At 38.4% G+C, this 61,430-nt stretch overlaps 3 protein-coding genes across 3 annotated transcripts; 1 reads left to right on the top strand and 2 right to left on the bottom strand.

Moving 5' to 3' along the window:
* Positions 1-1,669: 1,669 nt before the first annotated feature.
* On the bottom strand, positions 1,670-5,012 carry LOC111881275 (pentatricopeptide repeat-containing protein At1g63330). The gene is made up of 3 exons (XM_023877693.3): positions 2,702-5,012; positions 2,544-2,609; positions 1,670-2,064 (listed from the first exon to the last, which is right to left on the bottom strand). Exon 1 carries the CDS (start codon positions 4,597-4,599, stop codon positions 2,797-2,799), a length of 1,803 nt encoding a protein of 600 aa, XP_023733461.1. The 5' UTR covers positions 4,600-5,012; the 3' UTR covers positions 1,670-2,064; positions 2,544-2,609; positions 2,702-2,796.
* Positions 5,013-20,738: 15,726 nt separating this feature from the next.
* LOC111881285 (calmodulin calcium-dependent NAD kinase) lies at positions 20,739-50,317 on the top strand (the record flags this gene model as incomplete). The annotated part of the gene is made up of 11 exons (XM_052767613.1): positions 20,739-20,769; positions 29,458-29,616; positions 29,724-29,947; positions 30,055-30,122; positions 30,229-30,450; positions 30,537-30,663; positions 30,866-31,185; positions 31,270-31,414; positions 31,581-31,806; positions 36,189-36,220; positions 50,237-50,317. Coding segments are annotated over 11 exons (1,635 nt in total), but the record flags the coding sequence as incomplete, so codon positions are not given.
* Positions 50,318-51,359: 1,042 nt separating this feature from the next.
* On the bottom strand, positions 51,360-52,441 carry LOC111881232 (histone H1). The gene is made up of 2 exons (XM_023877650.3): positions 52,206-52,441; positions 51,360-52,115 (listed from the first exon to the last, which is right to left on the bottom strand). The coding sequence occupies exons 1-2, from the start codon at positions 52,389-52,391 to the stop codon at positions 51,495-51,497; spliced, it is 807 nt and encodes a 268-aa protein (XP_023733418.1). The 5' UTR covers positions 52,392-52,441; the 3' UTR covers positions 51,360-51,494.
* Between the last annotated feature and the right edge of the window lie 8,989 nt (positions 52,442-61,430).

Here is a 61,430-nt window from a genome sequence, read left to right as displayed (position 1 = left end):
AATTCAATCCATCCATTGAAAATTTATATGTATTACCAATTATGCCCCTCATTTAATATTTAAGAGAGAAAGATCTTTTTTTGTTCTACACCTACGTCTACATGCTAAAATTAGAACTGACTTTTTTTTTCTTCTTCTTTATCATTCTTTACAAACTACATCACTCTCATTTTAACAGTTAATCTTTTTTATGAACCGAAAGATCCACCCTCATTTTTATACATAAATAGGGCTTGAAATTGATAACTTTGTGTCTCCACATGATCCAAAAGATATTGTCTTCTAGTTTTATAACTTGAAAGGCATGGCCTGCTTTCCCTTTTATTATATTAATAAGAACCAATAGAATTATGATCGAGAGGATAACAATAGCCAAATGAGATCGAAACTGATTGGTGTTCGTAGATTGAAGAGGAAAAAACTCACGTCAAGTATGAACTTTCCCTGGTCACCATACGAAAGGAAAGAAATGTAGGAGATTAAAGTCCATTATCGTATACGATGTCAAACCTTATGAAATAAAGTGCACGCTAAACACACACATGACTGCAAATCGACATATACCCAAAAGACATCGCATCAGCTCGCTAAAATTGACCTAAGCCCAACCCCTAAGAATGTTTTTCCTATTTCATGCTACAACCATGGATAACAGCTTAAAAGGCTCAAACATCTTTCCTTATTGCTATTTGATTAACTGAATCGGCCTAATGGTGTTCTTCTGACAATTAAAAACTAAAAACCTGTATGGAATTAGATAATAGCACTACAAGAAAAACACATGTACACCAAGGTATCCCTTCCCCAATAACCCCACGAAAAGAGAGAAAATCACAAAAAAAAAAGATGTGTCTGAGATTCCAGACCACAAAACCTATCATATAACTAGTCTAAATTTCATTTCATGTAATGAAATGTGACTTGCACAATTTTTCTTCATGACGAAGTGTATGACTATGAAGCTCTTGCCGCATACCAATCAAAGAATAAGAGATTAAGAGAATTGACGATTCATACGATCAAAAACTTTCACAGTCCATACATGTACAGAGAATCTAATAATCATATGCCCACACAGAAAATCAATATGTTTAATCGTTAAAAAACTTTGACAAAGCATTCGCATAACAATGACGGTGCCTGAGAATTAATAATAACAATGACGGTGATTGAGAATCAAAGATTGAAACTTCATACGCATACACATGGTTTTAACAGAATCACTTACCATTTGAGAGTGGGCTGATTTAGAAGGTGCCCTAATGGGAAAGCGAGAATAAGGAATGAGTGTCGGTCGTTTGGAAACATATCCTATAATCTTTTTCTCCATTTAATATCTAAAAAACTTAATTGAAGGCCACAATTGGCAATACAAATAAATTTAAGTGGATTGATAAAAATACACCGTGGAAAAATCAGTTCCCAATATCAAATGTTGCGGTCAAACTAGAAGCTAACACCCGATCCATACAACTTTGATCTTTTTAATATAAAGTAATATAACATAAAATGACATTGTTTCAATGAATATTAGAAAAATAAACTAAATTGAACCAGGAAACCATTTTCTAAGAAAAAGAACAATAAAAATCAAAAAATGAATGTGGGTAGTTATAAAGTTTTGGTTCTTCTCCAACCAGCTTTTACTTTTTAGTTTTTAACCAAAAAATGCAACAATTTCTTATTTGATCACATTGATCTAACATGCCCCATTTACAACTTACATGTCAAAGAAAAAACAGAACATACAACCAAATTATACCTGAATACGAAGAATGGATTGTAGTATTATTGTCCACACTCAATACCAATACTATGAGATTTTTTCACCGATTCAAACATTCTAACCAGATAAAATGTATGTGGTTTTCTGTCTTTAAATGAATAAAAAAAAAATGAAAGAATAATGATTAACTGCTACAACAACACCAAGGTCAAAAACCTGGTTGAGACTTGAGAGCATATGACTTGAGTCGGAAAAGTGAATCTCATATGTAAAACTGCATTGTCTTCTTCAAAGCGAGCTTAAGCTTATATTTTGGATTAAATCTCCATAATGCAACACTGTGAATATAAAATAATAATAATAATAATAATAATCAGGTAAATGAAACAATATTTTGCTTTATAAGATGCAACATAAGCCACGAAGAAACCACATACAAAAATCAAAGGCTCTAAAAACTTAGATTGTCCCCAAAAAAAGATATAGTTGACATTTTTAAAGTCAGCCCGTATGAATCACTGTTGAGGTAAACTGTGGATCAATAACCTTCCACCAACACTAAATGGTGACTTTTATGTAAGGTAGAAGGATAAAAATCTTAAACTCAAAATTTTATCTGAAATGGTTGACTTTTATGTATGTATGTATGTATGTATGTATGTATGTATTTATGTATGGTTGCATGCATGTATAGATTAGATCACTTAATCTAACCCCTTATAATCCATTGACATAGTTAGGCATTAGAAAGTCCATCAGTCAATCAATGAATACAATTAAAGGAACCAGAAACTGAAAAGTCTAAGGGATTTCTCACCTTGTATGCCTCATGGATATATATATCCACTTTGACCAAATATTCAAACTGCTCCGACCCCTGCAACTATAAACAACCAAAGAAAATTCCCACAAACAAAATGTCAAGGAATTACAATCACAAATTAATGCAAAGACAACAAACACTAAGTATAATACCTGTTCGGATATGTGGAGCCTGATTGATATGGATGATAACCCGGTTTCAACTTCACAGGGTTGCTTTTCTTCTTACATAATTCACGATTTTATCCCTAAGTGTTCAAAAGCATATCCAAATCCTTTCCAAATTTCTCATCTTTTGATATTAAGGAGACCATGAATGCATCTGGGACAACTTTATTCTCCACCATTTTCTTAAGCAACTCAATCACTTTAGGTGACATATCAGAACGAGAGAATTTTCGCATAAATGCATTAAAAGTAACAGCATTTGGGACACAACCCTTTTCCAGCATCTCCAAAAACAAATCATCCACTTTTGTTAACTGACCCGTTTTACAAAACCCATGTATCAAGATAGTATAAGTTACAACAGTTGGAACCAAGCCTTTAGAAGACAGTTTCATGTATACATCCCAAGCAGTCTCCATTTTTCCTGCTTTACACAATCCATCAATCACAGAGTTATATGCTTTGATATCCAATACAACCACCCCATTGTTTTCTAGGGTTTCAAGCAAGTCTAGAGCCTGCAAAACACAGTCATTCTTACAAAGCCCGTTTAACATGATGTTGTATGTACAAGAACTTGGTGTGAGATCATGAAGCATTTCATCAAACAGCTTCTGTGCATTCAAAACATCACCTTTTTTAAGCACACCTGTTAATAACGCATTGTAGGTAACAATTGTAGGCTTGATTTTTCTACTACGAGTCATTTGTCTAAAGATCCTTATAGCTTCCTCTGTTCTATTAATTTTGATATACCCATTAATAAGCACATTGTGGGTTCTAACATCAGGCTCGATTCCTTTATCCACCATCAAAATATACAACTCCCGGGCCTTATCGATCTTACCTTCCCAACAATACCCCTCCATTAATATGTTATATGAAAAAGAATCAACGTGTTCTCCTATTTGAACCATCAACTCAAATAACCCACTTGCTTCATTTGACTTCCCTTCTTTGCAAAGCACGTTTACTAAAAGATTAAACGTCATTACACTAGGAGAAATCCCTTCATTCATCATCTCAATGAACAAATATTTAGCCTCGTCTAAATTATCCGAATAAACCAGTCCATTGATCAAAGAAGTATACACAACCACATCCGGGGAGATTCTTCTACTCTTCATCTCCAAGAAAAGCTCTTTTGCCTTGTTTATGAATCCATCTTTACAAAGATTAGTGATCAATATGCTATAACACACTATATTGGGCTTACAAATAAACCCTAAACCAATATTCCCACTCATAATATCTTCGTGTAATCTAACTGCAGCCTCGATTTTTCCATTCCTACACAACCCATTAATCAAAGTCCCATAAGTCATAACATGAGGCCTAACACCTAACCTAATGAACTTCTTGAATAGTCTAACAGCCTCAATAATCTTGTTTCTTTTAAACAATCCTTTAACCAAAGATGTATAGGTAACAATATCAGGAGTGAAACCCCTTTTTAGAATCATGCCCAAAATTCCAAAAGCAAAATCTACTTGATGCATATCACAATAACAATTAAGAACAATGTTTAGGGTAATTAAATTAGGGGAAACGTGAGCTTCGTTCATCTTACGATAAAGGAAGATTGCAACTTTATGGTGTTTAATTTTGGATACAGAATTAAGCAATTGATTGAATGAAGAAATTGGAGGAATGGGTTGTAGAAGAATCATGTAATCGAAGTAGTGCGATGCATTATCGAGATTTATGGTGGATGATTTACAATTGATAGTGAGGAAAGATTCAAGTTGGGTTTTTTGGGGGATTAAAGGTGGGGCTTTTTTAATGGATTCTTGAAGTAAAGATGAAAGGTTACCTGAATATGCATTTTTGGAAACAGAGTTTGCAGCCGAATGAGCAAAAGGTGGGGTTCTTCTGAAGCTCATGGAGCCAGAAGGCTGGCAGGGAGGGAGCGAAGATCTCAGAGGAGAGCGATCCAAATCTTTATTTTCGTTTTATTCCTTTTTTCTTTTTTGCTCTAAAAGCCCATACGTTTGACGCCTGAGTGGCTGAGGTGTATTGTGTCGCTCGGCTCGTTTAAACGTAATAAGGTTTGGATTCGGCCCATGGTTTGTCGAAGGCAGTGTTGGTCAAAGGCAAGTTTGACATGAAACCATAAATTTTTTGTTAAATAAGAAACCCAGAATCTATTTCGGTTGTCTTGTCTTTGTCAGTGGTAGAATAACTAATTGACCATGATGACCTACGACATGTGAATTCTGTTCTTAACACATTTGTAAACTAATCCGATCATCGCATAACTTGATTAAAAAATATAATTTATTTACATGATTTGCCCAAAAATAAAGGATACGGAACAATGATCAAGCTCTTTAGCGTCACACTCTCACCTAGGGGTGAGCATTTGGATCTATGGATCGGACCGGACCATTTTTTTGGACTCCCTGATAAGTTCTCGGTTCTAGGATTTGAGCAAAACCGGTCCGGCCGGTTCCGGGTAAAAACCAATTTTAGACCGGCTTATTAAAAAAAAATTGTACTTTGTGAAAATTTTTAAACAAGCATATCTCATCCATTTTAAGTCGGACTGATATGCGGTTTTTTCCAACTTGTAATTTAAACTGTGTAGATGATTTTAGACTATAATTTTGTTATTTTTGATGATATATTCGATGAGTTACAATCCTTCAAAGTTAAGATATCAAAACTAAAATATTTCAATTTTTCAACAAAAAATCTAAACTTTTATATTCTGTGAAATTCTTTAAGTAAACATATCTCATTCGGTTTAAGTCAAATTGACATAAACATTTTTCCAACGCATAATTTAGAGTTTGTAGATAATTTTAGACTATAATTTTATTGTTTTTAGTGTTATATTTGATGAGTTACAATCCTTCAAAAATGAGATATCAAAGTTGAAATATTTCAGTTTTTCGGCAAGAAATTTAAACTTTTATATTCGGTGAAATTCTTTAAACAAGCATATCTTATTTTCTTTAAGTCGAATTGACATGCGGTTTTTTCCGATGTGTAATTTAGAATTTGTAGATGAGTTTAGACTATAATTTTGTTGTTTTTAATGTTATATTCAATGAGTTACAATCTTTCAAACAAATGGTATAAAGTATAAACAATCAAAGGTTAACCGGTCCAAGGGGCATAAGAAACGGAAACATATTCATTTTTACGATTTATACCTTATCAAACCCAAACAAGTATTCATTTAACAAGTTGTAATATATCAAACCCAACAACATATTTGTTTTAATGAGTTGTATCAAACCCAAAAACGCATTTTAACAAGTTATATCGTATGCATGTAAAGTTGTACCGGTCCGAACAAGTCCAAGAACCGAAAAACTCAGACCTGGACCCAGACATGGACATGGACCTGGATCTGAGAAGTCTCATCCGGTCCAGTCCACAGTCCACAATGCTCACCCCTACTCTCACTGGTGTTTTGAAAACCAGTTTGATATGTTCGTTTGAACCGGTTGGATCAGGAACCGGAGAAGTGAGCAGTTCAACTAGCACCGGTTTTATATCTATTTCTGAATCGGAATGAACCGTCGATTTTTACAAAAATCCGGTTGAACCAGTTAAATTAAACCGGTTGAACTAGTTAAATTAAACAAAAACACATGGAAATGGTTCATTTTGCATAACACACTTTTTCATTTTTTTTTACATCTATTTAGATTTATTTGAATAAAAACACATGGCAAATATTAGACATTTTTTAATACATTTGTATTCGTCTAAAATTGTATTTTGTTTCCGTATTATACTTTATTTTCTTTTTAATGTACGTGGATTGATATAAAATTTATTGTTATGTGTTTTTTAATGTATTTTGATTGATTTACACCTTGTATTTATATGTATTTTTAATGTTTAAACATATGAATGTCTATGTGTGTAGGAAAATAAGAAAAAAGATGATAATTATAGAAATCGGTTGAACCGGCGATCAGATCGGTTGAACCGAGAACCGATCACCATACCGATTCAACTAAAATACCATAAATCATTAGTGTATGTCCATAAGTTTATAGTCAAAAGTAAAGATTAGTACCAAACGGCATTATGATATCCCAATCTTCATTTAGCTTGACTACATTCCATAATCAAAAGTTAGGGCTAAGTATTGACTTATGTAAGGGTTATGTTATGGTTTATTTCGTAAATTTAAGGGGCTAAATTATGTATTAGTGTGTACATGTTTATATAAATTCAAGTCTTAATTTGTCGTTATTTACATGTCATACAATGATACAAATATGAGTCTTATCTTGGTTCATATTTGTTCGTAACTTCGTATATGTTATAAACAAACACTTTAAATGAATGGTGATTTTTGTTTTGAAAAACTCATAATTATCTTCTTTGAATTGTCCAAAAAAATAAACATTTATTATATAAGTTTGTAATCAATATATATATTTTCAGTTGTCTAAAGTTTTTATTGTGACATTATCTTAATGTGTAAAGTTTTTATTGTAATGAACCGTGGGAACCACGGTTATAAAATTAATTAAACTTTAATAGTTAAAATTTAAAATTATTAATAATTTATTTTAAATAAATTATTAATTAAGAGGTTTTTTTAATTATATAAAATTATAATCATTGATTTAAATAAATATATAAAATTATACCACTTTGTAATTTGTATTAATTTTATTTTAATTTTTATTCTAATGTTGTTAATTTAATGTAATTAGAATGAGAAATTTAAAATTTGAAATTTGAAATGAAGAATCAATATGTTGACAAATGGTATGCATTAATTATAAGACATAATAAGTTGAAACATGACAAAAGAAAAATAAAATTTGCATTAATTATTAGGCTTAATATGGTGACACATGTCAAAAGGAGATTAAAAACTACTCTTTTATTAGAATATAGAGATGTGTAAGATTTATCCGTTTTCTTCTAATTAGGAAGCATTTTACTTTTTGTAACGCACTCTAGAATACGGTAAGAGTTGGTAACTCAATAAGAAATCTTCAAATGTGTACTTTGATGGGTGCACTTCATGCATCAATATACCTTGTGTGTAATTTATGTGAAAGCATGGAAATACATTAAGGAATAAACTAACATTATAAATTAGTATGATGTGATTATATTAGATATTACATAATGAGTTTTATGCTTTAAAGGCTAAGTTTTGAAAGTGTAATGCTTGGATAGGTAAATTTTGGTAATTAAATGTCTAAACGAGTAATGGAAATGTATATTCATATCATTTTTACATAAGAAAAAATGTCATTTGTATGGTACAAATGACGATGTAAAGTTAAACAATTTTATAAAGAATGGTTATTTTCAATAGATTTGCTATTCTACTCGAGAAATGTACCTTTTGTTCAGTTTTTATTTGTTTTGACAAAAATACACAACTTTATAAAAAGATTTGTAAAACCATCCACCTTTTAACCAAAATACCTAGGTTTACAAAACAATTTTGTAGATATGTTTATTTTTAAAATACTAAAAAGAGTCTAAAAAGATTGTCTAGTACTTACGCCATGTTCTTTAGTTTACTTAAGGAAGGAAGTATATTCTTTATTGTTTTTAATGAAGGAAATGAAAGAAAATGTGCTCCTAATTATTGATTTTTTTTAAGGTCAAGAAGGAAAGGATAGTATTTTTGCCTTGGAAGTTATCTTCCTTCTGTGGCACGAAGACCAGATGGCACCCATATGTGTCTGGGAAAGTAAATATTATGGTTAGTTTTGATGGATAGAATTCTTACATGTAGTAACCTGTTGAGTAGGGGTATAGATGGCCCATTGGTTTTATGTTCGATATGTAAATTACAAGTCGAACGGTTTGATCATCTTTTTATTAGGTGTGAAGTGGCTATTAGAATTTGGGATGAAATTTTCATGTGGCTGGAATGTAACATTCAAAAGTATTAGTATGTTTCCTTTTAACCCTTTATGCAAAAACCTTTCATTTTGGTCCCTAGCTTAGTACGCGGGGCGTACCCTATGGGTACGTTGAGTGTACTGGATCTTCGATGGATTACGGATGCACCCACGTACGTTGGGCGTACGTAGGAGAATGCAGGGCGTACTCCGGCCAACTAGAAACCCTACTATTTAGGGTTTTACCCCTATATAAGCTCATTATGCCCCTTGAGCCTTGCCTCTTATCAGCCTACATATCTCCTAAACCCTAATCTCGACTCTTAGCCACCACTTTAGTGTTCTTGAGCTCTTGTGAAGAGTATTAGTATTTTCTTGTGCATTTTGAAGAGATAGAAGGTTATTGAAGATTCATTGCTTGGAGTGAAGCTTAGAGATCCATAGTTGTCACCTCTTTTGCAAGCTATTGGAGGTAAAAAGTTCTTAGCTTGACATCTCTTTGTATAGATCTAGTTTAGGGTGATTCGTGGCTTATTCTAGTTCCTTTGGTTGGTCCTTGTGAGTAAAAGTTACCCCAGGAACTTAGTCTCTAGATCTTGATGTTTTATAGGTGCCTAATGTATAAAAATGTCACCTTGATGGGTTTTGTGCAACCATGCAAAGTTGATACTTCACTTAATGGAGCTAAGATGCTAGAATTGGATCTTGAGGTGTTTTTAGCCATGCAAAGGCTGAAAGCCTTCGACTTTATGGATTAGGACTTTAATATGATGACATTTTGTGGATTGAATGATAAGTTCTAAAATGATTAAGTCGTTTGGCCAAAGGTTTGGGATCAGGCCAATACACGGGGCGTACTCCTGGGTATGTTGAGCATACTGGCTGCAAATTAGTTTCTGAATCAATCGCGTGCGCGGGGAATACAAGCATGGTACATCGAGCGTACGCTAGACTGTGGGCCAAAGGAATTGTGGGCTCGGGTCTTTAGGTTATCTTTCGTTTGGGCTTGGCCCCTTAACTCCTATGGATAATTTCAGGACTTTAGGCTTTCTTAGATTGGGCCATATTAGGTTGTGGGTGCCATTTAGGAAATTGGGCCTTTAGGGAGCAAATGGATTGGGCCTTGATTTTGGGCCAAGTAGGAGAAAGGGTAAAATGGCCTCTTACCCTGGATGTTAGACAAGTGATCTATGATGAGTTTTGGTCATAAGACATCCTATGTGCTCATACAAACCCTAATGTTTGGATCTAGGTTTCTCTATTGTACATGCAAGTTATCCAAGACTATAAACCCTAATCATAGCATTCAAGTAATCATATTAACATGAGAATAGGTTTAAGATGTTACCTTGATTGTTATGTAGCAATAAAAATCCCAAATCTCTTTGTATTGACTTTAGAAAGCTTAGAGTCATAATTGTCACTCCTCTAATGGTTCACAAACACCATAAGCAAGAGGATGAAGAGGAGAGAGGATGGAGGTTGCCCAAAAACGTCTACAAACCCTAGAGGAGTCTTTTTCACGTTTTTGGTCCTTAAGGGGTCTATTTATAGTGAGGCAATTAGGGTTATCTAACAAGGAAACCCTAATTTGGATGCTTAAGCCCTAAGCAACCCATAGACTCCTTTAATTAAGGCCTTGGACGATTTCCTTATGGGTTTCCCCATAGAATTCGTCCACCCCTTATTTAAAGGCAATCCATGGCCCAAATTGCAATTATCTTATAATTACAATTCCAGTCCCTTAAGTTTAATTAATCTCTTTTAGTCACAAAACTAATTACCAATTAATTATTGACTAATATTAATTAAACAATATGATTTCTCCTTTAATATATTATTCTCATAATATATTAATAAATCATATTTAATCCTTTCTCTCCATAATTCATCCTATCAAGTTGCTTTGGTGAATGCAACCCAAAAGGACCATGCACCATCGGGTCAATTACATACCAAAATAGTTATGGACTTAGACACTAATCCAACAGTCTCCCACTTGGATAAGTCTAATAACTATTCTGCGTATGACTTCAGATCCTGATCTGCAATCGTAGCTTTCCAAAGCCGTTGTCAACTCTGATCCTATCAGATACGCGTGCCCTTAGATAAGGGATCATATATTCCTCCATTCTAGATATCGTATGAGATGATTTCTAATCATTCTCTTTGTACTATTTCTCGACTTCTGATTTATGACGATTGACTAATTGAACAAATCAAATTAGCCCTAGCTCGGCCGAGCATTTACGTTTGTCATCACAAAATCATCGAGGGGCCCAAAGATATCGCTTTTATCCTACTTTGGATAAAAGGAACGGATAAACTTTGATATAATGCTTGCTTGCACTTACTCACCGAATCACACACAACAATATGTTTTATAACACCAAGTTACTAGTGCGTTTACATATTATCAATGTGCAACCGATTTGCAAGATACAACTCACACATCTCGGTTTCAAGAATATAAGATGTTATCGTCTCACCAATCACTCGTGATACAATTCATGGAGTGATCCAAGTGAGCGTGGGTTTAATCCAATGCTCAAATCATATTCATAAGCACTCACGAACATTGCAGCAAACCTTTGCTATGTCTAATACGCTCTAGACAATCTACAAACCAATTCATGACAGTCTTCATTCATACTTACTTCCAACGTATGACTAACTGTGGTCCGTTTGAATAATTCGATTATTCTTAATAAACTCAATTATTCAGGAAGTCAAAACATGCAAATATGAAACACAAGAATAATACTAATCCCATATGGCCTCAAACCTTTGAGTATAAATAAAACACCTTTTATTTATCACCATATCGATTACTCATTATTTGTCGTTTCGGGTAATCAACTTCTTACTTGAATTATTACACTTGTCCCATGCTCCTAGTGATGGGTTTTAGGTAAAACAAATAAACTAGAAAACAATTCCTAAGTTCACATGCAACCTACTTTGGATCTATGTTTTATCTATTGAACATACAACTTTGAATTGCAAAACAAGAACCCTAGAGGAGAGAGGCTAATTTCGAAATTAACAAGCTAGGGTTTAGTAATTACATACCTTTCAATTGTTATAGTAAACAATTGATAATTCCCTTGATCTTGATCTTGATCTTCTTGGAAGCTTAGCACCACAAGTGTAATGCCTCTAATGGAATCACACCCAAACTAGCAAGAAGGAAAGTAAAGGAGAGAGGGGAGAGGGAGTATGCAAAATTTTGGCCCTTAGGGTTTCTTCAAAAGAAAAGAGTGACCAAAACATGAACCAGGAGGCTCCTTATATAGCTGAGGGATCTAGGGTTTAGGGAAACCCTAGTTATCCTTTGCTTAGGGCCTAAGCAAACCCAAGGGCCTTATCCAAGCCCCTATGGACGAAATTATTAGGGTTTCCCCTAAAGATTTCGTCCACCCTTATCCAAGGGGGTTCTAGAGCCTTCCACTCAACTATTAGATAATTGCAAACTAGTCCCTGCACTCTATAATTAATTCTTTTAACCCCAAAATTAATTCTAATTAATTTCTGGCTAACAATTAATTAAACAAAATGATTTCTTATTAATATATTAATATTTTAACATATTAATAAATTCATTTATATTAATTTATTAATCTATTAATAAATTAATATCTCTCCTTTCATAATTTCCTTGTTTGGTTGCTAGGTTTGAGGGCAACCCAAAAGGACTATGCTGCTATCAATTCAAGTACATACCAATTATAGTTATGGGCTTAGACACCTAATCCAACAGTCTCCCACTTGGATAAGTCTATAACTATAATTGCTAGTATGCCTTCTAAATTTGACCAGCAAATTGTAGCTTCCAAAAAGCTGCTGCCGAACTCTGACCCAGTCAGTTACGTGTCCTAAGATAAGTGATCATATAATCCTTCGTTTTGCTAGATATCCCTAGACAAAAGACATGGAATGCAATCAACCTCTTTGTCCAGAATCTATGTTTCCCGATTCCTGATTTGTGATGATGTAGGACTTCTAATTGAACACATCAATTTAGTCCTGGCTAGGCCCAGCACACAAGTCAACACCAAATCATCGAGGGGCCCATAGATATCGCTTTTCCCGTTAGGGCAAAAGGAACGAATAAACATTGACTCATATGCTTGTATCTTTTACTCATCAAACCATACATGATAATACGTTTTATAACACCAAGTTACTGATGCGTTTTCGTATCACCAATGCATAGCCAACTTGCAAATCACAACTCATATATCTCTGTTTCAAGATTATAAGATATTATCGTCTCAGTATTACTCGTGATGAATTCCATGAAGTAATACTCTGAGCGAGGGTTTATCCAATACTCAAATCTCAATTTCTGAGTACTCATGAACGTTGCAGCAAATACATTGCCATGTCTATCCTTAGACAATCTACAATCCAGTTCATGACAGTCTTGATTCACTACTTACTTCCAAAAGTACGAGCGACTGTGGAGTTTGAATAATCTCATTATTCGGGAAGTAAAACATGCAAAATGAAACACAATAATAAACAATTGACAAAAGGTAGAACCCAAACTTATAAATAATACTTTATTATTTAATCACCAAAAGTCAATTACATTTACTTTGTTACAAGTTTCAGAAAACTAATCTAACTACTAAAACTAATATCATCTTTCAATCCTATGCTCCGAGCATGCTGAATATGCTTAGCCCTACTCAGACCCTTTGTGAGGGGATCTGCTGGGTTATCTTCAGATGACACCCTCTTCACTATAAGATGGCCTTCTTCTACTCTATGTCTGATGAAATGGTACTTTCTGTCGATATGTCTGGTTTTACCATGATCTCTCGATTCCTTTGTCAAGGAAACCGCTCCTTCATTATCGCAGAACAGTTCCATAGGCTCCTGGATGGTTGGAACAACTCCGAGATCCCCGATGAAGTTCCTCAACCAAGTTGCTTCTTTTGACGCTTCACTTGCTGCTATGTACTCTGATTCACAAGCAGAATCAGCCACCGTATCTTGCTTGGAACTCTTCCAAGTAACTGCTCCTCCATTTAATAAGAATACCCAGCCTGACTGAGAACGGAAGTTATCTCTATCCGTCTGAAAGCTGGCATCACTGTAACCATCTACTCTCAAAGTATCATTGCCACCAAGTACAAGGACCCAGTCCTTTGTTCTTCGCAAATACTTGAGTATATTCTTCACGGCTATCCAATGAGCTCTACCTGGGTTTCCCTGATAGCGACTGACCATGCTCAAAGCAAATGCCACGTCAGGGCGAGTACATGTCATAGCGTACATGATCGATCCGACAGCGGAAGCATAAGGTACATGACTCATGTCATCTATTTCCTCATTTGTACTCGGGCATTGAGTCTTACTCAATTTGGTATTGCTCTGGATAGGTAGCTCTCCCTTCTTGGATTTTTCCATACTAAACCTCTTTAGTACCTTATCCAAGTATGTGCTTTGACTAAGTCCAATTAGTCTCTTCTTTCTATCTCTCAATATTCTAATCCCAAGAATATAGGCGGCTTCTCCTAGGTCTTTCATGGCAAAACACTTTCCAAGCCAAGACTTAACTTCATTCAAGGTTGGAACGTCGTTACCAATGAGTAATATGTCATCGACATATAACACCAGAAAAGTTACTATACTCCCACTGCCTTGATATACACACAAAACTCATCTTCACTTCTAGAGAAACCAAACTCTTTGACTTTCTCATGGAAGCAAAGATTCCAGCTGCGAGATGCTTGTTTCAATCCATAAATGGATTTCTCAAGCTTGCATACTCTATTGGGAAACTTTGCATCAACAAAACCCTCTGGCTGACTCATGTAAACATCCTCAGCCAACTTCCCGTTAAGGAAGGCAGTCTTGACATCCATCTGCCAGATTTCATAGTCATGAAAGGCAGCTATGGCGAGCAATATCCTAATAGATTTAATCTTAGCCACCGGCGAAAAAGTCTCATCATAGTCAACTCCTGGGGTTTGAGTGAAACCTTTTGCAACCAGTCGAGCCTTGAACGTATGCACATTCCCATCCATGTCTGTCTTCTTCTTGAAGATCCATTTGCACCCAACTGTCTTCCGACCTGGTGCACTATCAACCAAATTCCAAACTTGGTTGTCATACATGGACTTAATCTCGCTGTCCATTGCCTCTTTCCACTTGGAAGACTCTGGGCCTGCCATTGCTTCCTTATAAGTGACTGGTTCATCTAAGTTTACCAGTGTTCTGTCACTTATGAATGTGTCACCATCTGAAGTAATATGAAAACATACAACTCAGGTGGCACACTCACCCTACTGGATCTTCGAAGAGGTAATGATTTATCAACCGGTTCAACAGGAACTGTTTCCTCTGGTTGAGTGCTAGTGTCATATAAGGTTCCTTCATTGGTTGACTCTTGAATCTCTTCAAGGTCAATGGTACTCCCACTGTCCTCTTTGAATATGAGCTCTATTTCTAGAAAGACTCCTCTTCGAGCTACAAACACCACGTTTTCACTAGGTCTGTAGAACAAATATCCAAAAGACTGCTTTGGGTAACCAATGAAAACACATTTCTCACTTCTAGCTGCTAGCTTGTCGTGAGTCTCTCGTCTTACGAAAGCTTCACAACCCTAGACTTTAATATGTGCTAACGAGGGAACTTTCCCTGTCCACATTTCGTGAGGTGTTTTGGCAACCTTCTTTGTAGGGACAAGATTGAGGATGTGGGCGGCTGTCTCTAAGGCATACCCCCAGAAGTGAATAAGAAGCGAGGCACGACTCATCATAGAACGAACCATGTCTAACAAGGTTCGATTACGCCTCTCAGCTACACCATTTAACTGTGGTGTCCTAGGAGGAGTCAATTGTGAGACTATCCCACATTCTTTCAGATAGTCGTTGAACTCGGTACTAAGATACTCCCCGCCTCTATCGGATCTAAGTATCTTGATCTTTCTGCCCAATTGATTTTCGACTTCATGCTTAAACTCTTTGAACTTTTCAAAGGTTTCTGACTTATGTTTGATCAAGTAGATGTAACCATATCTGCTATAATCGTCAGTGAAAGTCACATAGAATCGATTAGCATCCCTTGTGGTTGATCTGAAGGGCCCACACACATCTGTGTGTATGAGATCCAACAGACCTTCACCTCTTTCACAAGACCCTGTGAATGGTGATTTTTTCATCTTTCCCAAAAGACATGATTCACACATATCATCTGATTTTAGGTCAAATGATTCCAACACTCCATCCTTTTGGAGTTGGGCTATGCGTTTCTTGTTAATGTGTCCAAGACGACAATGCCACAAGCATGCCTTGTCTACACTATTAGACAAGTCAATATTAAGTACACTATTTCCTAAGCTATCAACACAAGTCACTGTTACATACACACCATCACAAGGTAAAGCTTCAAACACAAAAACACCATTCTTATAAACAGAAATTGAACCACTCAAATCATTAAAAGAATATTTAAAACCTTGTCTGAACAATGCATGAAATGAAATAATGTTTCTCGTCATCTCAGACGAATAGCAACAATTTATTAAATCTAATCTAACATCATTACTGAGCAAAAGTTGATAAACTCCGATCTTGGTAACTGGTGAAGACTTTCTGTTCCCCATGATCAAGTTTATTCTCCCATACTCTATCTCCTCACTTTCCCTTAGCCCCTGCAAATCAGAACAGATATTAAATCCACATCCTGTATCAAGGACCCATGAACGAGAAGATAATGAGTTATTAGCAGAAATAGTGTAAATACCTGCCGAGGATGGCTTCACTTTGCCATCCTTGATATCTTGCAGATATTGTGGGCAAGATCTCTTCCAATGCCCCTTTTGATTGCAGTAAAAGCAAATGGCCTCTTTTGGATCAGAAACATGGGGAGTGGAACCATTGGGCTTAGCCTTCGGGTCATTACTAGATGACACAGCTTGAGCCTTGCTCTTCCAGTTTTGCTTGGGAGGACCTTTCCTCTTCTTCCCCTTTCCCTGTCCAATGGCCAAGACAGGGGCACTTGCAGGTGTGGAGGGTATACTTTTACCCTTCATCCCTGCCTCAGCTGTCTGCAACAAGTTGTGCAATTGGGCCAAAGTCTGCTCAGTGTTGTTCAAATAGTAAGTCAAGATAAACTGACCATAACAATCAGGCAACGAGTTCAAGACCATGTCAATGGCCAATTCCTCATCGAAGTGAATGTTGAGCTTGACCAAACACTCTATGTAGCGTTGCATTCTTTGCACATGAGATACAACCGATTCCCCCTCTTTCATCTTGCAAGCCATGAGTGACTTGACTACCTCAAACTTTTCTTGACGAGCTCGCTTATGGTACTTTTACATAAGGTCCTTGTTCATCTCAAAAGGCCAGTAGTCCTCATAGTACCTCTGCAATTCTGGGGACATGGTTGCAACCATGATGCATGCCACTTTGGTAGCATCATCATAGTGTTTCTTGTAGGCAGCATACTCTTCGGGAGTGGCTTTTGACTCATCAAGTTCTTTGAGCTCCTTTTCAAGGACATACTCTTTGTCCTCGAATCTAAGCGCCATCTTGATGTTACGCATCCAATCGTTATAGTTGGAGCCATCCATAACGACTTTGGAGCAGATGTTTAGTATAGAGAAGTTGTGGCTGGAGGATGATGAAGCAGAAGTGTTTCCAGGAGTAGACATCTGAAAAGAAAGATAGTTTTAGTCAGATTTCAAGACACCTCAATATAATAACCCAAAGATATCATATCAAGGTTAGGACCCAACTATGACGATTTACAACTTAGAAATGCGATGCCGAGATCCAAGTTCAAATCTCATAAAGGTAGGTGAATGACGATTCACCAATTCCACCATTAGACAAAATAAACGAAGTGAAATTCCTAATTCTTTTTGAGATACATTAAAACTATTTAATGGCATGTTTTAATCTCGGATTATGCTCTACTATTTGTGACTGGGATACCGAGGATCACAAACTAGATGTGAATAACCATGCAAATGTGCTTGGTAACCTTATTGTCTTTATCATTACCTATTGATGTGCCGGTAAACCACACACGCTCCATCAAAATGATAATTATAAGATACCCATTACTACTCTTTATTAGTGCCTTTTAGTGTGTCGGTTAACCACACACGCTCCACTAACGACCAATAAAGCATAATGTGCAATTTCATGGATTAGCATACTTTTCACATTTTTCCTAAAGTAACTAGAGTTGGGATTTTGAAAAATAGTGTTCTAGTACTTTCTTTAATAGCATTATACTTTTAATGGGAAGTAGTTGTCCTATCAAATCCGTTTTGCTAACGACCCTCCACTAATCAAGGAAGCGGTGGGTGAGAGTGGACACCCATTCAACTACCATTTTATAGGCAGTTTCCTTATACCCCCCTTATAGACTAGCTTCGTGAATGAGGCATACTAGCGATTTGACTGACCATATTCTTATACATATATGATATTTAACTTTTAATTATAATATATATATATATATATATATATATATATATATATATATATATATATAAGGTGTGTTTTAATAACATTTTAAAACTTCAAGGGTTTATATAAATTTTTTTCGAAATTTAAACTATTAAATTTTAAATTTAAAACCAATTAATTAGATTTAATATTTATCTATTAATTAACTTTTAATTAATTTATTAAATCTTGTAAGGATTATCTAATTAAATTAAACAATTAATTTAATCCTAATCCATATCCCTTCTAGATTTCGAAAATATGGGGATAGGATAATTTCCTTATTTTTCTCAACTATCCAATAAGGCAACTATTATCCAAAACAAAGAAACCCTAATCTTTATAGCATATTTCGAAATTTTCAAGGGAGGAGGCTAGGGTTTTCAAAACCCTAACCCTAATTTCGATTAGGGTTCTTTGGGGGCTAGGGTTTTCAAAAACCCTTTGATCCACAACCCTAAAAATCGAAAAAAATGGCCTTTAGGGTTTAATAGCTATAAACCCTAATTTGCAATTCAACAATTATAACAATTCAATTTAAAACAAACAATGGCTCTGATACCACTAATGGGTTTTAGGTAAAACAAATAAACTAGAAAACAATTCATAAGTTCACATGCAACCTACTTTGGATCTATGTTTTATCTATTGAACATACAACTTTGAATTGCAAAACAAGAACCCTAGAGGAGAGAGGCTAATTTCGAAATTAACAAGCTAGGGTTTAGTAATTACATACCTTTCAATTGTTATAGTAAACAATTGATAATTCCCTTGATCTTGATCTTGATCTTCTTGGAAGCTTAGCACCACAAGTGTAATGCCTCTAATGGAATCACACCCAAACTAGCAAGAAGGAAAGTAGAGGAGAGAGGGGAGTGGGAGTATGCAAAATTTCGGCCCTTAGGGTTTCTTCAAAAGAAAAGAGTGACCAAAACATGAACCAGGAGGCTCCTTATATAGCTGAGGGATCTAGGGTTTAGGGAAACCCTAGTTATCCTTTGCTTAGGGCCTAAGCAAACCCAAGGGTCTTATCCAAGCCCCTATGGACGAAATTATTAGGGTTTCCCCTAAAGATTTCGTCCACCCTTATCCAAGGGGGTTCTAGAGCCTTCCACTCAACTATTAGATAATTGCAAACTAGTCCCTGCACTCTATAATTAATTCTTTTAACCCCAAAATTAATTCTAATTAATTTCTGGCTAACAATTAATTAAACAAAATGATTTCTTATTAATATATTAATCTTTTAACATATTAATAAATTCATTTATATTAATTTATTAATCTATTAATAAATTATGGGCACACAATGTTTACCTATGGTTCTTACTTTGTGAAATAGACCAAATTGAGCACATTTCCAATCATTCTCATTTCACAACTCCAAATCCTTTTTCATAAGTGAAAGAATATCAAATTCTTGCTACTTATAGATGCTAGATTCTAACATTTTATGCAATTGTCCTTTCGTAAATTCACTGCACCAAAGTCACAAAGACTATTGCCAATGATATTACAAAGTCCTCTATCGGAGATTGTTACAAGACAATTCCTTAGATATGATGTCTCTCACTCAAAGTACATTCCTTTGAACATCCTTTTGCATAAAAGTTTCTAATCTAGACATAGATTTTCAATATTCAATTCCCAATATGGACACGTTTCCATATTTTCCATATGACAACTCATTCTTAATAGAATCTCATCTACTCATAATAATGTCGATATGATCCATCCAATATGGAAACATTTCCATATTTTCCAATACTATACTTCCAACTACTCACAAGCAACCAATCATCGGCTAACTTTGGATTGTCATTTGATAGTTGTTTAATTATTTTAGTCAAAACCGATTCTTGTCCTTTTTCCCTCTAAATTCGCTAGACATTTGGAAAATTTTAGAATGGTCAAATATTATAGCATTTGCAATCGATCCAATACCTGAAGCGTATGGGACACGATGCATAAAGATTTGATATTTCATCAATCTTCTGCCATAATATTTTATTTGTTATGTTCTCAAAATTCGAATTGTGAAGAGGAATGCCGTAATCATAATCGAAATTTTAAGAACACACTATGTACCCTTGACTAAATTTATTAACATTTCTCAACCTAATCCTTTAGATTTGAAATGAAGCATAATATTCTTTCCCTTAATTATAGCAAAACAACTTTACAACCCTTACAACTTTGCAAGGTATAACTCTTGTTTTCTAAAATTAATATTGCCAACTTGCAATACTTTCTATAATAATCATACAATCATAACTTTTATGCTCCCACTATCATGATGATTATTATAAAACATAACACTTATGCTCCCACTAGCTTCGACATGTATTTAGAAACAACTTAACTTTCAGAAAAACAATACATATTGAATTTCTTAAGTCCATGTTTCTAATACTTAATGCTTTGATAATCTTTTATCAAGGCTTCTTGAACTTATACACATTTGCCATAGATAGTTCATATGTGTGTCTAAACAATTAAGACTAATTGTCAAACCTCACAATTCAAATTATGGAAAGGGATACCGTAACCATAATCGAATTCGAGAATGCAATTTTACAATCACTATCTTCTTAAAATCTTTCTTAGTGAAAGCATTTCCTCACAATCATTTTCATGAAGGAGGAAATCTTATGACACTTAGATTTAAACGGTGTATGTGTTCCTATCCATGTGAATTTGTTAAAACCAAAGTTTACGACAAATTCAAACTCATATGGATCGAACTTTCTTAACCTCGATTTCTTGCCTTATGGTAGCACAACTGCCCACCATGTCTTCCAAGTGGTTAAGAAGTTCACCTTTTCCTATCAATGTACTTTTCATTGATCAAGGTCCTTGCCTTTTATGCATTCAAATGAGAACTCATAGAATTCACATGCATAATTAACTCGATTGGATCGGCACAGAAACAAAATAATGTCAACACGATGGGTTGTAAACCTCAACTCGTGTGCTAGTGATGATCGATAAGGTTTATTTGATTTATTCTTGAAACCTTTCAAGACAAACAAGACTCCCACTGACTCCTTGACATATAAGATTCTCTTTTCAACAACCATTTCTTGACAAACAAATATTCAAGAGTTAGTGTAGCTTTTATCAAAACACTTCATAAATTGGTCCTAGTTGGTCTTTGTCTTATCCAAGACATCACAACTTTCCACATTTGATGAATGTTATAAACCTTCTTAATACTTATCACTCAATGTCACACTCTTAACATTAAGACTTGTTTTGGAACGAAGTATGATTGACTTATTGATTTAACCATTTCTTCAATCCTTGATTCCTCTTCTTAAACATACAATTGTACTAAGACTCACTTAGAGGATCAATTGAGATATGGTTCTTAATCATTAAGACCTATCATAAAGCATAAAAGGTACTCTCCTTTCTTCTTAGAATGGAGAAACTTTTATTTTTCTGCCTACTTGATTCTTCTTATTCGTTCTGCTATTGATTTAAACTTTTTCAATCAATTCAGAATTACACTTAATCTTATAAGTATAATCATATTTACTAAACCTTTAGTAAATCATGACGAATATCTTTGTTACTCTTATGGTGGACTTGATCAACACGCAACTTTGTGTATTCGATCCTCCAAGTCCTTCACTTGACACTTTGTCAATGAATTAGTCTAATTTCCAAATATGAAATTTCTCATTCATCGTGCAACCAAGTTGCATGATTCCAAGTTTCTGTCCAATTGAAATTTGGGTGATGAGAAACTCTCCCTATTAGGTAAATTCTCGACTTTCCATAAATAACATAATAAGAACCAAATCCATTATTGCTAATATTTAAACATCAAATTTTCATATACGCCATTGCAAGGATAAATAAATAATATAAAATCAAATTTTATTTTAGTGCGGAAAAATTTGTCCTTACAATGCAATTCATTGAAAAACTATGCTAATACATCTTTCTTAGCAAGCTAATTCTAACTCTAAGTAGCAGCTCAAGAATCTAATCTTCAAATTCTGCTCACTTCTTCCCTTAAGCTTCCTTTCTTTTCTTCGATCCTACAAAACATCAATTGTAATCTTATCACATTATGTATTAAGGATCTAGAATAGAAGCTTAAAAGAGTTAGTTAATGGATTTTACCTATATTAGAGCCATACATTTCGACTCTCCCATCTCTTAGATCTCTTAGGTAAATGGGGCAGCTTCGTCTCCAATGCCCCTTCTCTTGGCAATAAAAGCAAATTGACTATTTTGGAACATGACATGGAACTACTTCAGACATTGCCTTTCTCTTATGATCAAACTTTCCGATCATAGCATGTCTTTCATTGCCATTGTCTGTATCCATAGAGGTCTTAAAGGCAGATTCACCAATCAACTTTGCTTTTCCATTGCGCCAAACCATTGTTAATTCAGCAGCAATAAGCATATAGGTGAGATCTATAAGGGTCACGTCGCGGTTCATCATATAGTACTCTCTTACGAACTCACTATATGAGTTAGGAAGTGACTGAAGAACCCAATCAACAGTCATCTCCTCACAGACAACGGATCCCAACATTCTTAACCTATCAATGTGTGACTTCATCCCTAGGACGTGTGCACACACCGGCTTTCCTTCTTTATGTTTACTTGCCAAAAGGGCTTGAGTGATCTTGAACTTTTCAAGCCTTCGAACTTGTGGGTTAGGGAGAATAATTGGAGGAGGAGGAGGAAGTGAAGCATGATTTCTTGTTCCTCGATCGAATCGTGGAATATCATCTTCATGTGGAAAGCTTGTTCCACGGGATTTGGGAAGACCATAGTTGTCGAACTTTGACATCTACAAAACGGGAGAAAACAAATTCAAGTTAGTTGATTGATTGAGTCCTTAGTAAATCACCCAAATGAGATACTAAGGCTAGGACCCAACACAATATTCTACAACTCGGGAGAGGGATGCCGTAACCCAAATTGCAGAACATTTGAACGTAAGTGAATGACGATTCACTAATTTCCACCATGAAAAACGAAAAAGAAATTTAAGTTTTAAATCTAGATCCTTAGAGATTCATTGAACATTTCAATGGCATGTTTAAATCTCGATATGCCCCTCTTGTTTGTGACTGGGATGCCGAGGATCACAAAGCGGGTGTGAATAACCATGCAAACTACATGGTGCCCCCACATGTTACAGTCACCTATTCGATGTGCCGGTAAACCACACACGCTCCACCGAACTATGACAAACATTGAGTCACCCTTTGCTACCTTTGCTTAGAACCATTTAGTGTGCCGGTAAACCACACACGCTCCACTAACGTCTTTGCAAGGGCACAAAGTGTAATTTCATGGAATTGCATCAATTCACTTTTGCCTAAGTAACGAAGATTGGGAATTTGTAAAACATTTAGTTACTTTTGTATATCATTATACTTATAATGGAAGGTTTCGTCCTATCCTACCCGTTCGGCTAACGACCCTCCACTAGTCAAGAGTGCGGTGGGTAAGAGTGGATACCCATTCAATCGTCATTTTATAGGCAATTTCCTTAAACACCCTTTATAGACCAGCTTCGTGAATGAGGCCTACTAACGGTAAGACTGACTTTTACTCATACATATATATAATGTTAGACTTTTAATGTTATATATAGTATAGGGTGTATTTTACACTTTTAAAATATTAGGTGGTTAAATTTAACAATTACACTTTTAATTCAATTAAATTGTTAACCTAAACTTTTATGGATTTATTAAACCTCTTTTAATTATACACCTTAATTAATTAATAAAACCATAAGGGAGTGATTTGAACTTTTCAAAACATTACTAGGGTTTTAGAATTTAGCATTCCTAATTAAACTTTTAATCAACTTTTAAATTCCAAAACTTGAGGGCAAGTTTTGAAACATTTCACAACATTAGGGTTTTAACTATTTAAATTTCAAAACAACAAAACCTTTGGGTTCAAATTTAAACTATAAAACCTAAAGGGGAAAACATGAAACTTTTCATAACAACAAGGATCAAATAAAAATAATCTAAATTAACATTTAATCACATAATTATCCATATTTGATTTATTTAATGATTTCTTGCAAAACAATTTACCAATTTAATCAAAATAATTAATCAATTATCATATAAGGAAACAATTATCTTATTAATTGATAAATATCTTCAATTAGATCAGGAATATAGTCAAATATATCATAAAATCGGATTAATATTGATCTAATATGATAAGGCAACTATCCTTAAGCAAAAACAGCAAGAAATCTCGGTTTTCCCTCCATCTGACCAGCCGACTTGCCGAGTCAGGCATGGACTCCTCGAGTCAACATGGACTCGGCGAGTTCATCTATGGACTCGGCGAGTCCAGCCCCCAGAAACACAAAAATCGAATTTTTTAATCATATCAAGCATCAATACAATAGAAACCTGTCTAGTCTCTGATACCACTGATGGGTTTTGGTCATAAGACATCTTATGTTCTCATACAAACCCTAATGTTTGGATCTAGGTTTCTCTATTGTACATGCAAGTTATCCAAGACTATAAACCCTAATCCTAGCATTCAAGTAATCATATTAACATGAAAATAGGTTTAAGATGTTACCTTGATTGTTATGTAGCAATAACAATCCCAAATCTCCTTGTATTGACTTTAGAAAGCTTAGAGTCACAATTGTCACTCCTCTAATGGTTCACAAACACCATAAGCAATAGGATGAAGAGGAGAGAGGATGGAGGCTGCCCAAAAACGTCTACAAACCCTAGAGGAGTCTTTTTCACGTTTTTGGTCCTTAAAGGGTATATTTATAGTGAGGCAATTAGGGTTATCTAACAAGGAAACCCTAATTTGGATGCTTAAGCCCTAAGCAACCCATAGACTCCTTTAATTAAGGCCTTGGACGATTTCCTTATGGGTTTCCCCGTAGAATTCGTCCACCCCTTATTTAAAGGCAATCCATGGCCCAAATTGCAATTATCTTATAATTACAATTCCAGTCCCTTAAGTTTAATTAATCTCTTTTAGTCACAAAACTAATTACCAATTAATTATTGACTAATATTAATTAAACAATATGATTTCTCCTTTAATATATTATTCTCATAATATATTAATAAATCATATTTAATCCTTTCTCTCCATAATTCATCCTATCAAGTTGCTTTGGTGAAGGCAACCCAAAAGGACCATGCACCATCGGGTCAAGTACATACCAAAATAGTTATGGACTTAGACACTAATCCAATAATCTAGACTCTTGATTTTGGATTAATACCCAATTATTAATTGGGTATTACTCATGATGTTAGCACAGGGATTTTCCGAATCAGCAGACCGAGAATTTATCTGAGAGACTCAGTAGCCTGATGTGAGTTTCCTCATTGTGTTTAGGGGGTCGAAGGCACCAATTTCGGCCCATGGTTTATTATGATTAGGATGCTAGTTGTTTGTGTGACTCTACATGTAAGTTTTATGATATGTTTTACTAGGTGGGGCCTGATGATTATATTGTATGTTATTTATCTTTGTGATTTTTGCATGTGTTTATATTTTTGTATGTATATCAGCTGGGCCTGATGATTGATAGATTTGTTCCGAGCGGGGCTCGATGTCCGGCGGGGACCGATGTCTGGTGGATATGGATGGTATGTGGTATTTTGGAGAACTCACTAATCTTTGTGCTTACGATTTTCGGTTGATGTTTTCAGCTACTTCTTGTTTGAAGAGGAAGAGTCTGGGATGATTGCAGTGCGCACACCACATTGTTCTACATTTTATATTACTCTGATGTACTGGGATGTTTATTGATACACTCTGATTCACTATGGTTTTTATGATGTTGCTTTGGATAATGATTTTATTAATTTAAAAATCAAAATTTTTAGTCTTAATTTTTGGGACGTTACATGGAATTGGATCGGTTGGAGTTCTATTTCACCCCTAATGTCTATTTTTTATTGATAACTTATCGGGTAGCTCCAAAAAGATAGAAGTAGTTGATGCCATTATGTGTACTTCATTTGGTGCATATGGAAATTCAGGAATAGTATGGTCTTTCAAGCAGGGAATATTTGAAAATTTGAACGTGTTGACACTATTAAAGATTTTTTGTTTTTATGGTTCTCAAATAGGAATTGTAAGAGTTCTTTAGATTGGATTAGTTGGTTAAAAAATCCTTTGAACTATTTGTAATTGTTTTTCTAGCTCCTTGCTAGTATATCTCTTTCGATGCATGTGGTTGCTTAAAGAAAGCATATTGTTTCCTAGTCCAACTTATGGAAAGAAAAGAAGGGAAGTGAATATAAACGGAAAGAAAAGATAAATTATCTTATTCCTGGTATTATTTTTTGGAAGGAATTTGAGAGAGAAAAAATAATTGAATATAAATGATGATCTTCTCTCGTAATCTTCCTCCAAATTTGGACAAATTTTGATGGATGTGGGCTTATTAAGAGTGTTTGTTTCCAAATCTTCCTTTCATTTTTTTCAAACTCAAAAACGCCAGCATACAATTTCCTTTTTTTTCTCTCCCATTCTTATCTCTTCATATTTTCCTACCCCTTTTATTTTTTTTACTAGAACTCGTAAACAAGGTGTGAAAGACTAGTTAACCGGGTTTCCTTTTATAATTTTGTGGGTTTGTTAAAGTATAATATATCTTAATGAAAATGACAAAATTAGAAAACACAATCATTTATTTATCAATATTCATAAAACCCTTACATTTGTTTACATGCATCAAAGTTCTTAGATTTTCAGTTACCTTTTACATTAAACAAAATATCAAAGTTTTCTAAGAAATTACTAGTTGTTTTGTGACATGCCATTATCTTTTTCGTTGTTAGGTTAACATGGAACCAAAAATAAGTGATATTCCCTATTGTCTAAGGTAAAACGTGAAAAATACATCATTTACTCAAACAAAAATAAGTGACATCGCTTATTGTTTTCTATGTCAACCTAAAAACAAATAAGATAAATGTCATATTACATAACAACCGGTAACTTCTTAAAAAAACAGATATTTGGATAAATCTGAAAAATAATTGAAAATGTAAAATATATATATATATATATATATATATATATATATATATATATATATATATATATATATATATATATAATGATTTTCCTGAATGCTGGTAGATTAATGGTTATGTTTTTTCTATATTTTGTCTTAATAGAAAAATATAATGATATATGATAGAGGTACATTTTTCAAAATGCAATGTGTTAAAAAATTTAGAATACAATATAAGTATATAAAGTTAACTAATAAATAGATAAATGACAATATGCTTTTTTTTTTTTGCATTTAACCCTAAAATATGTAAATAAATAAATCTATTTGTTTGTTGTGTAGTGTATATGCGTTTTATGAATTGTTGTAATGTTTGAGAAATTGTAATTTCTAGCAAAGGCTTTATCATCAATTGCACATTTTATTTCGGTTTTGGATTAGAAATTTGTTAAAATGAAAGTAAATTCTGCGTTTTCAAATAAAATCAGGGGATAATGACTTGTAAGGGTAACGAACTTTCGAATCTGTTCACATTTAGTCACTAAACTTTTTTTCGTTATCTATTTGCCACTGAACTATTGAAACTGTACATATTTTACCCTTATGACCGGTTGTTACCGGTCATAAGGGTAAAATGTGTACAGTTTCAATAGTTCAGTGGCAAATAGATAAGGAAAAAAAGTTTAGTGACTAAATATGAACAAAATCGAAAGTTCGTTTCCCTGTAAAAAAGTTCAATGACTAAATGTGAACAAACTTTCTCTTGTATTATGTTTTAGCAAATTATTTATTTTTGTTAAATTCTAGCAACATTTGTTGATGAAGAAAGTTTATAATCATTTTTCGATTATAAAAATGAGGAGAAATTTAGATATGGAAATTCGAAAGTTGAATTTTTCATATTATGCTAACTTGAAGACCGAAGTGGCCTCAGAGTATTTGAAGTTTATGAAATGATTCGACTAGAGATTTGGAAGAGATTTCGGTTCATGATGGGTTTGGACTTATTGAAGATTTTTGGAGTGTGCATAAATGCTCAAATTTTGGATGATTTTTTGGAGAATGAGAAACTCCTAATTACCTTTTGATGCTCGGTTTGTATGGTCTCACATTCTATAACCCATATTGAAAAGTCATAGAAGAATTGAAGATTTGATGTTCATCTTTACATGTGTCACGTTTGAGGCTCGATTCGTGAAGTTGCTCGAGTTTGGAAGATTTGAAGTGGGTCATCCATTCCTAACTTTGAGGGGGAGAATATTGGGTACAAAGTTATCCATGTATGACTTTGTAAATGGTTTGACTTTTGTAGACTCACTTGCATGTGGTAAAGTAGCCTTATGACATGATATATATATATATATATATATATATATATATATATATAGAGAGAGAGAGAGAGAGAGATGTAAAGACCTCTATATAAGGTGGGTTCATACCACATGTAGAGGTGTGCTTGAGAGTGTTAGTGTGTGTTAATTATGTATATTTGGATCTAGATCTTTTTTTGTAAACACCTTTCATAATCAATGCATCTATTAAACACCCAAATCATCGTGTTCTTTGTGTGTTCTTTAATTCCACATGTCAAACCAATGGTTATAATTCACATGAGTGAGAATGATTAGTTGTTTTGTAAAACCAAAACCGGATTGGAAATTTTGATTTTTTATTTTGGAAAATATAAAATCATTGTTTTTTTTTTTCGGTTTCGGTTTTTCGTAGATTTCTTCATCAACAAATGTTGCTAGAATTTAACAAAAATAAATAATTTGCTAAAACATAATACAAGAGGAAGTTTGTTGAGTTTTAGTCATTGAACTTTTTTAGAGGGAAACGAACTTTCGATTTTTTTCATATTTAATCACTAAACTTTTTTTCATTATTTATTTGTCAATGAACTATTGAAACTGTACACATTTTACCCTTATGACCGACAACAACCGGTCATAAGGGTAAAATGTGTACAGTTTCAATAGTTCAGTGACAAATAGATAACGAAAAAAAGTTTAGTGACTCCATATGAACAAAGTCGAAAGTTCGTTACCCTTACAAGTCATCATCCCTAAAATCAGTTACTACAAAAGTCCTTAAATTCCATGAAGAGTTTAGCTTGACAAATGACAATTGACACCCCTCCTAATCACCTTCTACTCCACTTCCCTCTCCATCTCTCTCGCTCCCCCATTTGATTAATTCTCAGCATTAATTTCAGATCTCAAAATTTTCCAGACAAACCAACAATATCTTCTGCATTCATATATCCATCTCAAAAACTTGTCGTCGGCCTAAGAAATCATGAAGAAAGGTGATACAAAATCATATCCTGATTTTTAAATTAACGACATAAATTTCTCATCGAACACCTATTTTTTGCAGATTCCGATGCTATCATGAGCAGTGAAAAACCGGTGTACACTCAGATCATTGTAGCGTCTTCCATCGGCATAATCATCGCTGCCAGCATGCATTTTGGGTTCAAGAGGAGACAAGGTCGGATCATCCCTCGGATACAAGTTTCAGACACTGGCCAGCCATTAAAGCTCGAGCATTTTTCTCAGTATGTAGGTAAGAAGTAAGATGAATTAATAAAACCACATCATTATTCTTGTTTTCGTGTGTTCATGTGTATGACCAATATTGTTTATATATATGAAATGCTTACATGCATGCAGCGAGACAAATAGGGTTCTCGGATAGAAGAGAGTGCCCAAACCTGTTCAGGTTTGCAGCTGAATATATCATGAAAGCAGAAGGATGTGAGGAAGAGATGTATTTGTTCTTTGCTGGTGAACAAGATGCAGATTCGCTGTTCATAAAGCTGGTGGAGGAGTTTGAGAGGTGCATTCTCAGTTACTTTGCTTTTCATTGGAGCAATGCTCATTTCATGATCAGTCAGGTGATTAGTATTTCTCTATAGATATATTGGATTGTGTCTATTTGCGATTATTAATTAGATCCAATATAAAAATAAAAATAAAACGAGTTCTTCCACTATGATTTCAGGTATTGGCTGGTTCCGATAATCAAGAACCAAAAAAGAAGCTCAAGGACATAGTCATGCAAGCTACCAGGTATTATGCTATCTGTTGATTATGGTGAATTAATTGGTGATTATGAATCGGAATGTTGGGATTTTGTCATTTTAATGAAATGTTGTGAATTTGTGAAATCAAACAGGGAACAGAGATTTGAGAGGGTGACGAAGAACCTGAAAGTAGCGCGGGTGTTTACAACATTGGTGGAGGAAATGAAGGCAATAGGGCTTGTATCTGCTGATGATTCACAGTGTACTGATGTTATGGTTCCCATGGCCCACAAAGATAGAAGCCCTGTCCTCCTCTTCATGGGTGGTGGCATGGGAGCCGGAAAGAGCACAGTTCTTAAAGACATTCTCAAAGAGTAAGTCATATATATAATGAAACTGACTTATTTACTGATCATAAAAAGACTCATTTGTTTTGTGATTGCCACTACACTACACACAGACCATTTTGGGCAGGAGCATCCGCAAATGCAGTTGTAATAGAGGCGGATGCCTTCAAAGAGTCTGATGTGATTTACAGAGCTCTCAGCTCCAGAGGGCATCATGACATGCTTCAAACAGCTGAACTCGTATATATGCTCTCTTAATATATAATTTCTTTCCCCATTAATTAAAATAAAATTAATTAATCAAAGTCAGAAAGATTAATCAAGAGGTAGTTAATACTATAATTATAGAGATGAATTTGTATATATATATATATATATATATATATATATATATATATATATATATATATATATATATATATATATATATATATGTGCACAGGTGCATCAGTCGTCAACGGATGCAGCATCATCCCTGCTTGTAACAGCACTAAATGAAGGGAGAGACGTGATCATGGATGGAACACTGTCATGGGTTCCGTTTGTTGTGCAGACGATAACAATGGCAAGAAATGTCCACAGAAAAAGGTATCGAATGGGGGCTGGATACAAGGTGAATGCTGATGGAAGCGTTACAGAAAACTACTGGGAACAGCTTGAACAAGAGACTGAACCTGTAGATGGAAAGAGAAGAAGACCATACAGGATAGAACTTGTTGGCGTTATCTGTGATGCTTATTTAGCTGTCATTAGAGGCATCAGGTAACCCCTTTTTTCATATATATTAATAATATATACTACAAATTGCATTTTTTACATTGCTTAATTGTTGTAATTAATTAACAGGAGAGCAATCATGTGTAGAAGGGCTGTGAGGGTGAGGTCACAGTTAACATCACACAAGAGATTTGCCACTGCATTTAAGACATATTGTAACATAGTAGACAATGCCAGGCTATATCTAACCAATGATCTCGATGGACCACCAAAGGTATATCTATCTATCTTGTTTATATTCTTTTAACTCGTAGATATATACATATATATATATATATATATATATATATATATATATATATATATATATATATATGTATGTATGTATATATATGTATGTATGTATGTATGTATGTATGTGTGAAACTGTTTGTCTAAAGTTGATAGGATGGAAAGAAAAAGAGAAGACATTGTTGGTGGATCCTGATGAGATAGCATACTTAAGGATGTTAGAAAGGTTGAACGAGAAAGCAAACTCCATATATGAACTTTACCGGAACCCCAACCCTATCCATGAAACTGGCTCCGTGTGGCATGACATTGTCATGTCACCTTCAAGAAAGACTATTCAAAAAGAGTTGAAGTATTTTATTCAGAAAGTTGAGAGCAATGCCACCAAAGAAGGATAATATGTAGATGGTGTGAATGTCATGCTTAATGACTACAGTTTTATTAGACCTCCGGAATGAATGTTTTTTTGTAACAAAGATTAATTAAGCAGATGAAAGCTTTTCAAGTGTAACAGTACAAAATTAGATAAACTGGACAATGTTCACAAGAATGTCACTTGGTAGGAAACTACAGAGTTGTTTCGTATTTGATCAACTAGCAATTTTCAAGTTTTCGGATTTATAAATTCTGCACAATGGTCACAAGACGACTAACTAATTGAAAAACTAGGATGAGTAAAAAAAATGCTGATGATGCTTATACAAGAAATAAATAAGACAGGACAAAACATACAAAAACTTGTAATGTGATCATCTGTTTCCTTGATTCCAGTTGGGGGTGGCTGGATCTGGAATGTTTAGGGTAGTATGATAGAATTATTCTTAATTTCATTGCAGAAGAGAGTCGTATTAACAAGTGGTAGCTGAGACGTTATATTCGACAAAGATAATACTTGTGCTTACTTGCCATTCATCACATTGTTGTGTACTTGTGCTTAAACTTAAGAACCTGTAAATAAGCAAATGAGCATGGCTTAATATGGTCAAACATCATAATCATCAAAAGGTAAGCATATATAAAGCAATTTTCTAATCAGACACTGTCAAATTTTAAAAACAAAATAAAACGAAATAAACTAAACACCTTATAAGCCTAGCAGATAGAGGAAAAGAATGGAATAAGTGTTTGCCTCGTAGAATGTTTACAAATGAATTGGAATTTATAGGAATGGTAATCTAATTCCAAGTATGTTTGAATCAAACTTGTATTAACGCATCATATTCATCAGCCATAGCTTGCTTCTAATGAGGGAGTTTAACAACAGCCAAGAAGGTTGTTGGTTCCTGTTCATGGTTGGTGGAAGTATGTAAAGCCGTTGGATCAAAAGGAACTTTCTTTTTCGGGTTTTGGCAAAGTGTAGCAGAGCGTGGCCGGGCAGTAAAAACCGCAAGAGGAGCCTCGATTGTGGCCTCAACGGATACAGGAGTCGTATCCGAAACAGGGTCAGGTATGCGTCTGTTTCAACAAGCATAGGTGAAAAGAGGGGTGGCGGCAGTAGCTGGTTCCATCGATGGATTCATAAGGGGTACGGTATGTAACACCGTAAATTTTCAAAGCAATTTTTCATTTTTCCAAAATCACATAATGTATCACATCACAAATCAAAATCCATAATCAATTCTGTTTTCAAAACAAATCCCAAGATCTCTGATATAAAAATCTCCATCAGTGTGTGTGTACGTGTCAAGCCATCGCCTTCCCACGGTCCTCGCTGGTACCTGAGACATCAAACATAACAACTGTAAGCATAAATGCTTAGTGAGTTCCCCAAAATACCACATACTGCAAATACGCCACTCGAGGCTAACCTGACCCTCTGGTCAAGATGTCTCAGCGGGACCTTCCAGTCCCGCAGCTCGTCGGACCCTCTGGTCCAGTCATAGCTCATTGGGCCCTCTGGCCCGATCTGAATCGTTGGACCCTCCGGTCCGGTCTATATAGTCATACAGCATACAATAACACATAGCATACAATCTCATAAATAGCACACAATCTCATACATAACACATAAGACCCTCTGGTCAACTCATAATACCACTCAAGGTAACGTATAGTGAGAAGACTCACCTCGCGTGTCTCGCTAACTCGTAAAACTCTCAACCACTAGTGCTCGATCTCCCGAGATGTCGTCCTCCTACAACACAGGTGCATCTTTACTTAATACTACTTGACTCTGACTGACTAATACCACTAAGTCAAACCAGTCACTACTGGTCAACGGTCAACCCGACTCGCCGAGTCTGGCGTGGACTCGCCGAGTCCCTATAGGAACCTGATTCCCTCTGAATCTCTTCCAACTCACCGAGTCACTCACCCGACTCGGTTACACAGTCCCTGGTCCGAAGTCTCTGAACAACCCGCACCAACTCGCCGAGTCTGGGATTGGACTCGGCGAGTGCACTCCATGCACAACCTCAAACGACCTTCTAAGGTCAGATCCACTTTAGTAATTCATAAATCCAGTCCCCTTAAACTTATTAACCACGTAAAGTTCGAATCTTGGTGCTCATTAAGCATCATATAGCTCATTAATGGAGGTTTAGCCTCAAATACATAGATCCCAATCTAAAACCTCCATGGATGCACATAAAGCTTGGGCAAGGAGGTGCTCTGGACCTCTATGGGTCTAGATTCAGAGCCATAACTCGCCAAGGGACCTTAATGATGCTAGATCTAGCCACAAATGGGTTCAAAAACCCTAAATCTATATGAACATCACAATAACAAAGAAGGATTCGAATGGTACCTCAGATGTGATGTCCTGGACCTTAGCTCTTCAAGAATCCACCCCTCTCTTGCTTCCTCTTGGCTAGATCTTCTCTTCCCTTGCTAGACAATAACTCCAAGAATCAACAATGGCTTCTTCCCTCACTTGAATCACTCAATTGATCTAGGGTTTCACTCTGGGGACTAATGAGCGCAAATGACGGCCATAAGGCCCTTTAAATAGGCCGCAAACCCGAGAAATTAGGGTTTCATTAAACGTCGCAGACTCGCCGAGTCTGAGCATCAGTCCGGATGAGAACCCGCGTCCTAACTCGGCGAGTCTATGCACCAACTCGCCGAGTCCCTTCTCAAAACTCAAAATAAAAAGATTAATTAATATACCTGAAATCCCGGATGTTACAATTCTCCCCCACTAGAATCTGACTTCGCCCTCGAAGTCTCATTCCTGAAATAACTCTGGATGTTGCTCCCGCATCTCCCGCTCCGGTTCCCAGGTCAAATCGGTGGAATAAGCTGCATTTAGCTTTTGCTTGAAATCTAGGGTTTATATATTTCTCGAATTAGGGCCGATTTCGCAATTGTATGTGTTGATTAGGGCTTGAATGGACCGATTTCAGTTAATAAACTAAATCCTAGGACCTAATTTAGTCTAATTTCCGTCCCACAATGCCGGTTTAAACTCGGGAACGTACGCCTAGCGTACCCCTGTTGACTGCGAGATCTTGACTGATTTCGAGTTCTTTGACTACTTTATGCAGTTTCCCTGATTAAGTGGTTGTTAATTTTAAATAGTTACGAGATTATGGGAATGGATTTCTAAAGATGGTCCCGATTCTAGCTTATAGCCTTTGGACCACGACATGTTAACATTCTGTTGCCCCTGTTGTGTTTATTTTTAAGTTGGGTTATGATTTTAGCACAAGTAAAGTAACCGGGACGTAGATCTGTGGAACCTGGACGTACGCCCAGCGTACACTGGATGTACGCCCAGCGTAATGTCCCTACCCAGGTTCATTTTTTTTGGTTTAAAAATCTATTAATGCTGCCATATTTTGTTGGTTTTGTGTTATGTGTTAATGTGTGCAGATTATGGCTCGAAGGGCACAAAGAACCAACCCTCCCAAGGATGTGACCGATCATCGCTTTTTACAATTTCCGCAAACGCTGAACGATGCTACCCGGGCGCGTTATGTCACCAACTTGAGCTTGCTTCTCACAAAGGAGATTGATATTGCACCCTCATTTGATTGGGAGTTGGCTACCAGGACTGGACTTGCTGCATTGATCCAAGAGTTTTTGCAATATACACACTCGGACGCGAGTGGTGTGGAATTGTTTGTGTGTCAGGGATGGGCGCGTTTGTTCAGGATCCAGGAGCCTGTGTATCGGGAGTTTTTGCTGGAGTTCTACGCTACAGTTTCCTATGATCCTAGGAAGCCACTCGATGACAGGACAGCCTTTGCTTTCAGACTGGGAGGAGTGAGCCGGGAATGCAGCGTGATAGAGCTTGCGACTCGGGTGGGTATTTACACAGCCGACGAGACGAGGAGTGTCCACTTCCCGGCATTCCTTGCTGACTGTCTCACGGAACGGCCAGCGGACTATAATGAGAACACATTTTGGGCCGAGATTACGGGAGGAGTTTATACACCATCTACCGCTCGAGGGGGGATGATTCGGTCCACTACATACCGAATGTTGCACCGGTTGATTTCTATGTCTCTCACTCATCACAAGAATAGTGAGAGAGTGCCTTCGACAGACCTGTATTTCCTATGGGCACTAGTTACTCCAGGGAGGCACCTGAACCTTCCAGTTGCTTTAGCTGCATACTTGGGACGGAGGGCCAGGGGACTTAGGAGAGATAGCCCGATATGCAGAGGGCATTTTATCACACGGTTAGCTCGATCATACCAGTTGATGACACGTGAGATCACGAGATCGATGGTGTTTCACGACATGAGGCCGATGAGTCTTCAGCTATTGGATTCGATGCGCGTATTAGAGCGGGGTGGTGATGGTGTTTTGAGGGTTCGAGCAGATGATGAGGCAGATGAGGAGGGTGCTGCCGAGCAACAGCCGAGACGGGTCCAGCGGCGTCGACCTGCTCCTCAGGGAGTGCAGCAGGGACCTGAGCGGGAGATTGATATGCGCTATCTGGCTCAGGGCATTGACCGTCTTAGCGAGTATGTTGCACATGTGGACATGCAACAGCGGTGGTATGGGAATGCGTTGAACGCATTCTTTGCCCATCAGGGGTTTCAGTATTCGGTTCCCTTTCCACCACCATTCCAGTCACGATTTGATGGGGCCGCTACTTCTGGGACACAGCCACATGATGATGGAGATGACGAGTGATCCTTTTTATTTTGTTTTATTTGTTTTGTGTTATTTTTAGTTTAGTTTAGTTTTTAGTATTTGGTATGTAATTAAACTTTGATTTAGTTTGTTTTTCATGTTGATGCTCTTTGGTTGTTTAGATTTCTGCAGAATTTTCGCCCTTAGGAAGCTGGCAGTAAGTTCAGGAGCTAGGTCCGACTGTTGCTAGAGAGAGCGGTATGAGAGTTGAAGATTATAGTCGAGACCCATGATTTGTCATAAGTGTGGGGTGCATATTTATTTCGTGAGCAATCGTTTTGAAGATTGGCATTGTTACGATGTTTTGACTCTTATGATATGGATGAGCAGTTTCCATACTATAGAGTTGTATTTCGACGCGAGGAAGAAGTATCGTCCCGGTTGCCATGACATGGTTGACATTTTCCTATGTCATGGGGGATTTTTCATCGCGAGTAGAGGATGTCATTCTCGACGAGACGACGTGGTCGACACTTTCCCACGTCATGGTTACTATACTTTGCATTTATTTGCAATATTTTGCACCACATTTTTGAAGATGGCGGTCTTGATTTTATTTTTCGGCAAAATTTGAAGCAACTTGTAACAGCCCCATTCGATCTCGCCGCAACTATCCAGGGGAGTCTGTTCCTTTTTCTCTTTTTTTATGTTCTTAATTTGTTTTAGCATACAATGAGGGCATTGTAATAAGTGTGGGGTAGGGGATCGGTAAAAGTAAATTAAAATTAAGAGAAAAAAATGAAATTGCTAGAATTTGGAAAATTTAAAAATTTTAAAACTTGAAATAATAGTTTAATTTAGAAAAATCTAGTGATAATGTTGCTAATATTGTATGAAATGATCCGATGAGAACTCAAATGTTTAGTTGAGCCAATATACGTTATAGTGCATTTGTGGCCTCCCTTATTTTAGTGAAATCATGGAACAAAAACACAGCTCCGCTTGGTTTGAGGAATGCAATATGTTTAGCAGCCTAAACCTGAAATGTATCCAGGAAAATTATTATCATTAACCAATAAAGGTTGAGGTTGAGCGCCTCTGCTTAAGCATGTAGGATTTGAGTGAAAAAAGTGAGTTACATGAAAAAAAAAAAAAAAAAAAAAAAAAAAAAAAAAAGAGAATTACGAAAAAAGTTTGAAGAATTTTGGAGCAAATAAAGTAAAGATCAAAAGATCAAAATTCTGAAGAAATTCAAAAAGTTGAAGATACCAGAAATCAATTCAAATAAGGTGTTGAATTCAAAAAAATCAAAGATCAAATTGCCAAAGAAATGAAGAATTCAAATAAAGCTCCATAGTGGTATCGGAAAGTTGTAATTTTCTTGAATATGTATGCTTAGGTTGCTCAACTAAAAATACCTTGAGGTTAGGAGGTTTTATGCGGATGGATTCGGAGGGTTGCATAAAATGAGCATTGTTCGGAAAAAGTGGGCGAGTGTTTATGAAGATTGTGAGTATTTAAAATATGGGGGGGTACTTTAGGAAAATATTAGACACAAATGTACGCGTTGAGGTCTTGGCATAATGGCTGAGTTTTAAATGGATTGTTTAGTGCGATATTGGTAAAATAAAAGCAAATTTGCTTGGGGGCAAGCAAAGGCTAAGTGTGGGGTATTTTGATATGTGTATTTTCATATATATTTTTATACACTTTATCTTAATATTTTGGCCTTATTTATTCTATTTTAGAACTAAAAAGTACTCATAATGCTTTGAATTATGTTTTGCAGCTATTCGTTGCCGATGAACCACAAAAGAAAAAACTAAAGCGGAAGCCGGACTTAGAAGCTAAAAGAAATCAAAGTTGCTGAAAAAGTGAGTACGCCCCGCGTAAGGAAATAGTACGCGCCGCGTACACCTTTGCACCGGATAAACTTGATCGCGTGATTATCTTGAGTACGCGCTGCGTAATTCTAAGTACGCCCAGCGTACTTAGGTCGGCCACAAAGATTATAAATATCGATTTTTAGCTAACCAGGGAGGAGGATTCGATTTCTAACCTAATTTAGTCGACAATTAACTTCTGTTAAGCCGTTTTGAGGGTCTAGAAGGCGGCCGGAAGGCCGTTAAGCTAACGGGAGCAGAGATCGGAAGGATTGGAGAGCGGATACATGTTGATTATCATATGGTTTGCTGACGTGACCATGTTTAGCATTCTATTGTGGTACTTTTCTGTATTTAGTTTCTGATTTAGGTGTAAAAACCTTTTACTTTGTGTTTATGATTGAATGAAGCTTTGATTATTAGACTAATTGCTATATTAAATAGTTTATTTGTGTTTAATTTATCTTGCCAAGCTTGTTTAAAGATCCTCATGTGTTAATGATGATTATTTTCTGTTAATTGTTAAGTGAATTGAGTTGCTTGAACATCTGCTTGATTTGCTTGTCTCTTATGATTTTTGATGACCATTGAGATTATAAGACTAGAAATAACGAATGTGAAACTAGAATTAACTTGAGAATAAGTAAGTTAATGTGTGAGCCTTGTTTGATGACCATCAACAAGAGGTTGATTAAATGTCTACATTGATTAACTATATTTACAAGTCTTGCTTGATACGAACTGAACACTAGGAAGCATGTTAGTTTAATCAACTGATCACTGTTTGAATTGACTTGTTTGCTAAAGGATTAGTTATAGTGAACGCGAATCTAATCATTTTAGGAATCGGTGAACATTGAATAAATGAATTTGTGTATGCAATTGTCTATGTTTTAAGGTGTAATTTATTTAAACCCAAGTACCTGAAGAAATGTGCTTTCCTGTTAGTTTATCGAGAGTTGTTAATTGATTTATTAAACCATTTTATTATTTTCGTGTAACCTGTAACCTATAATCAAATATATTAAATTAATCCACCGTTCCCTGTGATCGACACCCGACTTACCTAAGCTATACTATAATCTGACTAGGTACACTGCCTATAAGTGCATAGATAGTCTAAGTTTGTTAGGTTATAAATATTAAAATTAGTGGGTACTTTTGTGCACATCACAGCCTCTGCCTGAGCCCCTCGGATGGTGTCCAAAATCAGAGTCGTCACCGTCAACCTCAAACAGATGTCTCGCAATGGGGCACTCTCTGCCCTACGACTCAGGGCGTCGGCTACCACATTAGCCTTGCCCGGGTGGTACAGGATCTCGCAATCATAATCCTTTACCACATCCAACCATCTCCTCTGCCGCATATTCAGATTTGGCTGATCCATCAGGTACTTCAAACTCTTGTGGTCCGTGTATATCGTACACCGAACCCCATACAGATAGTGACGCCAGATCTTAAGGGCGAACACCACAGCCCCCAACTCCAGATCATGGGTGGGATATCTCGTCTCATGAGGCTTTAACTGCCTCGATGCATACGCGATCACATGCCCTCTCTGCATCAACACCGCTCCCAACCTCGATATCGATGCATCACAGTACACCACAAAATCCTCCATCCCTTCCGGCAATGCAAGCACGGGAGCTTCGCACAATCTCTGGCGAAGAGTCTCAAATGAGGTCTGCTGCTCCGGACCCCATGAGAAAGTAACACCCTTCTGGGTTAACTTGGTAAGTGGCACAGCAATTTTGGAGAAGTCCCTGATAAATCTCCGATAGTAGCCTGCCAGCCCCAAGAAACTCCGGATCTCCGCAGGCGACCTCGGCACTTCTCAACTCATCACGGCCTCGATCTTGGCCGGGTCAACCAATATCCCATTCTGGTTAACGATATGCCCTAAGAACTGGACCTCCCGTAACCAAAAATCGCACTTGGAGAATTTGGCGAATAGCCTCTCCGACCTCAGAACCCCGAGGAGCTCCCTCAAATGCTCCTCATGCTGCTCTCTGGTCCACGAATACACCAGGATATCATCAATGAATACAATGACTGAACGATCCAACATCGGCCTACACACCCTGTTCATGAGATCCATGAATGCCGCTGGTGCATGGGTGACCCCGAATGGCATCACCACGAACTCGTAATGCCCGTAACGAGTCCTAAACGCCGTCTTCGGGATATCCTCATCCCAAACTCTCATCTGGTGATATCCCGATCTCAAGTCAATCTTGGAGAACCACGACGCCCCCTGCAACTGATCGAATAGATCATCGATCCTCGGCAACGGATAACGGTTCTTGACAGTCAACTTGTTCAAATCCCGGTAATCAATGCACATCCGGTGTGAACCATCCTTTTTCTTGACAAAAAGGATCGGTGCTCCCCAGGGAGAGCTACTGGGACGGCTGAACCCTTTTCCCAACAGCTCTTGTAGCTGTGAGGATAACTCCTGCATCTCTGGCGGTGCCAGCCGATATGGCGCCTTAGCGATAGGCACATCCCCGGGAATCAAATCGATACGAAACTCCACTTGCCTCTCGGGAGGTACGCCCAGCAACTCCTCGGGGAACACGTCCCGGAACTCACGCACTATCGGTACATCGTCCACTGAACTTGGCCTCCCAACGGCCTCTCGTACATCCGTCACATAGGCCACGAATCCCTTGCAGCCCTGCTGCAAACTCCGCCTCGCTCTGGCAGCCGAACAGAATACCGAACCACCACGAGTCCCCTCGCCATAAACTGTCAGCACTCCCCCACTAGGATCTCGGATCGTCACCAACTGACGCTCGCAATCTATGATAGCCCCGAAACGGCTCAACCAATCCATACCTACTATGACACAAACATCCCCCATAGCAATCGGAATCAGATCAATCGGGAACTCCACCCCGAAGATCTCCAGCACGCATCCACGTATCACCTCGGTAGCACATACCTCACGCTCATCTGCTATGGAAACCCGCAGAGGTCGACTCAACGCCTCTCTCGGAATACTAATGCGCCGACTAAAAGCTAAAGATATGAAAGACCGACTCGCACCCGAGTCGAATAAAACCAATGCAGGTACAGAACTCACAAGAAAAGTACCTACGCACAACATATAACAATTACAATAGCATAAACTCAACATAAAATAGATAAAGATAACATACCCGCCACGACGTCAGGTGCTGCGCGGACCTCCTCCGCAGTCAGCTGGAAGGCTCTCCCCTTAGCCTTCGGTGCTTCGGCCTTCACTGGCCGGGTCTCGGTAGCTCGAACCACAGGTGCAGATCCCTGCGCTGATCTCTGAAGCTGGGGGCACTCGGCCTTCCGATGGTCGGTCTGGTTGCAATGGAAGCAAACCGAGAACCCCTTCGGACAGTCCCTCGTAAAATGTCCTTCCTTCCCGCATTTGTAGCATACCCCAGTCTTGCATGGCCCGTCATGGCTTTTGCCGCACTTCCCACAAGTGCGGCCCCTCGAATTGCCTGTCCTCAAATCAGCGGGCTTTGCCCGCTTGGCGGCCGGCTGCGACTGTGCCGGTCGCCGATCACCCTTCTGCAACTCAGTCTCCTCCCTCGCCTGTGTCTCAAGCTCGATCTCCCTCTTCCTGGCATTTGCCTGGAGCTCGGCAAACGTCCGATAAGTCGAGTTTGCCACGAACTCACGGATGTCCCTCCTCAAGATGCTCAGATAACGGCTCATGCGAGCCTGCTCAGTGGACACCGACTCCGGGCAAAACAGCGCCCGCTCATGAAACATCCTCGTAATCACTGTCACCGACTCGGTCCCCTGCTTGAGGGTCAGAAACTCCTGAGCTAAATATTCCCTCTCCACTTGGGGAACATACTCGTCACGAAACATCGCAGTAAACCTCTCCCAGGTCACTGCAGTCAGCTCAGCTGTAGAATAGCTCGCGGTCACAAATTTCCACCAGTCCTTCGCCCCCAAGCGAAGCTGGTTGAGTGCGAATCGCACCCTCAAGTGCTCCGGACATGAGCACGTATAGAAACACCCCTCTATGTCTGAGATCCACCTCATAGCGGCGATCGGATCCTGTGTACCATCGAACTCCGGTGGTTTTGTGTTGCTGAACTCTCGGTACAGCAACGAATCACCACCCTGGGGTCTCGCAGCCGCAATAGCTGCGGTGGCTGCAGCAACAGCAGCATCAGTCAAAGCAGCGTATCGCTCGTCAAATGTCTCGATCAGTGTGGTCTTAATAGACCCAAACATCTCCGGAATCTCGGCTCTGATGGCAGCGGCCACCTCCTCATGGATGATCCGACGGATCTCCTCATCGCTCACCCCACTGCTCTCGGGGTTATGGCGTGTCCCAACCATGATCAACCTCTGAAATACAACACAAGAAATGTCAGGAATACTCTCGAGCATACTCACACTCGATAACTCAAACATCCTCTCTCCTGGTACTCCCAAGGATTCTTACTTGGACTGCGTACCAATCTGGTGTCTTCGATAGTACGGGCCCAATACTATCGTCCACACCGAATCGATATACAACCCAAGTCCTCCTCCTAGGATCCCAAATCGAAAACACTCTACTCTCGCTATGCACTGGCTACTCTCAATAGCCCTCCCCTGAGCTCCTCACTACTACCTACTCACTCTCTCAAAGTGTCTCCTAGCAGCAGCGATCTCCTAAGCTAAGGCATCACAACTCAGGCCCACTCTAGTCCTAATAGGAATACCTAGCCTCTCTAACATGCACCACATAATATCTCATAACTCATAACATATAATGTAAAGGTATTTTAGGGATTCACCGTTCGGGCGTTGGCTGACCGTACACACCTTCCACTCTGCTCGTTTCCAAAAACCTCTTTTTCTTTTTAGAAAATTTTAGTTTTATTTGAAAATTCCTCAAATCCTCGGTTTGAGTTCAAATACGCCCGAAGGTGCATCCGAATCCCTCAAACCAAGGCTCTGATACCAACTTGTAACACCGTAAATTTTCAAAGCAATTTTTCATTTTTCCAAAATCACATAATGTATCACATCACAAATCAAAATCCATAATCAATTCTGTTTTCAAAACAAATCCCAAGATCTCTGATATAAAAATCTCCATCAGTGTGTGTGAACGTGTCAAGCCGTCGCCTTCCCACGGTCCTCGCTGGTACCTGAGACATCAAACATAACAACTGTAAGCATAAATGCTTAGTGAGTTCCCCAAAATACCACATACTACAAATACGCCACTCGAGGCTAACCCGACCCTCTGGTCAAGATGTCTCAACGGGACCTTCCAGTCCCGCAGCTCGTCGGACCCTCTGGTCCAGTCATAGCTCATTGGGCCCTCTGGCCCGATCTGAATCGTTGGACCCTCCGGTCCGGTCTATATAGTCATACAGCATACAATAACACATAGCATACAATCTCATAAATAGCACACAATCTCATACATAACACATAAGACCCTCTGGTCAACTCATAATACCACTCAAGGTAACGTATAGTGAGAAGACTCACCTCGCGTGTCTCGCTAACTCGTAAAACTCTCAACCACTAGTGCTCGATCTCCCGAGATGTCGTCCTCCTACAACACAGGTGCATCTTTACTTAATACTACTTGACTCTGACTGACTAATACCACTAAGTCAAACCAGTCACTACTGGTCAACGGTCAACCCGACTCGCCGAGTCTGGCGTGGACTCGCCGAGTCCCTATAGGAACCTGATTCCCTCTGAATCTCTTCCAACTCACCGAGTCACTCACCCGACTCGGTTACACAGTCCCTGGTCCGAAGTCTCTGAACAACCCGCACCAACTCGCCGAGTCTGGGATTGGACTCGGCGAGTGCACTCCATGCACAACCTCAAACGACCTTCTAAGGTCAGATCCACTTTAGTGATTCATAGATCCATTCCCCTTAAACTTATTAACCACGTAAAGTCCGAGTCTTGGTGCTCATTAAGCATCATATATCTCATTAATGGAGGTTTAGCCTCAAATACATAGATCCCAATCTAAAACCTCCATGGATGCACGCTTGGGCAAGGAGGTGCTTTGGACCTCTATGGGTCTAGATTCAGAGCCATAACTCGCCAAGGGACCTTAATGATGCTAGATCTAGCCACAAATGGGTTCAAAAACCCTAAATCTATATGAACATCACAATAACAAAGAAGGATTCGAATGGTACCTCAGATGTGATGTCCTGGACCTTAGCTCTTCAAGAATCCACCCCTCTCTTGCTTCCTCTTGGCTAGATCTTCTCTTCCCTTGCTAGACAATAACTCTAAGAATCAACAATGGCTTCTTCCCTCACTTGAATCACTCAATTGATCTAGGGTTTCACTTTGGGGACTAATGAGCGCAAATGACGGCCATAAGGCCCTTTAAATAGGCCGCAAACCCGAGAAATTAGGGTTTCATTAAACGTCGCAGACTCGCCGAGTCCACTAAGTCGACTCGCCGAGTCCGAGCATCAATTCGGATGAGAACCCGCGTCCTAACTCGGCGAGTCTATGCACCAACTCGCCGAGTCCCTTCTCAAAACTCAAAATAAAAAGATTAATTAATATACCTGAAATCCCGGATGTTACACGGTGGTAGGTGGGGGGAGGGTTGTGAGGATGGATGAGTTGGTTGTGTAGTAGCTGGTGGTGAGGTTTCAGGAATAATGGGTAATGGGTAGGTCGAGACATATGGGTCGGAAGGAGAGGGTGAAGTTGGCGTAGATACATGAGCCAGAAATGGAAAGTATTGTTCGTGAAAACGAACATGACTGGAGATATACAACCTGCCAGAAGTGGAGTCAAGGCACCGATACCCGTGGTGTGAGGAGCTAGGAGCTATACCCGAAGAAGACACATGGAGTAGACCTAAAATCTATCTTGTGTTGATTGTAAGGTCGTAGATGAGGAAAACATTGGCACCCAAAGACCTTTAGAAAGGAGAAATTAGTTCGGCACTTAAATATGGACTCAAAAGGTGAGATACGAGATATGGTATGGGATGGCATACGGTTAATGAGATAAACCGCAGTGTCAAAGGCAAAATGCCAATAGGTTTTTGGAACACCCGATTTAGCAAGAAGAATCAAATCAGTTTCAATGACATGGCGGTGACGCCTCTCAACCAAGTCATTTTGTTCACTTGTATGAGGGCATGAGAGACGATGAATGATGCCAAGTGAGGTTGTAACAACATAAATTTTCGAAACAAATTTTCATTTTTAAAACATACTTTTATTCACAAGATAATATCAAAACATAATGTATCCAATGTTATCATAACAAAACATATCCCAGAATCTCAAGACATAAAACTCCACGAGTGTGTACGGATCATGCTGGCGCCTTCCCGCGATCCTCGCTAGTACCTGAAACACATAACACAACAACTGTAAGCATAAATGCTTGGTGAGTTCCCCAAAATACCACATATAACACATACGCCACTCAAGGCCATAACTCTGTGGGACCTTCCGGTCCAAGTGTCTCGGGGGACTTCCGTCCTGAAATCCTGGTAGGTCTTCCGGTCCTACCCGTATCGACCTTCCGGTCCGTAACCTCCTGACCTTCCGGTCCATATCATCTTGACTTTCCGGTCCTTATCATTCATAACATACATATCATATAACAGCATACAGCACATACATATCATAGCATATAAGACCTTCCGATCACACATAGGTACCATTCCAGGTACAGTATAGTGAGAAGACTCACCTCGGGTAACTCAATAAATCTCGTACTCGATAATACTGGTCTAGCCTCCGCCTAATCACATGGAATAATTACTCTAATCAATACAACTCTCAAAGGCGAGACTAATCCCTCTCTAAGTTCTCTCAGAAGGGTAAAAGACCATTGTACCCCTCTCATGGCTCCAAGATCCAAACATTGACTAAACCCTAAAAGTCAACAAAAGTCAACCCTTCGGGTTACATTGCGCGTACCAAATTTGTACGTTGGACGTACCCGGCAACTTCACGGAATCAGGGAACGCGACCCCCTACGTTGCGCGTACTAGGATTACGCCCCGCGTAAATCCCAGTTTCATACTCCTTTTGATATTGGGTCTTAAACGGTTAAGACACACGTCCAACTTTCAGATCTGACTGTCCCTAAGCCTCTTAATCCATAAAGTCGGTGACTTTAAGCCTTTGCATGGTCGTAAAAGTCACCAACACCCAAATCATTCCATTTCCAACATTTTAAAGCACATAACTCAAGCATGGTCGGCCCTTAGTGACCAAGACTGGATTTTTATGACATAGCAACCCCTAATGAGGTAACTTGGGACAGATCTCGGGTTCTAGTAGCTCATTAACACATAAAGTTATCAACTTGGGGGACAAAAACCCTAAACATCCCCTTACAAAACACAAACAGAAAAGAGAGAAAGCTTGGAGCTTTTTACCTCCAAAAGATGTGTTTCCCACTGCTGATCTCGGATCCGAAAGCTTGAGCTCTAACTCCTCTTCTTTCCAAAGCTTTCTCTTCACTCAAAAGTCCAAGAATGCACCAACAAGCCCTCCAAGTAGACCTGGCAATGGGGCGGGTCTGGAGCGAATCGACCTTGATCCAAACCCTTTTAACAAATTCCAAAACCTGATCCAAACCCGCTCCATAACCCGCAGGGTTTTGAATAATAAAACTCATACCCTTATCCACCGAATCAGCATATATCCAAACCCACCCCGTAACCCATAGGTTTTTTGAATAATCAAACACATTTTACTTAAATCATAAAATCACATTTGTTAAATAAAACAAATGTTGATTTAGAAAACACGTTATGAACTCGAAGAATTTCGATTGGAATTAAAATCATTATTGTAGTTACTTCCAATTGGTTTTTGACCCTCGATTGCATTGCTAGAGAATAACAATTACAAACTTTCTTCCAGTTGATAAATGAATTTATTGATTTATAAATGAAATTGGTGATTACATGATGAAATATAAATGAAATGACATCATGATTCTTGGGAGAAGACTGGAAGTCTAGAAGTTTAGTGTATGGCCTTTTCTCTTTGGACATGTGATTGAAATTTAAAGTAAAATTTAGACACTATAAAATATAAATGTATAATTCAAAAAATTTATATGGGGCGGGTTTTAAATGGAGCGGATTAGTGATGATCCATACCCGACCTTTTTAATAAAAGGGTTAGCGGGTATAGGTCGTTAACGGATAAACGGATCCAAAACAATGCTCCAAAGCCGTATAATTGTTAAGGGTTTGGGTCGGATCAGGGTCAAAACCCGCTCCATTGCCAGGCCAACCTCCAAGTCACTCTCTTGCTATATAAACGAGATTTAGGGTTTTGGGGGTTAAGTCTTTGGAAATGGTGGCCATAAAAGAGGACATAATGGTCTTTAAATAGGTGGCTCTCAAAAGATTAGGGTTTCATGACTGGGTCGGGTACGCCCCGCGTACTAGGCAATCCTCCGCGATCCATATGCGCACAAGTACGCTGAGCGTACACACAAGTACGCCCCGTGTACCCGTCATTTAATCTTATTCTTTTAGGGACCAAAATTAACAATCGCCCAAAGATTAGGATCCATAAAGCATACCTGATTTTTGGGATGTTATAGAGGTAAAGAATTGAGACAGTTTGTGAAACTCCCCCCCCCCCCCCCCCCAGTTAGTTTGAACAAATTTAAGTTTGGTAGAGAACTAGCGTTCAACAACGGTAATAAATAGTTTGAACACATCATAAACATCATATTTGCGTTTAAGAGGGAAAATCCACATAAAGCGAGAGAAATCATCAACACATAATAAAAAATAATTGTGGCCATCAGACGGGGTCACAGGTGTCGGACCCCAAACATCACACTCAACAAGATCTAAAAAATGTTTACTATTAAATGTGGAAGGTGACAAATGAAGTTTAGATGATTTCCCAACGTGACATGAATTACAAAAAGAATTTGAACCTTTACTAGAAACGGGAAGACAATACTTAGAAAACATAAAATTTAAAAGTTGTGGGTGAGGATGTCCCAACCGTTGATGCCAAATGTCGGAGGATGCTATAAGAGTAGTGAAAGCAACTTTAGTAAGACGTTGAAGTGATGGAAGACGAATGGAGTAGAGACCATTGTTGCTTGGACCCGTGAGGAGGGAAAGTTTTGGTAGTATTGTCTTTCACAACAAAAAAGACGAGTGAAATTCAAAGAAAACGTCATTGTCTAGGCAAAAATTTTGAACTGAAAGAACATTCTTTTGGATTTCAGGAACATGAAGAATATTAAATAGAGAAAAAGTTTTCTTAGGTGAATAAAAACGAGTAGAGCCAATATGAAGAATAAGTAATCTTGTATCGTTGCCAACGTGAAGAGCATCCTCACCAAAGTAAGGCATGTGATTGTCAAGAGAGGATAAATCATGAGATATATGGTTGTTTGATCATATGTCGGTGAGTCAGGTGGTTGTCTGTGAGCGATTTTCTGCAAAATTAGCAGAAGGCTGTTGGCGTGGGCGAATGGTGTTAGGATCACGGTTAGGGCACTGGGAAGGAATATGGCCAACACCGCATCTGTTACAGGTACCATAAACTATGTTTTGATTGGATTCCCAGGAGAATTGGCTTCGATTACCGACTGTTTGTTGGTTCGAGTTTCCTCGGCCATGACGGTTGTTGGACCCACGACCCCGAGAGGAAGGAGGCCGGTTAGTATAAAAGGCCAGAGGAGATAATGGGGGAGTCGGGTTAAGTTGAAGACCCAGCTGAGAAGCAAGTTATTGTAGAGCTTGTATGGGATCAGTATGTGATGTGGCGCTAATAGGGTAGAGGGACCGGTGGCAGTAGTAGTAAAAGCTTGAGCAGGTGCAACAGTGGGTGGGTTTTTCTTGACCATAAAGTCATGGTCAGCAAGAAGACCATGAAGTTCTTGAAAGGTGGTGGGAGCTTGGTGAGCTAGCAGTGTGGATTTTAGACCATTGTATTCCTCACGAAGACCATAGATAACTAACATAACAAGGTCTTTTTCCTTGACTGGTTCGCCAATGTTCGCTAGAGCATCTGAATATTCTTAAGCGCGCAGGAGATAAACAGAGGCGGTTTCATTAGATTTCATATCAAGCTTCAGAAGTTGGGTTTTAAGGGTGTATTCTCTAGAAGAAGTTTAAGGAGCATAGGCTCTCTGTAACGAGAGCCAAAGGTCCTTTGAGGTTGTGCCTTGGGCATGGGGGTAAGATGCTTCAGAGATGGTAGATAGGAGGAGCATGCGAACATGGGCATCATTAGTTATACATGTTGTATAGGAAGGATTCGGCTGAGGTTCCGTTGTGGTGGCTTTCTCTGTTGGTGGTATAGTAGGGTTGGGACATGGAATGGTTCCATCAATATAGCCAAAAAGATTATTGGTAACAAGAAAAGGTTCGATCATTATTTTCCAAAAACCATAATTAATAGAAGAGAGAGTAAAAGGAAACTTATGAGAATTGTATGATGTTTTCTCAGTTGTGGAGAAGACGGTGATGATGCCCATTGAGATCGATTTCTTGCTGAGGATTGATTTAATGTTTTTGATGATCAATTTGTGTCAACTGATGAAGAATCGGCAAGGGTAGGGTTGTAACCCTAGAGGAGTTGTATGTTTCCCCCGCTCTGATACCAAATCAGACTTGTAACTTTAATTGAATTGAGATTCATTCAAAAATCGTGTGTATGTGCAGAGGGATAAGTATATATAATAAGCATGTGACAATCTAAACCCTATACTAATATTAACTGTCTAATAGTTTGGTAGACAGTAAATGAAATTGGAATCCAATTCAATATTTCTTTGGTTGGAATGAAATGGAACCGGATGATGTAAAAATTAAAATCACATATTTTTCCTTACTTTTTCTTAACTTTACATTGTTTTATACGTTATATATGGTGGTTGGTGATGGTTGTGGGTGGTTGTAACAGGTGGCAGTGATGGTGGCGGAGGCGGTATTGGTGGTGGTGGTGGCGGCAATGGTGGCTAGTGATGGCAATGGTTGCGGGTAGCAGTGACAATGGCAACAGGTGATGGTGGTGTTAGTGGCGGTGGTAGCGGTGGTGATGACGGTGGTGGTGAATGGTGGTGCGGTAGTGGCCGTGGTGGTGGTGGTGGCGGCGATGGTGATGATGGTCTTGGTGGGTTGGTCTTGATGATGGTAGAGGTTAATATGGTAATCTTATATTTTCATCAAAAATTTGAATTAATCAATTAATTTCATCAAAATTCTGAAAGAATTTATTTTATTCGATTGGTGGGAAAAAAATTCATTTAAAAATTCAATTTCATCTCAAACTGTTGAATTAAAGATGTGTGATGATATTTCAGGAAACTAAACAACAACTAGATTTAAGTTGCAATACAAAAATAAATAGAGGATAAGTATCTACAGTATAACTAATAATTTATATTCAATGTAACAGGAAACATAATAATAACAAAGTTATTGGAATAATAATCTCACCTTCAAATATGTCAAGGAATTCACGGGAGAACAAACACGAAAAAAAATAATAATAATAATAATAATAATAATAATAATACATATAAAAACAGTCATCGAGCGGGAACTAAAATTTTCAAATCCCCAACAACTTCTATGCATGACATACGTGTTACCACTCACATTCACCAATCACCATAACAAACTTTAATTAAATGATATATGTGCATTTAAAGTGGCAGTGCCGCACACGCGCGTAAAGATACCTTTACCTGACCTCACATTTGTCGCTTTCTTCAAATACCTGTCATAACACACGATCTTCTATTTATACAGCCACGTCGGTTTCCAACACGCGCCGCCTACACCACTAAGACCTCCGTCGCACAAAACGGTAAAAGATATGACAATCTCCATCCATATAAAATAGAAACCAGACAACCATAGCAATTTGCAATAATCGATCATATATAAACTTTGAATAATCTGAATTATAGAATTACCATTCCATCTGAACAAAAACAACAACCAATCTTTCAACCATCAACAAGAGAGAAAATACTGTGATGATTAAATTGCTAGTGACCAATTCAACTGAGAAATCGACATTAACATCCAAACTCTGTAAAATTTCACTGGGTATGACAATGAATCTAAATACACCCAAACCTCCAACATTCAAAAACTTTACAGCTAAATCCCTACGAACAACAGATTCAATTATTGAGATCCATCACTATCACTCACTTCTTTGTTTTCCTTGTGGTCGCCCCAGCTTTCTTCGTTGCTGCTGCCTTCTTAGCAGGCGCCTTCTTCACAGGAGCTTTCTTCGCCGCCGGCTTGGGAGCTGCTGCTTTCTTTCCCGGTGTCGTTCTAGTCGATGTCTTCGCAACCTTAGCTGCCGGCTTTGTTGCAGCCTTAGGCTTCGCAGCTGACTTTGTCTTCGCTGGAGCAGCGGCCTTAGCCTTGGGAGCGGGCTTAGCTTTGGCGGCCGGTTTCGCCTTGGCAGCCGGCTTAGCCTTGGCAGCAGGCTTAGCTTTCCCTTTTCCTTTGGGCTTAGCAGGAGCTTTAGACTTCGAAGCAGCAGCTGGCTTTTTCTTAGCCGGCGCTTTCTTCGCTGCTGGTTTTCCTGCCGCCTTCTTTTTCGCCGGAGCAGAACCCGTGGAAGCTTTTGACGAAGGTAGCTTGTAAGAGGCCTTTACCTTAACAAGTTTGCCGCTGGCAACAAACTTCTTCAGCTGAACAGTCAATGTTTTCTTAAAAGTCGCGGGAAGATTCTTATGCTTCTGTTCAATGAACTTCGCAATCGCAATCGTACTCGAACCACTCCTCTCCTTCAACGTAACAATGGCTTCCTTAATCATCTGCACAGTCAATCAAACAACAAAATCAGATAAGTTAAGTGGAATCGAATAGCACATTTCAGAAAATCAAACAAACGTAATCCAAAATACCTCGAAGTAAGTAGGATGCTGAGAGGGCTTCCTTGGCTTTCTCGAAGCTGATGGTTTCTTAGCTTTCTTAGCTTTTGTTTCCTTCGCATCTGCTACAACCGGGGGATTCTCCTCCGTAGCAGCATCGGCTACCTCTGGCTCCACCTCGGTGGGCTCCGTCGCTACAATTGGTTCTTCGGTTGCCATTGACTAGGGTTAGGGTTTTGATCGTTTATCGAAAATTGCAGGTATGGAAGGATGAGGAAGATGTCGGAGATTTAAATAATATGACGTTATTGAGGTCATGTCCAAACGGTGATATCTGATTGGTTGATGTACCTACCACACGGATAGCGTCTGTTTAGATAGGATCCGTCCAATTATATATAAATCAATGGCTACAAAACCAAGATGGATGGAAAGATTGGGATCAAGTTGTAATGAGAATTTTGAGTAAAATGGTAGCCATGGTGTGTTTCTATGTTTGATTCAATTAAGCATAACTTGAGCTATACTAGATGGATTTTGAAGAAAAAACATAGGTTATGTAGGTATTTAAGTTAGCTTTACAACGAATATTTATATGTCATTAACAAGTTAGTCGTCTACGAGATAATTAACTCATAAGTCACTATGGTCAAAAACATGTTTGTAACCGAAAATTATAGACTTATTGTTTTAAGCGTTTTTAACAGAAGTCTTAAGGTCATGTTATGATTCTATTAACTTGTATAATAATATCTTGATAAAGGAATAACATATTGACAAAAATAAAAATACAAATAAAGAAAGTGTTTATAATGAATGCCTTAAATGTGATAAGAGATTGGCACACTATGGATATAGAGTAAATACACCGATTAAATGTGAAAGTAATTTAGATGCCCCTTACCATATTTTATCATTCGGCGTTCACTCTTTAGTGAAAATAAAATTATTACATGATACATATTATTAACTATATATGTGTTTACTTGGTGAGAGAATTTTTCATGGATGTTTAGCAAAGATGATTTGCAAAAAGAAAAGCAACCAACATACATTATTTATACATGTTAGTGTATTATTTAGTTACAAACACAATTGTATTTAGATATGAAATCAACAAAAATATTCTCATATTAAATACGATAAAAAAAATGTTGATACATATGAAATCGTATTGCCTTCTTAAACAATAGGCCACAATTCTTTTGTAGAGATAGAGGTTCCATCAGAACAAGAGTATGATTCCTTCGGAAACTACAGGTAGAGTTTAATTTAGGAACAAGAATATGGTTCCTTTTTGGGAAGATATAGAGATTTCTTTGGGAGTTAGAGTATGGGGTCTTTTTCAACCGGTATTGGGTTTATTTCACCCCCTTTGGTCGCTCAACTCGTCGAGTCCACTATGGAACTCGTTAAGTCCATACATGGACTCGGCGAGTCAGCCAGTCAGACAGCAAGTTTTTCGATTTCTTGATCTTTGGCAGTTCACTTTTGCATCTATTCAATAGAAAAACGACATAGGCTCTAATACCACTGTTGGGTTTTGAGCATAACATCATTCATATGGTGTACATGCAACCCTAATTGTTTTGGATCTAGGTTTTCTATAATGAACATATAACTATAAATACCAAAGCAATAACCCTATGACTAGCATACATATATCGAAAATCACATATGATAAGGGTTAGAATGTTTACCTCTCTTGTTATGTAGCAATAACAAGTTTAATCCCTCTTGATCTTGACTTCTAAAAGCGTAATGCCCCAACTTTTGCACCTCTAATGGAGTCACAAACACTCTATGCAAAGGATGAAGTGGGAGAGAGGATGAAATCGGCCTTCTAGGGTTTCTTAAAGCATTGGACCGATTTTCACAAGGCAATAGATCTATTTATACTTGTGGCTGCTAGGGTTTTAGGTGGAAACCCTAATATGACTGCTTAAGCCTTAAGCAGCCCATGGACACCTTCTATAATAGCCCTTTGACGAATTGTTTATGGGTTTCCCGTAGAATTCGTCCAACCTTAATACCAAGGTGATCCAACACGATACAAAAGTACTCTCCCTTTTTCTTAGATTGGAGAAATTTTTCATCTTTCTGCCTTCATTGATTCTACTTATTCGTTCTGTCATTCATTGAAACTTTTCAATGATTCAGAATTACACTTAATCTTGTTATTGTGGAAAAATTTATCCTTTCAACGCAACTCAAATGAAAAACTATGTTATTACATTTCTTAGCAATCTATCATAACTCTAAAAGTAGCAGCTCCAAAAATCCAATCATCGAATCATGTGATCGAAATCCATTTCTTCGCGATCAGACTCAGCTTACTTTTTCGTTTAAGCTTCCTCTATTTTCTTTGATTCTACAAAACATGAAAATATGTAATATTATCACATAATGTATCAAGAATAAAAAAAATAGGAACTTATAGAGTTAGTTAATGGATTTTACCTGAAGCAGAGCCATACGTCTTGACTCTCCCATCTCTCAGATCTCTCAGGTAGACAGGGCAGCTTCGTCTCCAATTCCCTTTCTCTTGGCAATAAACGCAAATTGACTATTTTGGAACAGCACACGGAACTACTTCAGACTTTGCCTTTCTCTTATGATCAAACTTTTCGATCATGGCATGCCTTTGGTTGCCATTGCCTGTGTCCACGGAGGTTTGGAAGGCAGATCCGACAAATCAACTTTTCTTCTCCGGTGCACCAAATCACTGCTGATTCAGCAACAACAAGCAAATAGGTGAGATCGATGAGGGTCATGTCGTGGTTTATCATACAATAATCTCTTACGAACTCACTATATGAGTCAGGAAGCAACTGAAGAACCCAGTCAACAGCCAGCTTCTCACAAACAACGACTCCCAACATCTTTAACCTATCAATGTGTGACTTCATCTCTAAGACGTGTGCACACACTGACTTTCCAAGCTTGTGAGACGTATTGGATATTGTGGAGAATTTTAATCAAAATTTAATGCAACTTTTACAATTTAATTTATATCTTGTTTAATTGAACAGTAAAAAGTTAGGGTTAACTGAAGAGCTTGTTTTGGTTAATACAATTTAGGTAAAAGAGATTATACTAGAGTTTGTTAGTTTTTCTCAGTACCAACTTAGATAGAACGCGTCTCGAATAACCAGATCTGAACTGATTGCATGATTAGGAAAGTCGTAGCAAAGCTGAGATCGCTTTTATTATTGATTTTCGTTTATTTTTTTTCACTGCAACTTTTAGTTTTTAGTTTAATTTAAAAACCCTCTTTAATATTATTATTTTTTTGTTTCTTGACTAGAATGTGCCTGATGCAAAAAAACATTGACCATTAGGTTATGTCCCTGATGATTTGACACTGCTTCCTTGTGTTATATTATTAGTGCAACCAACAATGAAGTTTTATTTACTTAATATGCCCGCGATACCGTGTTAACGCACATCCTAGCACCCTAAGACACATATTGCAATATACAGTACAGTGAGGAAACTCACCTCATAGTTGAGCAGAAAAATACCACAACTCACAGAGAAGTACAGGTTGGTACTACGAACCAGCTAAACATCAATTAGAGGTCAACCTCAGTCTATAACCTAGAACCCTCAAGTTGACCAAAAGTAATGTAACGACGTGAATTTTCAAAACAAATTTTACATTTTAAATCATATAGTCTTCATAACACGTTTCATAAAACATCATTTATTTAGTTACATAACATAACTCCGGGTTTAATCAGTCAATAATCCAGGATCCTCGAAACATAATTCTTTCTCTGGTGTGTACAATCAAGTCGGTATCGTCCTGCGATCCTGAGAAAACCTGAAACACATAACACGGTAAGCACGAAGCTTAGTGAGTTCCCCAAAATACCACATACATATAACTAGCCACTCGAGGCTATGGCTCCACGAGACCTTCCAATCAATGTGTCTCAGTGGACCTTCCGACTCCACAACTCTGGTAGACCTTCTAGTCCTACCCATGATGACCTTCCGGTCCTGCAGCTTGTTGGACCCTTAGGTCCGGTCTAGCTCGTTAGACCCTCTGGTTCGGTCTGGTTGAGCCTTCTGACCTCATATATCGTTGGACCTACCGATCCGATTTGGTTGAGCCTTCTGGCCTCATAAATCGTTGGACCTTCCAGTCCAGTCTAATAACTCATGGCATAATATCACATAGACAAGATGCATAACTCAAGTAAGTACATACGACCTTCCGGTCACACATAAATACCACTCTAGGTAACGTATAGTGAGAAGACTCACCTCGGTTAGCAGGTAACCGACAAGCACTCGGAAATCTTGGACTAGCCTCCACCTAACACGTAAGACAAGCATCTCAATAATTATCCGCATTATTACTCTTTACACTTTAAATCCTCTTTTCATCTTTTGACCCTCAAGATGGGTGAAAGACCATTTTACCCCCCCTTGACCCCACCTGCCCCCTTATTGGTCCACTCATGAAGTCCACCGAAGTCAACTTGGGTCAACATTCCATGTTGACCTGACTCGCCGAGTGCACACCTGTGACTCGCCGAGTCCCCTCGAAGTCTCCATGATCTTCCTAGGGTCCGCTCAGCTCACTGAGTTGAGTCCCAACTCGACGAGTCAACATTGGCCAAGACTACTGGGTCACACCCTCTACAACTCGTCGAGTCTTTCCACTTTCAGACCCTCTGGACCCTCCAAGGTCCAGATCTATGCTATCAGATCATAAGAGGGGTTTGATGCATTCAAAACCCCGCCAAGAAGGTAATACAAACCCTAATCCACAAAAGAAAGATCTACTCAAATAGGGAAGAAAGGGGTCCGAATTGATACCTCCAACTGATGCTCCTTGGTTGCAAATCGCGGATCTACAACCTCCACTGCCCCCTTTGGCTTGAAACCTTCCTCTTCTTTGCAAGACACCCACCAAAAAGCTCAACATGGCTCTCTTTCTTGCCCAAAGCACTCAGGAATCGTTTAGAGTTCTCTCCTCTGAAGGGTATCCGCAATAGGAGGCCTTAAGTGCCTTTAAATAGGCCCAAGCCTGAGAGATTTAGAGTTTCTGCCAACAGTGCTAACTCGGCGGGTCATCGCTCTGACTCGTCGAGTCCTTTTATTATCCATATCACCAAGCCGCGACCTTACTCGACGAGTTGAGGCACCAACTCGTCAAGTCCCTCCAAAATCCTTAAATTAAATAATTAACACAATATACTTGGTAAACCGGATGTTACAAGTAAACTTGGACAAAAGTCAACAGTCAATGATTAAAGTCAACGATCGAGTCACCGTGCCATGGCCAACTCCATATCCACACTGTAATGGCTAAAAGACATAGTAGTCGAGTTTCAACCCTTACCGCATGTGGTCCTCAACTAGTTGCGATGTGGCAATAGGCCAAAACAGCTTAAAAGATTAAACACTTAACTTTACTTTATCAATTAAGACATCACAATAAGTCAAGATCTAGAAACCTAAGTCCTTATGTAGCACCCGGTTCCTGGTACGTAAATCTTATTTGAGTATTTCTCTTCTTTTAGCCTTGGACTCGGCGAGTCACAAGTCCGACTCGCCGAGTAGATGCGGGACCCGGGACACGTTTAAGTTGTCGACTCAGCGAGTCCATATCCTGGACTCGGCGAGTCACAGCTGTTGGATGAAACCCTAAGTTTCAGGGGTTTGCACCCTATTTAAGCAACACCTCCGCTCCAGGCCAGCCCCCATTCTCTCCCCAGAGCTCCCAACCCTCGTTTATGCTTGTTCTTTGAAGAATTGAAGCTTTGTTTTGTGCTTTTGAAGGTTTTGAAGGAGGAAGGAAGTAGATCCAGAAGAAGGGAAGCCATCCAGGCATTATTGTGTTCTTCCAGCAGTTCCTTTGAGGTATAGCCCATTTTCCCCATGATTTTATGCTTAATACTTCAATTAGGTCTTTCTTGGACAAATCCCCAAGCTTGTATGTGCATTATATGTCGTAATAAGATGTTTGGCCTCTGGATCTAGGCAAGATTGAGCTCCAGGAGCTCAGATCTGTTAGCTTTATGGCCCCATGTTGCTTGTTCACCCTAGATCTACCCTTTTGAGGCATTTTGAGCCCTAAAATCCATATTGGTGAATATCCACACGTAAAGTTGGAAACTTTACGTGTGATTCGTGTCCTAGAAGTCCAGATCTGTGAATGGCATGGACTGGAATCGAGCAAATCTGTGTATTTAGTGGGTGCATGGCAACGACTCGGCGAGTCGTTCATGTGACTTGGCGAGTCTGTTCGCGAGTCTCCGAGTTTGTCCCCTTTTCGTAGTGTCGAGTGAGCAGTGAGTCACGGGGTGTGACTCAGTGAGTCGGAAGCTGAACTCATCTATGGAGGTACTCGGCGAGTCAATGCCCTGACTCGGCGAGTTCAAGGCAATCTCCTTAGATCAAGAACAGACTCGGTGAGTTGTTCGTACAACTCGGCGAGTCGCAGCATAGGTGTTCATCGGATGAAGATGAACTCGACGAGTTGTTCATACAACTCGCAGCATAGGTGTTCATCAGATGAAGATGAACTCGACGAGTTGTTCATACAACTCGGCGAGTAGGATGAAGGACTTGAATATCAGTTTAGAAGGAGAACTCGTCGAGTCGTCGCCTAACTCGACGAGTAGGAACGGGATCCAGGACAATCGTTTGGGTGGTGACTCGGCGAGTTGGAAAGCCAACTCGGCGAGTCGGGTCAACTGAAAGTTGACTCTGACTTTGACTTAGGGCATGGTCAGGGGTAAAATGGTCATTTTACCCAAAGGTCAGTGAGCAGTGTTTGATTGAGTATGTTGTGGGAATTGCAGCCGGAGGATTTCCGGAGCAGCAGCAGCAGCAGTAGGCAGTCAGTTCCCGATCAAATCAGCAGCTACTTCGAGGTGAGTTACCTTCCAGTAGCGGTGGGTCTACGGCCACAATGCCGGCCCACCAGTAGGAGTTGTATGTTAGATGATTGTCTTTGTGATATCATCTAGGTTTGCTACTACCTGATATGTTGTATGCTGGCATGATATGTATATGTGATAGTTGTAGAGTTCGGTTGTTAGGACCGAAGGGTAGGTCGGACACCCCAGATATGTCTGACAGTACGTGATGATATGATTGCATGCTGGCTTGTTATGTTATATGAGATAAAGGTAGTAAGAGGGGACTAGTCCCCGAAGATCGGTTGTTAGGACCGATGGGTAGTCAGCACCCCAGAATGGCTTGACATGGGTAGTCAGCACCCCATAATGGCTTGACATGGGTAGTCAGCACCCCAGAATGGCTTGACACGGGTAGGACGGCACCCCAGAATGGCCGTACCGGGTAGTCAGGCACCCCAGAATAGCCTGACAGTAAGTATGTTATGTGTTTGTATGGTATGTGGTACGATGGGGGAACTCACTAAGCTTTGTGCTTACGGTTTTCAGTTTTGGTTTCAGGTACCTCCTCAGCTAGGGGAAAGGAGTCGGCACGGTAGCAGCATGTCACACACACACTCTCCGGTTTCCGCATTTACGAGCTTCACTGGGATTTGTACTCTGATATTTTGATTGGGTGTATGAATTGGCTTTTAGACATGGTCCACTTTGTGTTATGGTTTGATCAAACCATGTTTTTAGTTATTAATATTTTCTAAAGTAATGTTTTAAAACAAAATTTTTGGTCGTGAAAATTGGGTCGTTACACCTTAATGGATACACCAAGTGCATGAACACAAATCTAGGTCATGCAAGCTATATTTCTAACCACTACCATGGCCAAGAAGTCATATATGCACCAAGAGATTTTGGAGTTCACTCTAACTCCAAGAACATAGATTCTTTTGGAAAAAAATATAATAAAACTGCTCAAAGCTAGATTTATGTAACATACACGTTTTGAAATCGTGTTTTAAGTAAATAATATTATGAAATATTATGTGAATTTGAATTTTGAGTTCTAACAGATAGTTTTTACTAGAATTGAAGTAAAACTATGCTTACAATCATTCAGAAAATATTGGAAGTCTTATGAGATTCCAATCAAATGTCAAATAGTGAAATTTAACGAAAATATAAAATTTGGAATAAGTAAAATTTTATTATTGAAAGTTGTAGATAATCTCGTTAGAAACATTTGGGCGAAAACCTCATCGAAATCCGAGTTTTAACGAAGGAGTTATGACAAATCGAAGATTCACGACAAAACCGACACGGCGTCGAATGACGTAAAAAGTGAGTTTTTGATAAACTACTTTTTAGCCTTAGTAATCTAAATGAAAGTCATAGTATTCGTTAAACCAAGAAGTTCGATAAAAAGAATGCCAAAATCTGACTTCATATGAGGAAGTTATGATTTTTCGAAGTTTCAGCTTAGCAGTAGACAGCTAAAAACTTGAATTTTAGATCGAGTGATTTTTAGCCGACACAACCTAAACGAGAATTGAAGGTCTCGTCATTGGTAGTACAACGGTAAAAAAATCTGATGAAAACGAACGTTGGATGAAGAAGTTATGAATTTTAACGGATTTTCCTGTCCCGGTCTGTTAAAAATAATAATATTAAAATTAAATTCAAAATTAGCCGACGAAGTCCAAACAAAAGTTGTAGATCATAATTTTAGCTACGCGTGCATATAAAGAACGTCAAAAACGGAGTTCGTATGCAAAAGTTATGGATTTTACAAGATTTGACACATTTTTCATTTAATTTTCGCATGAATAGTGACAGCCACGTCTCCCTCACTCTAAGCTGACCACGTGTACGAAGCTGCTGCGTGGAGCGTTCGAGAAGCAACGCGTGTCGCACATGATTCCGAAGTCGTCACGTGATTCTCGCATGCCTGCCTCGTGCCCGACTCGCGTGTCGCATGCTGATTCGACCGAGGGTGCGATCCAATGGCTATCCGACGCGCCTCACATCAGACTCCACCCCGCGTCCGAGCCGAAGACCGAGTCGATGTCGCGCCTGAAGCCGATGACTCCTCGCATCCGAGCCTCTCCGAAGCTGCCATCTGGTCCGAGCCTCGCAGCCACCTGCCCTCTTCCCCTCACTTCGGATCCGAACCTCGGCCCTATATAAGGGGTGCGAGGCCTCCCAGGTAAATGTTAGAAATTTGCCCCTTTTTACCCCTAAACTTATATTTCTTCTACTTCCACTTCCCCCGAAGCCCCGGTACTGATTCCAAAGCCCGAAACACGCCCCGAGACTCCCGAGAAGCCCGAAAAAATTATCTTTTCGGTTTTGAAGCTCTACCTTCGCAGAGCCCGGTTATCAAGAA

Source organism: Lactuca sativa, chromosome 9, assembly GCF_002870075.4.
Source record: "Lactuca sativa cultivar Salinas chromosome 9, Lsat_Salinas_v11, whole genome shotgun sequence".
In the NCBI taxonomy this organism is placed as follows: domain Eukaryota; kingdom Viridiplantae; phylum Streptophyta; class Magnoliopsida; order Asterales; family Asteraceae; genus Lactuca; species Lactuca sativa.
This window is presented reverse-complemented; position numbering and strand designations above follow the sequence as displayed.

Excerpts from the sequence above, each read along its gene's own strand:
- LOC111881275 (XM_023877693.3), bottom strand. The coding sequence starts at position 4,599 with ATGAGCTTCAGAAGAACCCCACCTTTTGCTCATTCGGCTGCAAACTCT.
- LOC111881232 (XM_023877650.3), bottom strand. The coding sequence starts at position 52,391 with ATGGCAACCGAAGAACCAATTGTAGCGACGGAGCCCACCGAGGTGGAG. Across the intron at positions 52,116-52,205 it reads AGCATCCTACTTACTTCGAG|ATGATTAAGGAAGCCATTGT; the intron begins GTATTTTGGATT and ends TTGACTGTGCAG.